We start from the raw sequence: 72,089 nt of genomic DNA, 5'->3' as shown, positions 1-72,089 counted from the left end.
TGTCTTCTCTAAGCATGTTTGAATACAATTTGGACCAATGGATGGAAAATTGCAAATTCCCCCTGGCTTTTATTACTGGTGTCCCTTGTGGAAAGGTGCAGCTTGTAGATGCCTTAAGACACAGGCATATTCCAAACCATCCTATTCATTGAGCATTGGTAATTGGGAAAACTGGGGTATGAATGGCTAGGCTTAAAAAAGCTCTTGGGTAGTTAGCCTAGTAACCTCCAAAGATCCTATGGTCTGTGAGTTGATGTGTTCTTAATCTGCCAAATAATACAAGAAGTTTCTTTCTTTTGTTGTATAGTTTATTTAGCTAACTATTTGGAATATTGGGACCAGCTAGAGTCCTGAAACATGGAGACTGAATGGACAAAAATAGACTTACATTTACTAAGATTTGCTTGGATATTCCCATTTCTCCGAGGTATGGTGATCTCGGAATTGGTATACATAAGTTCAGGTGGTTATAATAAAATAGTAAACTTCGGACTCAACACGACTCTGTAAAACTTTGAATAACAATATAATTTATTTAGTTATGGTAAGCGCTTTCGCGTACCTTCCTGTACGCTTCTTCAGACCATAAATGTTTCAACAGACTAACAGCTTTTTATACAAAAACATAAACACTTAATTATTTAATGACAATTAAACACATTTAATAATTCAATAAAACAATTAAAATAGTTTAAAACAGCTACATTGAAAGGGCATACTCTAAAAACACTTGTGCAAAAGGGATTTTAAAACACCATATAAGCTGGACAAATTCTGAACCTTCTCTATGAATATAGAATAAAAAAGCAGTTTGATTATTTTGTGGCATATATATATCGAAAAGACCAAAGCAGATAAAAACATATATCTAACTAATAACCTCAATTTAAAAATATATACAACACATTCAAGCAAACAAATATATATGTATTGAATGTGTAAATATAAATAAAAATATATTAGTGAGAATGAGTCGAAATGTATGAATGTATGTTGTTTCAAAATTCATCAATAAAACCCAAAGGGTTTAGACAAAACATATATACATACTAATTGCTGTTATACAGATATAAAAATATACATATTTTATGAGACTATAAAGAGCCATTCCAAAAAACTGGTGTGAATTAAAAGGGGGGGGGGAGTGAGGGGTGGGGGGGGTTAAATGTAAACAATAATAACCATACATATGGTATATAAAATATTAATACAGCAAAGTAAAAACTATTACTAAACAAATATGTCAAGCTAGATAAAAGAGGATCAAGTCATGCATCAAGTACTGCTTTTCATATGTAAGTAAGAAAATATGTTGTAATGATGTAAACTCAAAACAGTTACCTGCGTGCATTAAGGTATGGTTTAATTGAAACGTAGAGGTTCAAACCTGGATAGTAATGCCCTTTTAGTCTAAAAATCCATTTTAGTTCTTTAAGTTCTAGTAAGTTGATATAATCTCCTCCCCTAGCATTTGGTTCTACTATTTCAAGCACTCTAAACACAAAGGAATGATCTGGATAACTTTGTACGTGTTTCGCTAGAGCATTCAATTCATTTAATTTCTTAATATCATATACATGGTTGTACACTCTGTTTTTAAGCTTACGTTTTGTTAAACCAACATAAAATGCGGAACATTTTTCACAGGTAGCTAAATAGATCAGTCCTGAGCTATCACAGGTAGCTAAAAACCTTGGCTTAAAGACATATTTAGTTTCAGGATGTGTAAAAACTTGTTCACTAGTAATGAACTTACAATAGTTGCAGTGGTTGCAAGGATAAGTACCTGCTTTCTCAACCAACTTCTGTCCTATTCTGCTAGGTTTGTCACAGAGCATTCTTTTAAGACTTTTATTGCTCCTATAAACAAAGTGGGGTGTCTTGCCTACTAGTTGTTGTGTATAATCATCAGTTATTAACACTTTCCAGTTGTTACTGATTATTCTCCTGATATTTGGACTATCATTGGTATAAGTAGTGAAGAAACTTAGTTTCCCTGCAGAACAGGGTAGGTTTTTACATTCAGTCTCATATGTAAAGTTACTTTCTAATGGTAAGTTTGAAGTTCCTGCTTCTTTCAAGACTTGTGACCTAATATTTTTCACTAATTTTTCTTCATACTTTCTTTCAAGGAAGATACTCTCCAAACTGTCTGCTTCACGAATTAAATCATCTTTATTTTTACAGATTTTGGATATTCTTATGAAGTGACTCCTTACTATCCCCTTAAAGGCATGGCGGGGATGCATACTATCATAGCACAGTATGGAATTTCTCCAGCAGGCTTTTCTAAACAGGGTAGAACTTAGCTTACCATTATTTATGCTAAGACATACATCTAAGAAGTTCACTGATTCATAAGACATATGTGCTGTAAATTTAAGAAATGTTGTAGTAGTTTCCAGGTAGTTTTTAAACTCAATAAACTCTTCTTTAGAGCCTTCCCAGACCAATAGAATGTCATCTACAAAACGGTAATAAACCAATATTTTCCTGAACAACGGGTGAGTAAAAACAAAATCTCTTTCCCACTTATGCATTACCAAGTTTGCATAGGTGTTTGCACTAGGGGTGCCCATGGCTACCCCTGATATCTGCAGATACAAACACCCTTCAAAAACAAACACATTGTTGTAAAGGACTAAATCTAACAGCTGACAAATAAGAATGATGTCATTACTTTTTAGACATGAAAACGTTGACAATAGTTCTCTCACTGCCTGGACTCCTTCAGCATTAGGTATAGAAGTGAAAAGGCTAGTCACATCCAATGTAACCAGTAGATGTTGCCCCTTAACTAATTCTTTGTCAATGGAGTCTAGAGAATCCAAAAGATGGTAGGTATCTCTCAATATATTTGGAGTTTCATTAACTATGGGCCTCAGAGTTTTTTCTAAGTAGACTGACACCTTTTCTGTTACCCATCCCTCGCTAGCCACAATTGGTCTAAGGGGTGGGGGTGTGACTCCTTTATGCATTTTAGGCAGTCCTTTAATGGCAGGTAAGAACGGTTTGTCTATGGTGAAATAATCGTAAAGTCCCTCAGATATTTGGCCACACATAAGTAAATCATATATCTCATCTTTAACTCTAGCTAAAATTTTTAACAGCTTAGGATTATCAATTTCCTGATATGTAGTGTGGTCTTTCAACATGTCAAACATTAGAGTCTGATATACTGATCTATCAAATATGGCTACCCCACCCCCTTTGTCTACTGGTCTAAAGACTAAGGAGGGGTCATACATCAGTTTGTGAAGGGAGGAATGCATACCATTCGTCATATTAAAATACATATATTTTCTCTTATTATTCATATAATATTCATAAAGTTCCTTTTCACATAATTTAATAAAAAGTTCAACATGCCTTGGTATTGCCGGAAAAAATGAGCTTTTTCTTTTGAAGTTAAAAATATTAACATCACCAGCATCTCTTTCTGTGGATTTAGACTTAAACAAAAGTTTCAGGGCTATAGAGCGCCCAAACATTCTGAGGTCAGTCAACAGATCAGAGAGGACGCTACTTTGCGACGGGACAAAGGACAGTCCCCTATTAAGGAGCTCTTCATCATGTACTGAAAGCACGTACCTGGACATATTAAAGAAAAGCTGGTTCCTTATTGGTAATGTCTCCTTCTCTGGAAGGCTTCGTTGTCTTCCGATAACTTTCGTTTCTTGCTCCAGCTGTTTCGGCGTTCTCTCATTGGGGCCAACTTCTTTATAGGGTACGGTAAAAAAGCCGTGCTGTCGTTTTTAGGAATTGCACCTAGATTCTTCTGAACAAGTTTGTTGCGATACGCTTCCTGGTTGGGAAGAGGAGTTGATGTAGCCGCCAAGGGTGTTGCAACAATAGGGACTTATGGCGGTGTAGTAAAGTTCTCTCTTGAGCTGTCCTCTTGGACAGCCCTTGACATAGCTAATGCTAGCTCTACTGTCGTTACGATGGTGTCATCATGAGGCGCCGCACTTGGTGTCTGCATACGAGCCTGAATATTAGGTGATTCTCTCCTTGGCCAAATGAAGACATTCCCCGAGGAGAAATCTTCAAAGTCACGTTGCAGCTTTTTGTGTTTGATTTGCTGCAAACGGAGAGCGTAGGAGCTCACTTGACTAAATAGACTATCCATTCTTCGCTGGTATTGATCGCCTGGAAAACTTTCAATTAGTTCTTGTTGAGAAATGTTAATTTTAGAAAGTAACTCTTTTTCTATAGGACTAAAATAGTCTATAAGTAGTCGAACGTACTGCATGCTGGCTTCCAAGTTAATCTCCTGCCATCTCTTAAGCAGGAGGGGATGGGCATCACCGTAGGAGGGCATGCAAAGTGTACGCATGCCTCTGGGGATCAACTTGAAGCGTACACAAGCTTCCATATGTTTTCTCTGCCAATTTAAACATTGAAACTTGTACAAATCATTTTCCAAGATCTTAATTTTAGTATTAAAAGCTTCTAGGTGGTCATTATTAGTATCTATTATATTACCATTCGGTACTTTCAAGTCCAGATCCAATAAAGGATTAAGTCCATCATTTAGCAATGTTGTCCACATTTCTTTCCTTCTTGGTATCCTCGGTTCTGGCACATAGTCTAGTTCCACATTAGGAGTTTATTATAGTTACCTTTCTTTTAACTACGGTCTCTTTGTTGTAGTGGTATTTAATTTTATACATAAGTTCAGGTGGTGTGAACATCATGCCCCCGGCAAACAAAATGTTTAAAAAAGAGCAATCTTTGAAATCCACTCTTCTGTAGTTTTGGTCTTTTTTTTTTTTTTTGGCTTGTTGGCACTCTTCATTTGAGTGCCGACATTTCAATAGTTAGCCATTTGTTTATGATGGTGCACCACCAGTGTGGTTTATTTTTGAATTGCCCATAACACTTGGTTCTAGTAGAGATTACTAGCCGTTTACATTTTTCTAAATAGGTAAAGAATTTCTTAGTGAAGGTTGTTGCTGTATTAATGTCAGGGGAGGTGCAGTCATAAATGAATTTTGATACATAGTATGTTGAGGTTGGTTTGTCAACGATCCTTAAATGTAGTGGAGTTTGCTGTATGAGCTTTTAGGAGTTTAAAGAAGGAAATCAGAAGTTTACAGTCAGACATCACTGGGGAAGGAAATACGACAGGAGTAGAGCAAGAGGCAGCCATATTTGTAAGTAGATTTATTTGGCAGCTGCTCATGGAGATCTTTGTTTAAGTCTGGAAATGTTTTGGCATACACAACACTTGGAAGTAAAAGGATCCCATTGTGTTCAAGGGTAGTTAAAGTCACCCAAGAAAGGGAGTTTTTACTAAGAGGGAAATCATTTAGATCACGGAAGAATGTTACTTGGTTAGCAAGGGACAAAGAAGGTGTTCTATAACAAGCTATTAGTCAGTAATTAATCTTGTCTAGAGTGATCTTTAGTTCAATGAGTTCCATTTGTGAGTACCTAGGGAATATGCCTGAAGATAATATAGTTCCAGAGACTATACCACAGCTGCCAGTGGGCCTGAAGACATGAAAATTACAGAGGGAGTGCTCTATTTACATTTAGACCAAATTTAAGTAACTACATACACATGGAATTTTCCAAACGTAGGAGTGCCTCAAATTCAAGCAATTTATTGTTTTGACACTAATGAGAACCACTTTAATGTGATCTGTTTTCAGGAATGATGTGTTAGTTATGTCAGAATATCCATCAACTGGACTCTACCTAAACAAAACATTGGAGGGAGGGGGTAGCAAAGGCTTTAAGCCTAGAAACTAGTAGTGCAGGCCATCCATAATGAAGCAAGCTGGACTATTGGGCATATTATTCCATTTTGACACTTACTTGGTTAATCTGACTGACACCAGATATTTAACAAATTGTTGAAGCAAATGCTTTTCTTTTTTTTGTACCTAGGAATCATTCAAGGTAAAGAAAGGATTTGATTCACGGCCAGTTTCTTACCTGCATTTGTAACATGAGTGCATGTCTCAATCTGCTTGTCCCTCAGGGTTCTACATCTCATGTTATTCATTCCCACATCTACTGTTATCACATCATGGCCATATTTGTCAATATTTGGGGCCTTAGGACCCATATAGCATCAGAGAGCCTGGTTCCTAATAAACAACTCACAGGAATCTCCTCCTTTTCCAGCCTTGTGAATGATGAACCAGTGTGCCTGATAAGAGTCATCTGTCTGGCATAATGGTTAAAGTCTTTGCGTCCCATGCACAAGGTTCAAGATTCGATCCTGACCTCTGGCCAGTCCCAGAATGGATTTTGCATTTTCTGTCCGTCTCTCTTTGGGGTTTCTGCAATCACTGAAAAACATGCTGAGTGTTTAAACTTCAAACTCAAATGGAGTTGCATTCAGTAATACAGTCAGTAGATCGTGCCCTATAGGGAAAATAGTTGTATTGACCAACCAGTTTGGTGATCAACTGTGATGTTCAGTATCTTCTAGGAAGAAGAACATGGATCACAGACTGTATGCCATGTCAGGGCTATCCACTCAACAGTGTAAAAATCGTCTGTATGTGATTCACTCTTGTTGACTAACATCACCAAAATGGGCATGGGTATTTGCCAGTGATAAGTGAACTGAGGACCTGGCCTACCCTGATGTATGTCAGGGACCCATACTAAGAGGGTGAGGGGTGTATGCACCCCTATTAGCCAGTGTGTGCCCACCATAAAGCCCATCAACCCTGGGTCAATAAGCTACTGGCTGGCCAGTGTCCACTTGCCCAGCTTGGGTTACATGGGATAGCTCTGTTGAGTGAAGGTTGGGTGAAAAAACAATCAACCTGCCAAACATGAACTGGGAATTGCTATACTCCGTGTAGGTTCACTTACAGGATGCAGTTTGGAAGTCAATGACATGAGGCAAGTAGGAGGCTGGACATCTTCTGTATCCAGGAGACAAGATGGAAGGACAGTGCAGCAAAGCCACTTGGCTTGGAATCCAGAGTCTACTACTCAGGAGGAGGACAGGCTAGAAATGGTTTTGTGCTTCAGAAAGCAGTGAGGGATATCATCAAAACCTGTGACAGACTCATGGCAATCAGACTCCAGTGTAATGATAGGTCAGTATTCATATTCTCAGCCTGTGCCCCACAGCAGGGTTGTGATAGTGAGGAAAACTGTGCATACAGACAACAGTTGCTGACCCGACCAGATTAAGCAGGGCATGAGTTGGTGCAGTAAATGGTTGTCCTAAATGCACTTATCGGGATAGACAGAACAGGATATGAGGGCTGCCTAGGTCCACATGGGTGGGGTGACAGGAATAAAGAAAGATATGCCATTCTAGATTTCTGTCTGATAAATGGCTTGATTGTGGCCAACGCATGGCTCAGCAAGAGAAAAAGTCACAAGTTCACATACTGGAGTGGGCAACATGCAACTCAGACTTCCTGCTAGTAAGGAAAGGGCACTGGGGTAGAATTAGTGATTGCAAACTCATCCCCAGTGAAACAGTCTGCCTACACCTTGTTTGCCACAGTCAGCAGCAAAGAGCTGGAAGTTAACTATGGAGAAAGCACAATTCAAAGAATAACTTAAGGCTCTAGCACCTCAGGATGAACAGAAAGTAGTTGAAGTGGAATAATAATGGTATTGCCTCAAAACAGCATGTGTGTGAATGTGTGAGGACTACAGAACAGATATAAGGCTGAGCCATATATGGAAGCAAGGTACATAAGGAAACCTGGTGGTAGAATGCAGAAGTCCAAGAAGTCATCAAAAGAAAGGAGGAGCACAGGAAAAACTGGGCAATAGAAAAGACAGATCAGACAGAAGGAATACTGGCTGGCTAACAAAGAGGCTAAAAGAGAAGTTGTGATAGTAAAAAACAAGGGAGAAGCACTCTACCAGCTTCTAGAAAGTGAATCAGCAGATGGCACAAAGAAAATGTATCAGGTTGCAAAGCAATGACAGAAAGATAACGAAGATAGACATCCTTCATAAGGGATGCCAGCAACAACCTGCTCACCAGATCACAGGGCATCAAAGGCAGATGGAAGGAGTAGTTCCTTTAGCTGCTGAATGAGGAACCCCCCACAGAAACTGTACTACCCCAGACATAGCCCAAGATGAAAGAAAAAGAGATGCCCACCCTACAAGAAGTAAGAACAGCACTAAGTAAAATGAAGCCAGGGAAAGCAGCAGGCTCAGATGAAGTCACAGCAGATATGATCAAGTTGTTGTGTGAGACAGAGGAGAAATGGCTGCTGAGGGTACTCAGAACAGTATCAAAGGAAAGATGTATCCCAAATGGCTAGTGAATAAGCATATTTGTGCCAATGTGGAAGAACAAAGAGGGCACCCACACAGGTACTAAAATTCTTGTCAGGTGCCCAATTGGAAGCAATCTCTCCGTAGCCTGAAGAAGCAAAGAAGAGCACTAGTGAAATCCTCTAAAGCCAACTGTGAGTCCAAATGGTCCACATCTACTAGAGACAATCATAAGGCCTTCTTCACATATGTCTGAAATCTCAAAGGGAGCACCTAGATCTGTTCAGAGCTGGTGGTCAAGGACACCACATACACAAATGCTGTAGATATAGCCAATCTACTGGCTGACAGATTCAGAGAAAACTTCTCCCCTCTGCCCCCATCAGGAAATCAGGACATCCCCAGTACCTACCCCCCTCACCCCTTATCTCTAGGGAACAGGTCATCACTGCCCTCTCCAAGGCAAAAAATACAGCCTCCATGGGACCCAATAACATCCCTGGTTGCATCCAACATGAACTTGCAGCACCATTAAGCACTCTATTCAACCAAAGCCTGAGTAATGGCTTTGTCCCAGCTGAGTGGAGGACAACCACTGTGATCCCTTTACACAAAGGTGGAGCGTCCACTGATCTGGGAAATTATAGACCCATCAACCTAACTAGCCTGATCTGCAAGACCATGGAATGGATTATCATGGACTTTAACAGGGACATTGGCAACCTCCAAACACTCGACCCCCCCACAGTTTGGCTTTGTCTGTTAAATCTGGTTGACTTCTTTGAGACAGTCACCAATACCATGGACAAGGGGAAGATGGTACACACCGCCTACCTTGACCTGGCCAAAGCCTTCAACACTCTTCCACACTCAGGCATAGTAGATAAACTCTCTCAGTTAGGCATCAATCCATATGTTAACAGATGGGTAACAAACTGGCTCACTAATAGAACCCACCTAATCAAAATAGGGGAAGCCACCTCAAGCAGAGTTGACCTGTAATGAGTGGCATACTCCAGGGATCGGTCTTGGGGCCTCTGTTATTTGGGATAGACTTCTATGAGGTGCAGGCCAAAACCAGTGGACTATGGCTGACCAAGTCTGCAGATGACTACAAGCTTGGCCCATTCATCAGTTCCCCAAGTGATGTGGATGTCCTCCAAGAGGGTCTCACCCAAACAAATGACAGGTGCCAGAAACATGGCCTCAAGGTGAATGCCAAAAAATGCATCATCATTCCCTTTGGAGAGAGTGACATCCCTGCATATTATCACATTAATAACAATGTCCTAAGTACGCAATCCGTATTGAGGTATTTCAGCATCCAGGTTGATAGCAACCTGACTTTTGACCACCATGTTGCTTCCATTGTACAGAAAGCTTTCTACATGGCCCACCTCATAAATAAGGGTATCTCATGCAGGAACAAAGAAGTCATAACATCCCTGTATTCTTCCCTTATAAGGCCAATTATTGAGTACAATGCCCCCTTCGGCATGTACCTCGCAAAGCACATGCAGCAGCTGGAAAGACCACAGAGGTTCCCTCACCAGGAGAATCCAGGGCTTCAAACCTCTACCCTACACAGACAGGCTAAAAGCCCAATCCCTCTACTCGGTTTCATACAGACTCCTCAGGGGTGTCCTCTGTTTGCCATATAAAGCAATCTCAGACCCCGCTTTGATGGGACTGCTGCATATCCGCAAGTCAAGCTTCACTCGAGCAACCTGTTTACACGTGACCTCAACCTGGACGGTGATATCAATAGGACTTGTTGGGGCAGATTTGTGTCCCAGAGACTCCCCCATCTGTAGAATAGACTCCCTCTCCATGTCAAGTAGAGTACCTCATTTTCCCCTTTTAAGCTCAACCTGGATAACTGGATGGGAAACAGAAAATACAACTCTGGGATTAACACCTGTATCACTGCTGGACAGGGGCTTTGGGTGCTGACTTGTCTAAACATGGGCTAAACTCTTGGCTAGGCTTATAAGGGCCTCAGGGCCAATAGCCTAGTAACCTCCTATGATCCTATGTATGAAAGTTCTGGAAGGGTTGTTGATAAATGAATAGGCAGAATAGTAGAAAGTGAGATGAGCAATTTGGATTCAGATCAGGATGCAACACAACCAACCCAATGTTTGAAGTGAGACAGATAGTTGAGAAGAAGTTGGAGAAGAGGAAAGAGTCTAACTGGGCATTCCTAGACATGAAGAAAGCATATGACAGGGTATCAAGAAAGCGTTTGGCAGTTCTGTGGTATTTTGAAGTCCCAAAACATTGGTAGAATTAGTACAGGCTATGTACAAGGACCCAATGACTCAAGTGCAGTGTTTAGACTCTCAGAGAGGTTCCCAGTGGGAGTGGATGTGCATCAGGGTTAATCTTTGAGCCTACTGCTGTTCATAATGGTGATGGACTATATTAGCAAACTGGATGGAGGGGAGAGAGCAACAAAGTTGCTGTACGCAGATGATGAGGCATTACAAGCAGATTCTGGGCACTTCAGCAAAGAAAAGGGGAATGGAATGCAAAACTGAAGACACATGGGATGAAACTGGGTACAGATAAGACAGTTGTAATGGCAGCAAATGTGAGAAATCAAAAGAACCAGAGAATTGAAATAGAAGGGAATAGTGTAACATGTTAACAGCTTCAAGTATCAGGGATGGGTGGTTGAGAAGGGAAGTCTGAATGAGGATATCAAAGCTAGAACCAGAGGGGCTGTACCCCACTGGCATAGTGTGTCAGGGATATTGTGTGACAGAAGAATGCCAAAGAAGCTAAAACGTAAGGTGTACAAAACGGTGGTGTAACCAGTACTGCTGTGTGCTACAGAAACTTAGGCAGTAAATAAAGGCAGAGCAATTGAGAAAATGGGTGATAGGATACACACTAATGGACAGGCAGAAAAATTAGGACATTAGAGCAAAAGCCAAAGTAGTTCCAGTTACAGAGAAAGTCAAAGAGAACAGATTACAGTAGTTTGAGCACATTTGCAGAAAAGCAAATGATTATCTGGTGAAGAAGATTTAAGACAGACAGGAAAAAGGCAAGAGGAAGCAAAGGCATCCAACAAACAATGTGTGGATTGTGTGAAAGATGACCTGCAACAGTTAGGCAAGACTGTTGAAGAAGGTAGGAAAGTGGCATTGAATAGACCAAGATGGTAACAGTTGGCACACAGCACCCCAACCCAATGTATAAAATGTGAAAAAAGGGGTGATTGATGATGATGACGACTCTGCCTGGAATACAAAATCTAAACAAGAAGGACTAATATGCTATTACACCTGGGTATCGATACGTTTTCTTAGCATCAGTTTCAAAATCATCATACACCATTTGACATGTCAATCTGTTTGGGGATGGTACATGGAAATACAGAGCTGTGTGAGTTCAAAAAAAAAAGAACAGTTCCTTCGTGACATTTGACCTAAATAGGCTTTTTGGTCAGTTAGAATTTTTTTTTGTTTGTTTTGTTATTCCAACCTTAGAGTTACTCTGCACATGGGAATACTTTTTTTGGAAATGTGCTGCATGTGCAATAATCACCTATATCTAGCTCTCTGTCTATCTATATTACTGCCCATTTGTTATTTTAAGTACAGCTCAAGCTATGTCTATGGCTTTCTGCCCAAGTGGTTCTAAAATAACAGGAATTGGGACTATGACACCCCCTAAAGCTAAGTTTTGGGACTGGTGTCTGAATGCCAGGGTAGGCAAATGAATATTTTGCAACAGTGAGAAAATATTGGGCCATTAAAATCTGCCCAATACTGTCTCCTTAGATTTTTTACATGCAAATATCCTTCCAGTTTGTGACTATGAGATAGTTTTAGTATAAGCTATCTAAATTGGTGAGATACCAACAAATTTTTATTTACGCTGCCCCCCCCCCCCCTCTGTTTTGTCTACCTAAAACAAGAGGTCATGGAAAAGCTCAAATATATATGGATATGGAGTAGTAGGGGTTGGATTAGCAACCTCCCTATTAACCATCTGAATATGCCTTCTCGCTTCTATGAATGTCTGATCTTTCCATTGTACTTTCTTCAATGTTTATTTCCATTAGCCCTTCTTCTGACATTGCTACATGAGAAGTAATTGAGCTAAGTCCTTCATCTTCCTCTATTTGTTCTGATGGTACAATGGGGATCGTTGTCCTTCTACTCATATGGTTATAGTACCACACTCGTCTAATTGATCAGTCTTCTTTGTAATGTAGCTCAGTCATGAGTATAATCCTTTGATCCGTAAGATGCCATGCAGGTATAACTTCCTGATTTCCCACTCCCTCTATATTAATAGAGTCAGGCTGGGTTTAAATCAGAGACAACACAAAATGCCTTTTTACCCTAAGGGTTGTCTGCAGTTTGGTTTCTACAAAATGGTATTTATTTTCGTTCCCATGCAAACACACACACACGTTTGATAAACTCCCTTTTGCGTTTAAATATACATTTTTCACTCACCAATTTTATGCTGCTGGACTCTAACAATACATGTACAGTCATTCCCTCTGCTTTCCCTTCCTTCACACTTTATCACATTGCTAGTTATATAATTCATGAACACAACTTCTTCAACCTGAAAAGATAGTGATTCCTTTTAAAAAAAAGTTAGTGACCATATCATATGCATAGGTTCATTGGTTAAATAATTTTGACCAAAATGTCTAATTTGATTGCACTTATTTTGTTAGTTAGGCAGCTAATTTGTTTTTGTATACCAGCAAAGTTTGATTGAGGCTCAGACAGAAAAGTTTCAACAGCAATAAGAATAAATATTTTTTGTAAATACAGTGAAGCACAGAAGCAACCATGATCTTCAGAACATTACAACATAATAGAAAGTAGAAATGGTGTGCAACTATATGACAGACATTAATTAAAACACAGAACATAGTACAAATAATGTTCCACTATGAAAGGTAGTAAAAACAGAAAAAAGTAAGTTATCAGTATACAATAATATTAAAATAGGTTGTTTAACAGTGACCACATAGCAGGTACAGTAGGAGTGTACATTTAGATACAGCTTGATGGTATAAACAGTTTTACAGTAACATTTCTGTTGAAGAGTTTGTGCGCTGAGGATTATGGGAGAGAAAAGTGAGTTAAAGTGAGCTATAAGTTATGCTGTTAGATAGTGGGAGAGGTATGGGCAGGTATAGGAATCAAGCAAAAGTTTAATTATTTCATTGCCATTAGGCTTAGCTTGAAATGTTTGTTTGTTTTTTTGGTCTTAATTTTTAAAGTCTCTAGGATAGATTCCTTCCCTACTCCTTACCCTGTCCCCATTATCATACTTCCTGGGTTAACAAGGTTGGGTCTCCATCTGTCCAAAAATAAGTAAAAATTCAGTGTCTATCACATATCTTTCCACCCATCCCATGCATTGATCCACAGGGGTGATGTTTCCTTATCTAAGCCACCATCTAGAAGCTCCCCATATGGCTATCGAGTACCTGTAAAGATGGTTATCCTCACTACCTTTAGCCTGCTGTTAAATACAACAATTACATTTTAGATGAATAAGGTCAAATGTCTGCAAATTAGATAGCTTCTGTGAACTGTAGTCCCAGGAGTGAAACATGAGTCTTTACAGCAAGTGTCATACCACTCTGGGATAGTATTTCCACTTTCATTTTGTAATATTTATTAGCATTGTCAAATTCTAGGTAGTAGTAATCCTAAATGCAGTGGTGGTGCTGCAGTAGCCTTGTCGCCTCACAGTAAGACGTTGTCCTGTTCGATTCTCAGCTAAAGCGTCTTCTGTGTGGAGACATGCGTGAATGGGCGTACCTTCGTTGAAGGTTGTGCATCAGGCCTGGCAAGTCGGTACTTAAAAATCTACTGCCAATCATTAGCGGACCCGAGTTCCGCTGTGGCGACCCCTAACAGGGAAAAGCCGAAAGATACAACAGTAATCCTTTTGTAATTCTCTAGAAAGAAATGGAATGACAGCACTTACCAAATGTGTTCAGTTCTCATGCTCAGTGACGGTTTCAAATGTTAGGAGAAAGGCTTTTACATCACCATTTCATGTTTCTTCTTTAGAAATGAATTGGCCTTACTGTAATATACCCCCTGCTATATTAAAACTACTTGCAGGTCCAGTCTGGGTTTCCATCAGAGATTTTCACTATTTTAGGGGATAATACACTGCCACAGAATGCAGAAATGTTCTGCTGGAGTGCTCTCACATTTTCAGGTATTCTTAAGGTCAAGATTCTGTTTGTTTTCTGTATGCACTGTTTTAAAGTTTGTTGTTGGAAACTTGTTTCCTGAAAATGTGTAAATAAATTTTGAGCAGCTTTCTCCATCTTCCAGTATGATGCAGCACTTGTTTCCTAATGATGAGCAACCTACTTCCTGCCACAGGATTTTTCTTGCAAGAGCGTAGAGTACAAAATGATTGACCAGTTGTATCTAAAATAGGGAAAACAATCTCGCTAACGTAAGGTTTTGCCTTGTATGGGCACAGATTATCAAAGATAAGCAAACAAAACTGTAAGTTATCTGGAGTTAAAATATCAAGAAACTTTGTTCATGTTTCAGTCTTTGTTTTAACTGTGTGTGATAATGCATTTCATGAGTAATTTTGTAAAATAGCATATTTTAATTTAGTACTTATTAATTTCCCAATTTCCATACCCAGTTCTTAGCTGATAAACAGGTATGGTAGCAGAAGTGGGAAGACACTATTAGCAGTTTTAGTCTGTATTATCAGTGACAGGATCAAAGTTTGTTAACATTTTCCACCATAAATAGCATCTTGAGATGCCTTGACCCTTGACTGTGGATTTAAACAATCACAGTAATGAATGTCTTAAATTAAGTAGTAACTTTTACCAAAGAGAAACAACCAGAACAGACTGGATTTTTTTTTACTTCAAATACATGCGAGCATAAGAATATTGAGTTGTGTAAACCTAGCATTGCAGAAATGCACTTCGGTCCATTGCTCCTTTAAATCCTTTACAGATTATGGTATCATTTTAGTTGCTCAAAGCATAGTTTATTTATAAAAGAAAAGATTAGAGTTCCTGTAGCAGAGCCCACTACAAAAGAGTATTTAAATAGGTCGGTCTTTATTCATGAATGCAAAGGTGAGCAGATTTTACCTACTATATATCAGGTTTAAGTAAAAACTGAAGTTATCCTACCCCTTGTATTTTCCCTTATCAGATCTATTGTTGAGTACAGTGTCCCCTTTGGTAAATACAAATCAACCCATATAACTTATCAGAAAAGGCCTCAGAGATTTTAACCAAGAAAATTAAAGGTCTTAAATCCTTGAACTTTCCCAAAAGATTACCATAACTATCCTTATATTCAGTAGTCTACCAGGTGCCCTGAGGTGACCTAATTCTATTTTTTTGAGCCATGAAAAGACCCAATCCTATTTGGCCTCCTATTTCCTCCTAAAACTAGTGCCTCTAGAAACACCTGCACTACAGACCTAAACCTACACAAAAACATAAACAAGACTAGATGGAGGGATAAGTTGCTAACACACCGTATTCCCAGCCTGTGAAATAAGTTACCACTGCAGGTGAAAAAAATGCTACTTTAGCTACCTTCAAGGCTAGTCTTGATGAGCAGACAGACATTTACATGAGGCTTGTCATGTAAGGCCCTGCTCGATTTGGGAGGTAAGCAGTATTAAATGCTCAACAAGAGTGGGAGGATGCTTTAAGTTCGTCAACTTAAAGGTCTTATGGTCCCTGTGATCACTTGTCTAGCATTATAGTTTTTGAATAATAAACCAGATTTTTACTCACCAGCAGACAGAGACCCTTCATCTGTTAGGTCCATAGGTAGCAGAAAATTAGAGGCACCAATGATTCAGGAGACACACTCCAGACACTCTTGTATTCAGAGATTTCTTCAGAAACTACTATTCCAAAGTACTAGGCTAAAATGCTGCTCTTCTCATTTCCAGTGAAAATTGTATGAAATACTCCTTCAGTTTCACTGAAAGAAAAGTAATGTTTTTTCCAGTGTCACTTACTCTTCCTCCTAAATGAAAGATTTTTTTAAATCTCCCTCTTACTACGTCCCATACAGCCGTAGCGTCCTCTAACTATAGCTCCACTCTACCTTACCATGTGGTAGGAATTAACTATTTCTGTTCCAACAGTCACTTAGGGATCTCAGGCCATAACAAATGAAGCCAACTTACTAGGGTATACTTAATTTACAGTTCAGCCATTGACTATACTGCTATATGCATATGTGCTGTCTATGTACATGGCTCTTAAACTCACTGAATGTGATACTGATATTTCACTTCATGGATGAAATCCATCATTGTAGGGCAGTTCATTCTGGTGTTCATGTACATCACATAAGCACTGCTCCTTATGCATGCTATACTTTCTTCCAGGTGTTAGTGGCTGTCCAGGAATGATAGCTTCTCTACAGTTCTCAGCCATATTCTGTCAACACAGCAGAATGCTGATCAACTCATGCAGAGAGAGAGAGAGATCTGTCTGGCTAAGAAGCAAGTGTAGCCTACTAGGCCACAATTTTATCACATTCTGCTTCTAGGAAGTCCATGCTGAATGAGGTCCAAAACATTCCAAAAGTCATACCAGTAATGTAGGTTGCAGTCAGTGAATGGCATGGTGTCTGATGGCATGCATTTGTGGTTATATATGGATGTTGTGGTGGTCAACAACAAGAACAATATCATGGCTGACAGTGTATCCTGCAGGTCTATAAAAATGGGCTAGACCTTCTGTTCCTTTAGGATTGCCAAGGATATGAGCATACTCATTTGCATGGAAGGATGACAGGTGTTGTCTTTGCAATTCATACCATAGTATTATTCCCAACGTGCAAATGATGTCCCCTGATATGTTGTAACAGATGGCTGTGAAGGTGGCATGTTTGAAATCTGTGATTGCCTACTGTGTTTGCAGCTCCAGCCTCCATGCCTTGCACAGGTCATTCATGATACTCTATAGCAGTTCACATGCCATTGCAGACTTCTTGGTCATTAATGCATTTACTAACAGAACCATTCAGTGTCCTGATGTGGCGGTGTGTCCATGTATGGTATGTAACTGTTGCATACCACTATCTGGGTGAGAAACATACCATCTGCTTTGAGTATCTGTGATGTGGTCATTTTCTACATATTTCTTTCCACACTCAACACCAACACAGTAGTCCTTGAGTCTGCCACTTGCCTAGTAGCTTTGTATAATTAACTAGTTCCACTATAATGCCTGTCAAGGATACAGCTGCTGCAGGAATCCTGTGTATCCTCTGCTATCCTTGCTCAGTCCTATGTTTTAGGCTACTGAGGCAAAGTACTGCTATGACCACTTCTGTTAATGTGTTGTGCAGTAAATCCTTCAGGATTTGTGGAAGTATGTCTCTCAGTGTTACTGTTTGCACTCTTAGTTAACTTCCTTGCAATGGATGCACTTTCCGTCATACCAAGGTATGCCAGTGCTGAGAGGCCCTTTCAGCAGCTCACCTTGCTTCATGGCAGTTTTAACTGCCCTTCTGGGACAAATCTTGTACCATTTGTGTACACGTGCCCAGTATTCTATATCTCTGTTGATTTTCTAGTGGTTGTACATGTATACCTTGGTAGTCAATTTTTTCTTGCATGCTGGGATAGCATATCCTAGCTGGAGAAGTGGGTGAGTTGTGTACTCCTGACTGTTCATGGAGAGTATAGCATTGCATAAGTGTTTCTTTTAGAGCTATATTGCCTAATTACATACAGTGCCACTTCTCACCTCATTATATGGAACCTTCCTAATTTTCCACTGTTATTTTTTGCCCATTTTAGTTTTGAATGCAGCTGCAGTGTTGCAGTTTAGTAGTGTTTGTGGGTGGCTTCCAGGACTAGGCACATAGTTTCTGTGAATGAGGCTACAGCCACTTACCCGTATTCCTAAAATATAATTGGAAGGCACAAAATGTACATATATATTAGAAGTAAATACAGCAGCAGAACAGTTACATATACATTTAAAACAGCATTTAATGATCAGTAGTGCACTGTTACCAGTAAATCCCCATCACAGAAACAGTAGCTCACAGATCCATTAGCCAGCGCTACATATACATGTAAACACAACAATACATGATTAGCATTGTACAATTAACATTGAGCCCATGGTCTATGACCACTTCCTGATAGCACTGTCAGGCACAAATATTCATCTTGTAGCACTGCAGATGGAGCTTGACCCAAAAGCAGCTGGCTTACCTTCTTCCAGAGCCAAAGCATAAATTCCATTCTTAATGGCATCTACTTATAATATAAATTATTTATTCACATCAAAACAATGTACTGTGGGTACTTCAGTTGCTAAGTGGGTAAGGATTTATAAGCTCTTTTTTGCTATGTATTCTGTACTGTTACATAATTTCCTTAGATGAATCACATATGTCAGGTTAAAAATAAACTTTGAAAGATGCTATATCTTTCCATGTAGTGTCATGAGGGCTTGTTTGCCTTATGGCTGAGGCAATGGCACTATGGTCTTACGTTTTCATTTTCTGGCTTCAAATCTTCTGACACAGAGATAATCCATATGCCTCAGCACTGTAACTCAGTGTGAGGTTATTCTGTTTCAACCATTTCAATAAGCCAGTCAGTCTCACATTATGTTCTCCTGTAGTCTGACCTCAAACAATGGCATACATACACTCTGATAATGCAATTTTAATTGAAAGAGACTTGTTTGCACATTTTTGAAACCATATTTACAGATATGCTGACACAGGGGTTCTGGAACCTGTTGAAGGATGGGGTGGAGGGCAGACAACCCTTTTCAACCATGCTCATAACTCGCAAGGAATAACAGAATGATGTAAAATAAGTCAAAGTACAAAGGACATGAAAGAAAATACAAAAGACTGTAAACTGCATGAAAATGTATGCTGCAGACAGAGCATCTAGTAATGAGTGAATTCAGTTTACAGGGTTTAAAGGACAATATGGTACACTGAAAGGAGAGCAACTGTTGTAGCTACACTGACTGTTTACAGAGGGTCAACCATTGTACCCAGTCAAAGCTATTTAAATACTATCTGCAGCAAGTCAGTCAAGCAGTCCAGCATACTATATAAGAGAATCTACTGACATTATATGTGTGTATGTATGTATGTCACACACACACAATACACAGCAGACATTTGAAGAGAACCTTACAGAATTTTAATAGGTACTCAATAAGCAATAATTAGACCTAGAGTACTGCTGGCAGGATCAAAAACGGGACTGTATTAATTTGTATGGCTTGCTGTGCAATATACTCATTTATTGATATTGCCAAGAAACTTGTAATATATGCTAGAGGTGAACTAAAAGATGTTACTTTACAATTTTCAAAAAAAGTGGAGCCTGTGTTCATTTCTCTGCACAAACTCCTGCAGAATTTCTTTACATTTTAACTTGCCTGTTTTTTCTTTGTGGTTATACAGAAGCATTAGGGGACTGTACCTCTTTTCTGTCAGGTTAGTTCTTAAGTATAATTTTATTCTGTATTGTAGAAAATGTCTTTTCTTAATTTGCTGTACTCGTTGGAATAAAGAATGGAATTTGAAGTAGTTTTGCTACTTCTGTGTACAGCAGATGCTGTTGGCAGTCCTTGTCCACCAAAGCATCAGTTATAGTGCTACTTGACAGTTCTCACCTCTGGGAATACCTGCTGCATAAGTCCTGGGAGTTAGGCCTTTGGACTGGCAGTAGGTTAACCAACAGTAAGATGAAAACTATTGTGGTGGACAACTTCTGCATTCAGTTTCTCATGTACTTCTCACATCGATTTGCTTAATATGTTTATTTTCCATTTCCTGGTTGGAAAATCTCACCAGTATTGCAGCAACAAACTGAACTGCATGACAGAAAACAGGAAGGCTCAGCAGTCATACATATTGGTTCAAACAGAATGAGCGGTGTTCCCTCAGCTGCATGATACTTAAAGTAGTACTGCTTTTAGGAAGTAGATCTCTGCTTGCATTTTTCGACACAGCCTTTGTCTGGGGATAAAGAAATTTCACCTTCTCTGTGTTCTTTATCTTCCAAGGTAGATGGCACTTCAAGTGACTGTAGCTAACAGTAGTGCTGGAAGCATCAAAATCTGTGCCTCAGGTGCAACTGACAGCAACACTATTTCCAAGGTTATTGTGGTAGGCAAAATCCAAATCTACTGTCATCCTCTGGAAACTCTTTGTTGTTTTATTACTTGAAAATCCAAAACCAGAAAAACGAACCAAGAAAAACACAGGCCTCCTGAGGCAGTATTTGTTGACCAATGCTTAAAAACAACAAGTGGCCTGTGATAAGCCACACAAAGCCAACTTTAATTAAAAAAAAAAAAAAGTTAGTGTCTTTTTACAATTACAAAACAAATCACAAGGTAAAAACTAACCAATCAGCAATCCCTACACATTAAATACAAAAAAATTATTAAAAAATTAAAGTAAATCAGCCTCTAGAAAAATCAGTCATACAAAAGACAATACCACCACCTTTAATAAGTTAAAACCCATTGTTGCAAAATATACATATATGTATAGGCCTACCTGCACAATAAAATATATAAACATTGTATGCATCACTAAAATGTGCCCGTAATTTATAGTACCTAAAACGTCTATAACTGATACCTTTTAAGTTTAAGAATACAACAGACTGAAATTATCATTCAAACCAGGTAATTCCCTGCATTAAGGTATATATCTCATTTCTCTCTACTTTCACTGGCTTATGTGAGTAATCACAAAACCATCACTTTTGAAATCCCACCCCTTCAATTATTTAAATTTATTGGCCATCCTACAGTATTTCATAGTACCAAAATACAAAAGTAACCACCCCTTTCAGTCCATCTTGCTGTTTTAAAAATAGTATCTCTCCACTAAACCTTAACTTTTTAAACAGGTAAAACTCAAGTTACCTACTTTCATATCTAACTTCTCTAGTGCACACTGCAGAGTGCATTCTTTTCAATCTTACCTTTAAGCATCCCTGTTACTAGCACTTTCTCTAATACCTAAAAAGATCATCTCTACTTGACTCCAAGTAGACTTTTCTCTATCTGTTAAACCTAGCACTTGCTCCTACAGTACTTATTACCTTGATACGGCACTCTTATAGATAGCACCCCAAAAGGCAAACCCCCATTTCTCGGTCACCCACATCCCCGGAATCTCTTTTAAAGTTTTTGTCTAGTCCTTCTAGCATGTCGAGGGATCAGTTGCTAGTGTCCTCTCCTGCTCAGCTGGTGAACCTGGGAATATTGAGGCAATGTTACAATTGCCTCATGTACACAGACAACCCTCTCCTCCTCCCACAAAACACAAATACATGCGAGAGATGCAACTATACGGCCAAACTGGAGGCTGAGCTCTCTCAACATAGGACTGGCAAGACCAGTCAGGAGGAGAAGGTTACCACACACACTATAGACCCAGTCTCACATAGTACCATCACAACCTCAAATCATACACATAAACACACAAAGACATATTCGGCGGCTCTGATCAAAAATCTACCAAAACAGCAGAGGCCACCAAAGCAGACACCCAAACAACCACCACCTCAGAACACAACACCTGCAACACATAGACCTCACAGTCAGAGTGTCAAACAGTCACAGCCCTTAAGGCCAAACACAATGCCAGACACACTAGTCATTGGTGACTCCATAGTCAGACACACTGACGTCCTGCTCACCAGACTGAGTAAGGAGAAGGTCACAGTAAGCTGCCTGTCGGGCGCTAGAATCCGCCACATAACGCAAGCACTCAGGTCTCTCAACAGCAGGTACAAATATGACTCAGTCATTGTCCACGCTGGTGTAAACGACCTGAGGCGCACCTCCTTGGACTACATGAAAAGAGACATTGAGGAGCTCTCTGATTATGTAGCCCAGGCAGGTATGACCCTGACCTTGAGCAGTATCCTACCTTCACCAAGAATGATGCCACAATACAGAGATAAGATGATTAGCTTTAACAATTGGCTTAAACTCTGGTGTCATTCAAAGGGGATCCAATATCTGTCTGCCTGGGATGACATGCTGGACAAGCCACGCTGCTTCGAGGGACGGCTTGCACCTGTCACCCTGGGATTCCGGATATTGGCAAAGGCTCTGCCACCCCCATAGTGCCTTTTTTAGGCAAGGCTCAAATTCTAAACCTACCACCCTAGAACACAAAAAAGGAAAAAAACTAAGGGTAATGCTGCTCAATGCCAGAAGTCTAAATCTCAAAATGCATGCACTCGAGGCCCTTCTCAGTATGGAGAACATCGATGTCTGTGCAGTGACAGAAACCTGGTTCAAGGCTCCTGAGAGCACCCCAGCACTATCAGGTTTTACCTCTTATCATGCGTTCCGGCCCCAAAATCCGGACAAAACCAAGAAAGGAGGGGGGGTATCCATATTCATCAAAGACACCCACACCTCAAGACTGGTGGCAACGCACGATGCATCGGAGACCATCCAGGTGCAATTAACCATAGGCAAGACTGCTTTGCAAATTGTAGCATGTTACAGGCCACCCTCACAAACTCAGGAACCTCACATGGCCTTCCTGAAAACACTAGAGGATAAATGTATCACCAAACACCATCATACTAGGTGACTTCAATTACCCTAATATAGACTGGGAACACTACTCAAGCACAAACACCCTAGCCCAAAAGTTCCTGGAATTCATAAACTCAAATGCCATGGAACAACTAGTCACCATCCCCACAAGAGGAGAAAACATACTTGATCTCATCATCACGAACATGGGAGCACAATGTTCAACACCGGAAGTATACCCCTCACTGGTGAGATCAGATCACAAACTAATCTCGCTGGATGTCCTCATCCCTCCCACACCTGAAATAAAAAAGACCACAGTAAAGAACTTCTCGAAAGCCGACTTCACACTTCTAAAGACTAGTGTGGTCTCCTTTAAGGCCCCGAGCCAGCGGAAAACAGTACTCAAGCCGCTGAATCACTTACAAATGCCTTCTACCAGCACCTGCAGGACTGCATGGATAAGGCAATCCCAAGCAAAACAAAGACTCTTTGTACCAAAGGCAAGCGTCCAGTCTGGTGGACCCCAGCCATAAACAAACTCTACAACAAAAGGAGGAAGCTACTACAAGATAGAGCAAAATCCTTAAAAGGTAAGACACCCTTGATCACTATAAGTAAAAACTAAGAGCTCTCATAAAATCATCCAAAGCAAATTTTGAGAGAAAAATAGCTAAAGACTCAAAAGACAATCATAAGGCCTTCTTTAGCTATGTTAGAAACCTGGGAGGAAACTCCCAGATATGCTCAGAACTAGTTCAAAATGATGTGAAGATTACTGATACTACAGACATTGCCAACATACTGGCTGACAGGTTCAGTGCAAACTTCTCCCCCGTCCCACCCAAAACGAGAGCTATCTATACCAAGCGATTGCAGCACCCCAAACATCTCCAACGCCCAAGTGAGAACTGCTCTCTCCAAAGCAAAAAACACAGCATCCATGGGACCTGATGGTGTCCCTGGCTGTGTGCTCCACGAACTCAAAGAGGAATTAAACCCACAGCTAGGACAGCTGTTTAATCATAGTCTTACCTCTGGATACATTACCCAGGAGTGGCGCACTGCAACTGTGGTCCCACTTCACAAAGGCGGTGCCTCCACCGACCCTGGAAATTACCGCCCATTAGCTTGACAAGCCTTATCTGCAAAGCCATGGAGAGGATCATAATGGACCTCATAAATAAAGACATAGGGAATTTGCAGACTTTGGATCCATCCCAGTTTGGCTTTGTCAAAGGCAGATCATGCCTTCTAAACTTGGTTGACTTTTTCGAAACAGTCACCAAAGCCATTGATGAGGGAAAGGCAGTCCATACAGCCTACCTCGATCTGGCGAAGGCCTTCGATACAATACCCCACTCGGGTATCATTGAAAAACTCATCAGCTTAAATGTTAACCCATACATCACAAGATGGGTTGCAAACTGGCTGAGTGACAGAACCCACAGGGTCAGAGTTGCTGGCGCCATGTCAGACTCAAAGCCTGTCACAAGTGGTGTACCACAGGGCTCAGTCCTGGGCCCACTCTTGTTTGGCATCTACTTTTCCAAGTACAAGCAAACACAGGAGGGTTATGGCTGACAAAGTTTGCAGATGACTGCAAACTGGGCCATAGTAGAAAACACATCTGACACAGATATCCTTCAGAAGGGTCTCACAGAAATGGATAACTGGTGCCAGAGCCATGGCCTAAAGTTAAATGCCAAAAATGCATAGTCATACCCTTCGGGAAAAACAAGGTTACCCCTAGCTACCAAATAGGTGGCAATCCACTGAGCACAGAAGAAGTTATCAGGGACCTGGGGACCCAGGTTGATAGTAGTCTGTCATTCAACACCCATGTAGCTAAAGTAGTTAGGAAGACCTTCTACATTGCCCACCTTATCATGAAGGGATTCTCATCTAGATCAAGGGAGGTCATAGTCTCCCTATACTCATCACTCATCAGACCAATGATTGAGTACAATGCCCCATTGGAATGTATCTGACCCGACACTTGCAGCAGCTGGAGAGGCCACAAAAGTTCCTCACCAAAAGGATAAAGGGTCTCAAACATCTGTCCTATGCTGCCCGACTGAAAGAACTCCAGCTCTATTCAGTCGCCACCGCTTGCTCAGAGGTGACCTTTGCCTAACATACAAGGCCATGTCAAACCCAGATTTGATGAATATGCTTCACCTCAAAAATCTAGATCCGTCAGAGCCACAAGGGCGGGAGACTTAAACCTCGACACGGCTATTAATAGGACGTGCTGGAGGGATAGATTCATCACCCAAAGACTCCCTATGCTGTGGAATAAAATCCCGGTATATTTGAGGCAGAGCACCTCGCTGGCCTTGTTCAAGAGAAATCTTGACCAATGGATGGGAGATCGCAGATATACCCCAGGGATTACCTCAGTGTCACTGCTCAACAGAGGCACAGCAAAATAATGGGTATAGTTCCCCATACTAAAGGGGTGGCGTAAGCCACAAAACTATGGGCTAGGCTTGTAAATGCCCTCGGGCAGATAGCCTAGTATGAACCTATGAACCTATGAACCTATGAATTGCCACAATTCTCTCTTCTCCAAAATTATTCCCCACAGACCACCCCTGTGTTTTGTTTTCCAAGTTCTGCAAAATTAAAACTCTAAACTGGTGGTCTGGCTCTGTGGAAATATGTTGAAATAATGCATTAGTAGTTTTGTTCCTATACTTAAGGAAGGGGTAAAGGAGCTTAGTTATATTTGTAAGGATTCCTGGGCTTGATGTTTTCTGTCCTGTCACCATTGGGATAAGATGCTGTATGTGTCATCTTGGAATAATTTAGCTTTTGAGAGATCTTTGCAGCAATATCTGCTAGTTCTTTTACAACCTGCTTTCTCTTTCTGTCAGATGTTGGCATCTTTACTTTCAAATGATGATCAATCTACCTCTTATAGAGTTGGTCAGCATCACTGAATAGCATCATGCAAAGTCAGGGTCACCATGTATCCTTGTCAAAGTACCTACCTACCCAGAAAATATTTACATTAAAGCTTTAACAGAACATGTTTTCCACCACAAATGAAGCATATTCTATGTTCACCCTGTACTATATAAAACCATTAGATATTTATTCTTCTAATTAATAGCAAGCCCACCACCATTTACTTAGTATAATATTTGCTTCTTCAGCGTTGGGACATAAGGTTCAGTAGTGTAGCTAGGGTGGTGAGAGAGGGGTGACTACCCTAGTCACAAAGTTTTGGACGGTGCCATCAGCTGATTGTGATCTCTCTTTATTGCATTTGTGGTTAAACCCAAGTGCTATGGTGCTCTGTGTATGGTCTAAACTGTAGAATTGCTTATTATAGTGAAGTGCTTTTTTTTTTTTTTTGGTTGCTCTTCAGTGGAGGAGCTTTAGGGTGAGGGGCTTGTGATATAAGTGTAATAAGCCAATCTCTGCAATGTACACTAAAGTGCTTTTTTTGCTCTTCACTTGAAGAGCTGAGGAGGTAGGGAACTGGGACATGGTACTGGTACCAGGCGCTGGTTGAGCCAGCTATGTTTCTAATAAGGCCCATGTGCTTACTTCTCTGTATTTCACATCTGTTCAGTTACTTGCTAACATGAGTCACAGAACAACTCTTTTTTTTCAAATATCAAAACCTCCAGTTTAGTTGCATGGACATGCACAACCACCATAATAAGCAGAGCAAGAGACACCTTTGTTCCAGTGTCTCTCACACACACACACACACACACACACACACACACACACACTATTAAGCCGAAATGGTGGCAAGATAACCACTTAGTCCTCAGAAAAATATATCACAAGGTATTTGAAACATGTCTGGGGAGCATTTATAATGTTCTCTAAAGTTATAAGCAAGCACATCATTTCAACTGCTCTTTTGCTATAATAAAATAAGTAACTTAAATAAACTGTAGGTAGACAAGCAAAGATAAAACTTTTACTCAGCTCTAAGAAATGAGTTTTGATGTTGTTTGCTCAACTCAATAACAGCTAGATAATGCTACCTCCACCATCTGGACAGGCCAGCAACAGCAAGCTGACGTGCACACCGAGAGGTGTCACACAAACATTCTCACAATTAAAAGTATGCTATAGGCTCATATCTCCTCTCACAGGAAGCTGCCTAGTATTTGTCTGTTGTACCAAAATTAGAATATGGGCTTTCATATATCACACTTTCCTAAGTACGCAACACACTCCTGCTACTGAAAAATGTTCATAAAATGTTACTTTTCTTAGCTACTAAGTCTGCAGACTCACTACTCCGAACTCATAAACAGATTTCACTTTCTCTCAATCAGTTGCAGGGCAACCATTCCATCTGACACACTGTTCCACAAAACATTACAATTACAGCACTGCCCAGTATTGCACAGTAAATTACTGGTAATAACTACACCATATACACTTAGAACAATGAAAATTAATTTCTGCTAACAAGATCACTGTGTGGTTTTAAGTACAAGGGAAAAAAGCTTTGTTGAAAATTATGCCAGCATCCTGGAATCTTGTATCCGAAAACCTTTGCACATAGGAAACATCTGCTTTTAAAAGAATGAACCTCAGTTCAAAGAAGCAGAATGCAGGCAAGTGCTTTAGAGACAACAGTTTCTAAATCTCAGGTGTATGTGCTGGATAAAAACTACCTGAAGTATAAATGCTAAGTTGTATTGAGAATACTTTGATAGAAGTCCATTCCAAACAATGAGCGGGTTTGTCATTAGGGTACTATATGACTGTAGTTGCCTCTGTTTTTCATGTGTTACTATAATCACTGTGATATGAGCTTGAACTTTGTTATATGTAAGTGTATGTTTACTCTGTAATATAGACCTATTTGTGAGTCCAGGTCACCTACCTAGGTAGTAAGTAAGGTAAATAAATCTAATCCACATCATAGTAACAAAAAACATGCAAGAACAGACAACTATCACCAACAATATTCACTGGATCACTTCTGTTGACAAGATTATCCTGGTGTAAACATACATGGAAAGCTTCTTCAAAAGTTGATAGGTGGTTAGCTGTAAAACACACCTAAGACTGCTACACTTTCCATATTCTATCCTCAGAGAGAGAGAGAGAGAGAGAGAGCTGTATAGTTTGGTGTTCAATTTGATCCAACCACATTGGCTGCATGAAAGCATGGCATTACCATCACAAAATTTTCAACTGATTTTTTTTTCCTGATGAAACATCTTGGACTTTTTACATGTAATATTCTACAAACTTAGTTGACATATGTTGTAGAATTTCACTTTTTTCCATGAGCAGATAATAAATAGCCCCCACTTGCATATATGAGGCCATATACCAATTCTCCTAAGGTAGTTCACAATGACAAAGTCAGGGAATTTTATCTCAGGATCCATCCTTGAAGTCTTAACAGTTCTGTACAAAAAAAAAAAAAAACACAAATACAGCAACAGCAACAGCACTTTTGCAAAATTCTCTCTCTTGCTAGTTTCCAAATCTACAAAACATGTCATTATAAAATTTTCTTTCAAAACTTAATACTGAACACTAAACAAAAAGCTGAGAACCAGAGCAAGACTTACAAAAATACAGAGTATTTCCCAATACAACAATGAATTCTATTTTATATTCAATCTTGTCAACTATATCTTCCTGACAACTGCTTATGTTAGATTTAATAATAACTCAGGTTAGTAACTGTCTGCTTGCCTCCAAAGTGCATGTATCTGCAATGGCACAGTAAGTAAAGCTCGAAGAGCAGTAAAAAAAAAGTCATGGGGGGAATTCAATAAAGCCTACATGGATGAATTTTCTGTGTAGGCATAGTGGCATGGAGCTAACACAGAAGTAAGGCTCTGTGCGATCCAGTAAACAGAGCAGAGGGGCATGCACAAGCCTCCAGACACGGAAGTGTCTGTGGCATGCACAACACCCCATAAGCAGGTGAATTGCATCCAAATGAGGGTGCTGGAGTGATCCAGCAAACAGGCAGTCCCTCAGACCCCATGTTGGTGTCCAAAGTGTACATGGAAAATATCCATGTACAAAAAACTAAAAATGGAACAGGGGAAGTAAAAGCCCATTTAGAAGGTTAGGAATTGCATAATAGGCATAGTTATGTGCAAATATATGCCCTGTGTGCCCACAAAGTCATGCAAAATAATATAATAAATAATTTTTTTAAACCCATATTACATTTAAAAATTTATTAAAAAGTATGAAAACTGAAAATAAGAAATATGTGAGGATAATGCATTATAGGGCTATGCATGCAGTATGTACTATGGTAGATTTCAGTGGTTGCTAAGAAGGCAGGCCCCGGAATAGTGAAGTATCCAGGTTGTGTGCACGGATCTGTATGCAAATGAGCTGGGGATACTGAATAGCAAAAATGGGCCACTGTATCTGCAGATCAAATCTGGGTAGCACCAGAACCATGCTGTTATCCATAGAAGAGCTAGCTGACATCAAAAGGGGGTGTGTCACTATATATATAAGCAGATTGGAGCTCAGAGATGCCAGTTGCATGGCATGCCTCTCAGCTAAGCAGAGGTGTGTGTCCATTGCTGCTAAGCTATGTTTAGCTGCAGAACGCATGAAGTTATGTAGTCCTATCTCGCCTACATTCTTACCCGTGGGTTTGGAGCCGAATATCAGCTCTGACTTGGCCAAACTTTTCTAGCTTGAAGTCTTCTATTGGCTGGGCTAAGCAGGTATCCCATGGTGCACTGCTCCATATCCCCAGATCTCATTTGCTGCTCTTGTAACTCAGACGTGGTCTTGCTCTTGGCTGTGGCTAAGTACCTTTTTCTTGTCTTAAGAAAGATTATTGTTCTGAATCAAAAAGCTATTTTATACCTATTGTCTTTAGTGTTGTTTAGCCTTTGGTAGTGTACTTGTTTTGTGGTATCCCGATATCTGGTCCCTCGGGCTAGGCCCGTTTCAGTTAGAGGACCTAGTCCTTTCGTCCTGTCTGTTTGTCAAACCGTTTAAATTAGGGGTTTGATTTTCTGTTCTCCTATCCTTGTAGTCATTAACCATTTTAGCTAGAGGTTTTTGACATAGTTGGTCTCAGTGTGTCTCTATAGAGTGTGTGTACTGTTTCAACTTTAACTGATTCCCGCGTTTTTTGTGGTTGAGTGTCTGTGAGTTTCTTGTCAGACTTTCCCTTAAGTTGCGTTTTGGTGTTTCTTGTGAGTATGTCTAAAGATTCTAAGGATTCTAAAGATTCCAAAGAGCACAAACCTTCAGGTTTCAAAAAGTGCTCTAAATGTGGGTACAAAATGTGCATCACCGATGGGCACTCTATTTGTGTCTATTGCCTGGGAGCCATTCATCTGCAGGAGTCCTGTAGCTTTTGCCATGCGTTCAGTCCCAGAGTGCTCCAAGAGAGAAAGAATAAGCTGATCCTAAAAGGACTTTTGAAACCCTCTTTCGAAAAGCCCTTAGATTCTTCTCCCAGTGCTAAGTCTAAATCATCCAAGTCTAAAAAGAGATCTCCGGCTTCATCAGCTTCATCAGAGCCTCCAGAGAAAGTCACAAAAATTGCATCGACCTGCTCGGCTCCACTGTCCTTGTGGCCGCAGGAGGTGTCGGTGTTGATGGAACTGGCATCGGCTTCTATTATATTGGAACCTCTTCAGAGCTGGTCGCCCAGTCTCAGACCAGTCTTTCCTGAGAGGAGATCTTGATCTCCCTCCCTGTCCTCCAAATCCTCCAGAACCCTTTCGGATGCGGATGTTCATAAGGTGGTCCAGAGGCCCTTCCAGTCTCCGGTTTTGGCAAAATTGTTTTTGGCTCCAGCCCAATCGACTCCGGAGCCTGTCCCAGCCCCTGCTTCGATCATTCATCCTCAGAGCGCATCTCTGTCTTTGGAGCCAGAGTATTCCATGCTGTGTGATGTTCCCAGTCCAGTTCCGATGGCCCCTCCGGCTCCATCGGTACTGACATCGGCTCCGACCTCAGGGTTCGGGACTCGGGATTCTTCAGTCGGCCCCGAGGGAGACATCTCGGGACATATTTCAGTTCCGAGTCTTCCTCTCGGTGCCCTGGCTTGGGGAATTCCAACTCCCATCATGGTCTCGGAGGCTGGCCGGTCCTCGGTCTCAGGGGGACCAGCCTTCGAGGCCATGCGGACTGCGCTGGCCAGATTGTCAGCTACATCAGGCGGATCAGTCACTCTGTCCCCCACCACTCTGGTGAGACCCTCTGACCACCATCTATCCATGGACAGCAGAGCACCAAGGCCTAGGGATACCCCCACGAGTGGTCCCCAACTTTCTGAGGGCCCTTCAGAGTTCGTGCCTAAAGAGCCCCCTAGAAAGAAAACATGCAAGAGGAAGCACATAGACTCCCAGGATGAGTCCCTCACTTCTGATACTGACCTCGAGGAATCAGAGGGGTCCCCCAAGTCATCCTCTGATGATGTTTCCTTCAACAACATCCTGGAGATACTGAAGCAAAGAGGTGACTGGCCATCCAAAGCCCCTTCCAAGGAGGAGTCAGTCTTCCTTAAGGCCTTTGGTGCTCAGCCTTCCACCTCCTGGGTGTCCCCACCCTTCGACGAGCTCCTTGATTTAATCTGTCGAAGGGTGTGGGAAAACCATGATTCTGTGAAGCCTGTACCCGGGCGTCCCAACAAGTTTCTTTCTGCTCCCCTGGGTAAGGAGTTCTTGACCAAAGGAGTCCCAGTAGATGCTATGGTGGTGGCGGCAGCCACTCAGAAGGAAGTAGTGGAGACCTCTTCCTCCGTCCATCCTCCTAACAAGGAGTCTAGGACCATGGACCGGTACGGGAAGTGTACCCTCTCATCAGAAAACTTTACCTTATGGTTGCTGAACTATCTGTCTCATTTCACTCAGCTCCAGAGAGATCTGAAGGAGTTAGGAGATACTCTTGCAGGTAACGTCCGTGAGGCGGTGGCCCAGAGGGTTAACGCTCAGGTGTCTATCCTTAATTCCATTGTCAACTCCTCCATGTGGCTCATTTCATATGCAGCCGAGGGAGCGAGTAGGGCAGCGAGCTCAGGAGTCGCCCTTAGAAGACAAGCCTGGCTGCGCCTGTGTCACTTCGCGGAGGCCTTCAAGTCTTCCTTCACTGACGACCCCTTTGACGGTTCTTCTTTGTTCGGAACCAAAGTGAAAGACACCCTCACCAGGTGCAAGCAAGAGGGAAAGATCCTGTCTGCCGTAGGGGTCCATTTTTCCCTTTCTTCGAGGCCTTACCCAAAGGCCCAGAGGGGTGGGAAGATGTGGTTCAAGAAATCACAGAGGGTTTTTCCTGCTGCACAAGGTGAGTCCCCCTCCAGTGGCAGGGGAGGGGGAGATTATTCAGGAAAACGCCACCCTAGAAGCAGAGGGGGGCCCCTGCAATTCGGGAGACTGCAATTCCTTTCGCGGCTCTCCCCACTCTCGTTCCTGAGGGAGTGCCCAACTGTGCTTATCCGGAGCCAGTCGGGGGTTGAATTTCATTATATCCAGAAGCCTGGAAAACCATCACCCAGGACCGATGGCTATTGTGAATAATTTGCGGAGGTTACCTCATTCCGTTTACATCAGACCCCCCCATCAATCAGAAAAATCCCAGACGTTCCACCCAGTCAAAGGGATCAAGCAGCCGCAGAGGTTTCAACTCTGCTAAGAAAAGGAGCCATCCAAAGTGTCCCCGCAGACCAAATCAGATTAGGGACTTACTCAAGATTCTTTTTGGTGCCGAAAAGAACAGGGGACCTGAGACCCATATTAGATCTCAGTCAACTGAACAACTATGTACAGAAGTCCAAGTTCCGTATGGTCACACTACAGTCAATTCTTCCATTGTTGGGAGAGGAGGTATGGATGTGCTCCATCGACCTTAAGGATGCTTACTACCATGTAAGAATGGACAGGGCATCCAGAATTCACCTACGCTTCTGGCTGGGAGCCAGTCATTTCCAGTTTCAAGCACTGCCCTTTGGTCTCACCACAGCCCCCAGGGTGTTCACCAAGTGTATGGCAGTGGCAACGGCTCACTTGAGACGTCAAGGATTCCAAGTGTTTCTGTATCTGGACGACTGGCTCCTTTCCGCCCCCACCAGGCATCAACTAGTCCAAACCAGGGACACTATCATCACCTTATGTCAACAGTTGGGCATAACACTAAATTGGGAAAAATCTGCTTTGTTGCCCTCGCAGTGTGTCACCTTTATAGGTGCAGAATTAGACACCATTCAAATGCGAGCATTTTTACCGCAGGAGAGGATAAGAGTCTTACAACAGCAAATACACATCCTGATGCCCCTGAGGAAAGTGAAGGCAAGATGGGTTCTCCAACTCCTGGGACCATGGCAGCAACAATTATGTTGGTCCCCCTAGCGAGATTGCACATGAGACATCTCCAATGGTTTCTTTTTGTTCAATGGTCTCTCCAAAAATTTCCACTGTCTCACCCCATTTTGCTCATGGACAGATGCAAACAGGACCTCAGTTTGGTGGCTTTGCACCAACAATTTGGACGGAGGAAGGCCCTCCATTCCACCCATCCTGGTTGCCACAGTGACCACGGATGCCTCCCAGATGGGGTGGGGGCATTATCTTGGCAGGACAGTTCAAGGCACGTGGCAAGATCATGAGATATATCTGCATATCAACGTCCTAGAGATGAGAGCAGTGCTACTTGCGTTGCAGGCACTTCAGAGCTTTCTACCTCTAGGGACGATTGCAATACACTCGGACAACATGTCAGTAGTGTGGTATCTAAACAAGCAAGGGGGAACCAGGTCTTATCCCCTGTGCAGGGAGGCCATGCGAGTGTGGCAGTGGGCAATAACTTCCCAATGTTTTTTGGTGGCAACGCACATTCCGGGAAAGTCCAACGTGATTGCGGACAGGCTAAGCAGAGCTATTCTGATGCCTTATGAGTGGTCCCTGAATCGTCTGATTGCAGAAGGAATCTTCAGCAGATGGGATCAGCCTTGCTGCAACCTTTTTGCCAGCCCCCTCAATGCCAAATGCAGCAACTACTTCACGCTGATCCCCCCACAGGGGGAGTCACCCAGGGACGCTCTGGTTCACAATTGACCCTCCGGTCTGCTTTATGCTTTCCCTCCATTTCCCTTGTTGTCAAAGGTGATTCAGAAAGCACAATCCTTGGGAAGCAGAATGATTCTGATTGCTCCACACTGGCCTCGTCAAGTGTGGTTCCCCTTTCTTCAACCATACATTGTGGACTCTCCTTGGATCCTGGACCCTCAACCAGATTTACTGATACACATGTCGGGACAGTTCCACCCCTCTCTGATGACCCTCTGATTGACAGCCTGGCTACTCCACTTCCGTCGTTAGTTAGGCTTCATAAATTTTCACCGGAAGTGGTTCACATTTTATCTTCCTCTCATAAGCCATCTACTAGGAAGATTACTCTAGCAAATGGAAGAGGTTTTCTATTTGGGCGCATACCCAAGGATTTGATCCTTACACAGCTCCAATTGCTTTGGTCTTGGAGTTTTTGTCTATGCTTTGCCATCAGGGTTCTGCATCAGCTACCATCAAAGTCCAACTGGCAGCGATCTCTAATTTTCATGTGGCTAATGAGCCTAGTCTCATGGCTCATAGACTCTGCAAGGTTTTCCTGAAAGGTACTCTGTTACTCCGTCCTCCGGTCTCCGAACCTATCATGCCTTGGGATCTCAACTTTGTTCTACAAGCCCTTACTTCACCACCTTTCGAGCCTGCAGCTACCTGTGAATTGAAATTCTTGACCTGGAAAACAGCCTTCTTAACAGCAATCACTTCAGCAAGGTGAGTTTCAGAAATTCAAGCCCTCTCTATCAAACCTCCATGCTTAATCTTCCATAAGGACAGGGTTTCTCTTAGACCAAACCCTTCTTTTCTTCCTAAAGTGGCTTCTGTGTCTAATCTTAATCAATCCATTGAGTTGCCTGTATTCTTTCCTCAATTTTCAAACAAGGCAGAATTTAAATTTCATCAGTTGGATGTACACAGACAGTTACATTTCTATCTGCATCGAACAAAGGATATCTGGAAGTTGGATCAACTATTTATCTCCTTTTGGAGAACAAAATTGGGTACCCGGTCTCCAAGATCACCATATCCAGATGGATATCTAGTTGTATCTCTTTCGCCTACCAAGCAGGAGGAAAAGATCTGCCATTTCTGGTCAAGGCTCATTCTACTCAGGCTGTTTCTACATCTACAGCCTATCAAGCCAGATTGTCAATGGATGATATATGTGCTGCGGCTACTTGGGCTTCTCCTCACATATTTGTTTCTCATTACAAATTGGATGTGGTTTCTAGGGGCAGGTCGTCCTTTGGTTCCACAGTACTCAGGAGTATTTTCCTATGAGCCACCCAGGATGTAGGTGCTAGGGACGCTGTCCCACGGGTAAGAATGTAGGTGAGATAGGACTACATAACATCAAGAAGTTATGTATTCACCATAACGTTCGATGTATGTAGTCCATCTTGCCTCACATTCTTACCCTTCCACCATCCCCCTTCCTGGAGGATCTGGAGGTTAGGTTTTTATCTAAAGAGTTCCCTTTACTTTGGCTTATTCTTTCTTTATCTGGATGTTGTGTATGCATGGGGTATGAATGAGTATTGCAGCAAACAAACTAGATCTGGGGATATGGAGCAGTACACCATGGGATACCTGCTTAGCCCAGCCAATAGAAGACTTTGAGCTAGAAAAGTTTGGCCAAGTCAGAGCCGATATTTGGCTCCCAACCCACGGGTAAGAATGTGAGGTGAGATGGATTACATACATCGAACATTATGGTGAGTACATAACTTCTTGTTTTAGCTGGTTTAAGCTTTGCTGACCATGCTTGTGAATGGGGGTGTGTCCAGACTGCTGAGCCTTGTTTATACCAGTGCCACACCACAGTGCTAGCATGGAAGGCAGTTAAAAAAAATGGAAATTGCCAGGGAAAGCCAATCATGTAGAAAATACTGATAACCCCTGTTCCACTTACACTGGTCCATCCAAACCCCTCATTCATGTACCTGGCAGGTGGAATCCATCATAGTTAGCAAATCACACAGGCTGCATCTGCAGCAGAGCACATACACCTTACAATCTGATTCCCCCCCACACTCTCCACCTTTGGAGTACAGATTTGGGAATTTTAACTGACAGAATTTTAGGGGCTGCTGCTGCTCTACTACATCTGTATGTGTTAGAGGCTGAGGTCAGTGCTGATGCTGCCACTGACAATAGGCCTAGACTGAGAAGGAGAAGAGTGTTCAGGCCCAGGGTAACATTCCAGGAGCTACATGAGCTGGAGATTGTACAGCACTACAGGGTGGGCAAGGACATACTACAAGAACTCACTGAGCTCTGCCGCCCTCAACTAAAACCCAGAGCCAACAGAGGGGAACCCATCCCAGTAGAGACAAAGGTATGTGTAGCCCTTAGAATACTAGCTACAGGTACTTTTCAAAGACCAGCTGGGGATATGATTGGGGTCTTACAGACATCTGCATCCGGTACTCCACCAGTTCCTGGCTGCCATTCAAACACATGCCAGTGACCACATTTATTTACCCCACACCCCTGAGGAGAGGATCAGCACTATGGATCTCTTCTACCATATTGCACACTACGCTGAGGTACTGGATGCCATAGACTATACTCATGTACACATTAAAGCACCACCCAGTGAGGAGGGTAGAGTCTATGTCAACCACAAGGGGTATCACTCCATCAACTGTCAGGTCGAGGGCAATGCCCAGTGCACCATCATGAATGTGTGTGCTGGCAGCCCTTGCAGTTTTCACAACTCCCATATCTGGCACTCATCACAGCTGTACCAGATGTTTGCCAGGGGGGGACATCCTGTATGGCCATCTACCGGGGGATGCTGGCTATGCACTGGAACCATGGATGATGACATCCATCAGAAATGCACACACACCTACAGAAGAATGCCATAATGAGGCACATGCACAAACTAGGAACATCATAGAGCATGTGTTTGGGCTGTTCAAGTCATGGTTCTGGTGCCTCAATAAATTTGGTGGAGCCCTGCAGTACTCTCCAGCTACACGTGCACAGATGTTCACAGTATGTGCCATACTACACAATATGACCCTGCGGAAACACCTGTGGTAGGATAATTACAGGGAAGGGACACACAGCCTCCCACCATTGCCAAAGTCCCCACAGCCACACCCACAGGGGAATTCAGAGGAGGAATCCCTGAGGCTGTCCCTGTAGGCAGACATAGGCATGCCCAGTATGCCCTGACCTTGGCAAAGAGACAATGTATAGCACATACACTGACAATCTAGGGTCCTAGGGACTGACTCCTTATTCCGACTCGCATACATAGTAAAAAGAATGCCAGCCACACCACACAACCTGTACCTCACCATGCATTGGCTGTGTACTGCATGCATCAGACAGCGTCAGCCCTGAAAAACAGGTATTTCAACTGCTGCATGCACAAGGTAAGTCACTGTCTTTTACAACAAATGTACAGGGTACTAGACTATCGTAGCATAAGTATGGACCTGCTGCATTTATGCAAGGGAATAGAGTGGGCAACTGGACTACTTGCAGAGAACAAATAGCTGTGTGGGACAGTAGGTACTCTGTTCAATAGTGACTGCCCCATAATATGCAGTAGGCCACAAGGCAGCAAAACCCACTGCAGTACATAAGTTACCCCCAACACATCAGTGTTCACATACAACTGCAGTAACAGAGTATGTTTGCAAGGATATATCAGCAGACCACACAATCCCAGGGCTGTCCCAAACAACTTGGCTACATGTCCTATTTACCACAACATGCAGGGGTCAAAGTGTATATGTCTGTCTGCTGTTGATAGTGTCAGGAATTAAGCTTCGCTTTCTGGTGGCTGGTGTGTCTCAGTAGGCTAAGTACATTAACATGGCTGATGGTGTTCATGGTTTGACGCTGGCTGCACCTACAATTTTGCATGTGAGCTACTCTTCTGATAGGAGTCCCACAGACTATCAATATGTCACAATCTGTTACTGCAAGAAAGCTGGACAAAGCCAGAAACAATGGAAGGACAGAGGGCCAAATCTACAGAAATTATACATCTTCTGAGTAACCTAGTAGGTGGCTAGTATAACAGCAGGTTCATAGGTTGGTACTAGTCTATCAGCCCTAGGGCCTATACAAACCTAGCCATAACAATTCCCTGACTGTTTCTTCCCACAATATTTACTTCCCTGGACCCCTGTCTAGCAGGGTGACTGACATGATCCCTGGGGTGAATTTCCTATCTCCCGTCCAGTCATCAAGGTTCCTTTTGAAGAGGGCCAAAGAGGCGCTCTGCTTGACATGTATGGGCAGTCTATTCCAGAGTCTGAGGAGTCTCTGGGTCAGAAACCTATCCCTCCAGCATGTTTTGTTCATTGTGATGACAAGGTTTAGATCCCTGGAGTGTGTGGCTCTGAGGGATTGGGATTTCTTTAAGTGTAGCATATCCAACAGCTCTGGGTTTGACATGGCCTTGTATGTTAAGCAGAGATCGCCTCTGAGTAGACGATATGTGACAAAGCATAGCTGGAGTGTTTTTAGACGGTCAGCATAGGGCATCTGCTTTAGGCCTATGATTCTTTTAGTGAGGTATTTCTGAGGTCTTTCCAGTTGTTGCAGATGTCTTGAGAGGTACATACCAAATGGGGCATTGTATTCTATAATGGGTCTAATGAGGGATGAGTACAGTGGAACAATGACATCCTTTTTTCTGGATGAAAAGCCCTTAGTGATGAGGTGTGCTACATAGGAGAATTTCCTGATTGTTGTGGAGATGTGGTTATCGAAGGTGAGACCACTGTCCACCTGTGTCCCTAAGTCTCTTATCATACTTTCAGTGTTTAGTGTACTGCCACCTATGTGGCAATTCACAGGTACATGTTTTTTCCAAAGGGGATAACTATACATTTCTTGGCACTGAGCTTGAGCCTGTGGCTCTGGCACCAAGCATCTGTTTCTGAAAGGCCCTTTTGTAGAATATCCACATCATTTGGGGATTCAGTAATGGCTCCCAGTTTGCAGTCATCTGCAAATTTTGTTAGCCAGAGTTCCTTAGTGTTGGCCTGTACTTCAGAGAAGTAGATGCCAAACAAGAGTGGTCCCAGGACTGAACCCTGAGGTACTCCACTTGTCACTTGTCTGGAGCTGGATTTGGAGTCGGCTACTTTTACTGTGTGGGTTCTGTCAGTAAGCCAGTTAGCAACCCATTGGGTGATGTAGGGATTAATGCCCAGCTTAGTAAGTTTATCTATGATTCCAGAGTGGGGGATGGTGTTGAAGCCTTGGTGAGGTCCAGATAGGCTGTGTGGACCACCTTACCCTCGTCCACATCTCTGGAGACTGATACGAAGAAGTCAATCAGGTTCAAGAGACAAGATCAGCCCTTCACAAACCCAAACTGGGTGGAGTCCAGTGTTTGAAGGTTGCCAATGTCTTTGTTTATAAGTTCCATTATAATACATTCCATGGCCTTGCAGATCAGGCTCGTCAGACTAATGAGGTCGTAGTTTCCAGGATGCAAGGTGGAGCCCCCTTGTGGAGTGGGATAACTGTAGCTGTGCACCACTCAGTGGGCATGAAGCCTGAGGTGAGGCTATGATTAAACATGGCACTTAGGTGAGGTGCCAGTTCATTTTGTAGTTCATGTAGTACACAGCCCGAGATGTTGTCTGGTTGCATGGATGCTGTATTCTTAGCTTTGGAGAGTGCAGTTTTTACCTGTGTGGCTGTTATTACCAGAATTTGGCAATCTTTTGGTATTGAGATGGGCCCTTTAGGGGGTGAGAGAGGGGTGAAGTTGGCACTGAATCAGTCTGCCAGGATATTGGCAATATCCCTGGGATCAGTATATTTAATGCCATTCTGTTGTAGCTCAGAGCAGATCTGAGCATTGCCCTTTAGATTCTTGACATAGCTTTAGAATGCCTTGTGGTTGTCTTTGGAATCTTTGGCAATTTTATTTTCATAACTAGCTTTGGAGGATTTTATGAGGGATCTCAGCTTCTTACTGAGGCTGGTAAGGGAGTTTTTTGCATCCTGAGATTTTCCTCTTTTCTACAAAGGTTTCTTCCTTTTGTTGTAAAGTTTGTTTATGGCAGGGGACCACCAGATTGGCTTCCTTTTTTTGGAGGAGAGCATCTTGGTTCTATTTGGGATGGCATAATTCATGCATGAGTGGATGTGCTTGTACAGTGCCTTAGTGTAGGATTCAGCAGTCGAACTGTCAGTTCCTGTCTGCATGGGTGTCATGAAATTTGTCACTTCTGACTTGAGTAGCATGAACTTTGGAGAAGTTTTTTTACAGAGTACTGGGGGGTGGGGGAGGGATGTGGATATCAAGGGTGATTATCTTATGGTCAGACCTGACCAATGAGGGGGTGACCATAGGTGTGGAGCATTGATTTCCCATGTTGGTAATGACCAGGTCTAGGATATTGGAGCCTCTGGTGGGACTATGGATTAGTTGATCCAGGGCATTGGAATTTATGAATTCCAAGAACCATTGAGCAAATGTGTTGGTACACGAGTTTTCCCAGTTAATGGCAGGGTAGTTGAAATCACCCAGTATTAGGGTATTTGGTTGTATCTTAATATTTTCCAGTATGTTTAGAAAGGTGTAGTGAGACTCTTGGGCCATGGTGGGGGAATCTGTAGCAAGCTACAATTTGGATTGTAGTCTTACCTAATGTTAGTTACACCTGGAGAATTTCAGATGTATTGTGTTGGGCAACTAGCCTGGTGGTGTGAATATCCTTGGTGAATATGGACACTCCTCCACCTTTAGTGTTTCTGTCCTGGTTTAATGGCCGAAAAGTGTGGTAAGAGTTGTAGCCTGGTATTGCAGGGATGCTCTCTGGAGCCTTGAGCAAGGTCTCAATTACTGCACAGATATCAATGTTCTCCATTTTTTAGAGTGCCTCGAGAGAGTGCATTTTGAGATTTAGACTTCTAGCATTGAGTAGCATTACCTTCAGATTTTGCATACTTGTACCTGTTATGGTGGTGGCTTTGTCCTTTGAACTTTGCCTAAAAAGGCAATATATGGGGTGGCAAGAGCCTTAACCAGTAACCTGAATCCCAAGGGCAACAGATGCAGACAACTCTGGCAAAGCATCATGGTCTGTCGATCATGTCGTCCCAGGCAGACAGATACTGGATCCCCTTTGAATGACACCAGAAATGTAGCCAATTGTTTAAGTCAATCATTTTGTCCTTGTACTGTGGTATCATTCTGGGTGAAGGCAGGATGCTATTCAGGGCTAGGTCATACCTGCCTGTGCCACATGATCCGAGAGCTCTTCCATGTCTCTTTTCATGTAGTCCAGGGAACTGTGTCTCAAGTTATTCACTCCAACATGGACAATGACAGAGTCATATTTGTACTTGTTGTGGAGTGACTTGAGTGCATGCATTATGTGGTAGATCCTGGCACCCGACAGACAGCTGACTGTAATTTTCTTCTTGTTTAGAGTGGTGAGTGGGACATCAGTGTGCCTGACTATAAAATCACCTATGACTAAAGTGTTGGGTACGTTGTCTTGCCTTAGGGGCTGTTGTTGGGTGGCACACTGGTGTTGTGAGCTTTGTGACACTTTGGTTGTGATTGGTGTTTGTTTACATTTCAGCTTCTGAGGTCCTTGTTGCTTGGGCAGGTTACTGTTAAGGCCCTCCGCATATGAGGGTTTAGTGTTGCTATGTGAGGGTGTTGGTGGTATAGGTTTAGAAGGGTTATGTGTTGCTTGAGCTGTAGTGTGGGTGTTAACCTTCTCCTCTTGACTGTCTAGCACAATCTTGGGTGGAGAGAGCTTTGTTTCCAGTTTGGCTATGTAAGTGCATCTCTTGCAGGTTGTAGTGTTGGGTGGTAGGAGGAGAGGGTTGTCTGTGTACATGAGATAATTGATGCATTGCCCCAGTATGCTTGGTTGTAACAAGTTAGAGTAGCAGCAGGATGTAAAGGCTATCACGTAACTGTCAGTATGGACAACAGTTCAGTGGGCACCATTTAGTAGTATATTATGAGAAAAATGCGACTGTCTGAGGAGCAGAGCAGACATATGAGGTGGAATGCTGGGCATCCTACAAAACATGTACAGTCAGAGGTGTGAAGACTGTAACCCTGTGTGTGGTGTTACATCATGTACCCGAGTAACAGCATACCTACAACTACTTAGATCAGGAAATATGGACAAAGCCATGAATAGGAGTGGGACAAAGGCCCACATATAAGGAAAATGATTAACTAGTGGCCAGACAAATGTAGAAAGTGCAGAGAATAACAGCTTGTGCAGAAGCATCAGTTTCCTGGTGTGTATGGAGTCAGTAACTCAAATTTCTGTCATTAGTTCCTAATGTCAATCTATAATGATTTTTCTCTGATGTACCAGAAAATCACAATGCAATGTAAAACTTACCTTACATATGATGCAAAATCCTCTACATTCTATTACAATCTGTACAGTCGCTAGGTATGAGTCATATGTTACGTTCAGCCCACAGCCGGGGAATCCCTTAGAAATAATATCAGGGAGGTGCTAGACTGAGGAATCAGGTGCAGCAGCCAATTAGCTGTAGCGCACAAAATCCCAGACTGGAGTACAGGTAGATCTGGCCTGGAGTAAGTACTGACAGTCACATTGGGCATGCTCCTATACTTAGCTAATTTCAGCCCATGCCTGATGCCTCATCTGCCTAAAGAACTGAGATGTGAAAATAACTCTGTGCATACAGACATCTATGTATAAATATCTGTGTCTCCCTAGCCCTCTCAGACATGATTACCATTATCTATCAGTTTGTGGAATATATATAATATATATGTATATATATATATATATATATATATATATATATATATATATATATATATATATATATATATATATATATATATACACACACACACACACACACACACACACACACACACACACACACAGGCCATATTGTCACTAGCCAGTTTTCCACCTAGCAAACTGCAAATGGCCAGAAATGGTGATAGGGGTACCTGTACATACATAGCAGATTATTAACAGGTACCCCACTGGTATGACACTAGATACAATAACAGCATAAAGTAGGTTTATTCTGCAGGCCACAAAGGCTGTGTAACACAAGGCCTCTTTGCGTAGCCCACAAGTACTGTGGCTGCAGCCACAAGTACAGCAAATGTAACTGGTGGTGCATGCAACTAGTACTGTGAGATGTAGTGTGTAATAGTAGGTAGGTAGGGGTTCTAATCTCACATCAGCTACCATGTGTGTGTGTGTGTGTGTGTGTGTGTGTGTGTGTGTAGATATTTTACATACAGCAGTACAGACATGCCCATCAGGCCTTTGTCTGTGCAATGTGTGTGTGTAAATGTATCCTCTTGCAGTAGTGTGCCTATCTGTGTGCAATGGCTATACATTTTAAGGACCCATGCCTACCTGTCAACCCTCCATTGGCCTCCTTTACAAGGGTTGCTGATGTCATCCACCTTAACAGCACTGGCTGTCAGTCTCATAACAGATAAGCTCTGTGGCACATGCAATAAGTATTTAGGGCTATAGTTTATACTACTACATAGGTAGGGGTTCTAGTCTCAATAAGGGCAACTGTGTGTTTGTGTGTGTGTGTAAGTAAATGTATCCCCTTGCAGCAGTGTGCCTGTCTTGCCTATCTGTGTACAACAGCTATAAATTTTAAGGTCCTGTGAGTAGCTGTTGGCCCTAAATAGCCCACATCTACCTAGGCATAAATGCTATCTGCCACCACCTACATTTGTAGGTACAGATCAACCAGGTGACATGTATCAAGGGTAGCATGCTTTGTCATGGGGTATGTATGCAGGATTATGCTGTTTGTCCCCATTGTCCCTGACACACTGTTCTACACATACACTCCAAAGTAACCATGCACATATACAGCCATACCTTGCTGATGTAATATTTCTGCTTTGCTGCCATGCCATTCTGAGACGTTGTATTGCTGCCAAGTCTCCACAGCATAGCCACTCAGATCCCTGGATCAGAAACATACAAAGTTCTGAGAGACACCTGTCAGTCTGCAACACTACTGCCAATCTAACATCATGCAACACATGTACAAACACTTTGATGTGTACTCATGACACATGCCAGCATACAGCACCTGTCATGGCATAACACTACCACACATCAACATGTCATGTAATGTAATGTAGTCACCATGTGCATCAGACACATATTTGCATGTCTTTGCATCGATGGTATGGATGGCAGGGATGTAGCACAGGTATCATCACATGCACAATATGTGATGTGGAATTGCCAGAGGCCTAGGCTGTGCCAAGCAGTTGGAATTGTGTGTGTGTGAGTCAGGAAAGGGTGCTGGTCATCTGAGCCATGGAGAGGTGCCATGTGTGTCTGTCGATGCCTCCATGTGACAGTGAGTTTTGAGTGCGTGCATGTACACAGTCAAGCCATGTGCTAGCCCTACACGTGTGTATGTTGGACAGCTGTGGACTGTACATGGAAGAATGGACACTTCACCATCTCCAGCCATGAACACGGGAACTGACTCTGCCAGTAGTGGCACTGGCACCGCCATGTCCAGAGTCAGATGCGGTACTAGTCGCTGATGGTGACTAGTGTCTGCTGGGCCTGTGCCCCTCACTGGACCATGTGCCCATTGCCTGTTATGTCATGGTGTGGGCAGCACCCTCCCTTTTGTAGTGCTGAAGGTACTGCCACTATGGGAGCGTGAGTGTGCACGGCCATGTGGACTCTCAGCATATGTTGTTGCTGACCTATGGCCATGTGTCCAATGCGCTACTCCCATGACATGTTCTAGCATAGACAATGTGTGATCAAGAGCTGATGATCTCTCTCCCCACCATCTTCCACTACATCAGTGAAACAATGCATGGCATCACCAATGTGGTGGTGGGAGTTATGGATGTCAGACAGTGATACATCCATCATCCTGAGCATCTTTCTGGTGTTGCATTCAGAACGTGCCTGTCCCTCCATGATGGACCAAAACCTGCGAGTGACCCATAATGTGACACCTGTGACAGGTGGTGGTTGGGCAGCAGTCCTCCTTCGAGCACCCCTGTCAATCTGCTTGTGTGGCACCTCACCAGGTCTCTAGCTACGGCTAGTGTCTACACTCACTGATGCCATAGTTGCAGTACTCTCCTGTTTCATGCTGCCGCACTTTGACTGTCCGATATTTGTGGCTCTGGAGGACTAGGTATGTGTGGGCATACTGACTGTGTGTGGAAACAATGGGAGAGTAAGTGGTAATGTCAACCCATGGGACAGATTCAGCCCCCAACAACCCCACCTGAGCATCAGTATGGCCACCATCATTATCAGAGTCTGTTGAGACACTGACATCAGGTTGTGAGAGGGACGCACTCCAACCCCCATGGTTACCTGTGAGGAGGAAGACAAAATAAGTACAATACTACCTGCACTATTATGTATGGTAATACACACACACACACACACACACACACACACACACACACACACACACACACACACACACACACACACACACACACACACACACACACACACACACACACACGTGAAGAGCCAAAACTGCATTACACATACCACTCATTTCCAATCCCATGCACAACACACACGCAGACTACAACATATACAGACAAAACAGGCACTTTATAACATGCAGTGCAGCTATGTCTGGTTAATGTTGACAGTACTATACACCTGTGCGATAAGCAATATATCAGCGAATGTGATAGTCCTACACCTAAAACAGAGTGCACTCGTCTTGAGCCTACTATGCCCGTTCTAGTGTCAGTGTCTCAGGTATGTACCATTTCCATAGTGTGTGTGAACAGGTATCCATGAGTGATTGCCTTCTGTATAGCAGACTGCATAGACCTCCTCAACAATAAGTGCATATGTGTTACTGCTCTTGCAAATACACAACTGTGATTGCCCATTTAAAGCACGTCAGTTAACCCCTCTGACATTTAACATACAAGAACTGTACTCTGGCTAAGCATAACAATTTTGCCTAGGGCAAAATGTCAGCTGTTAACATTCGTAGGGTATATATGATCCGGTACAACAAATGTAGCACACTTACCAGGTACAAAACCTTGGACTCCGGCCACACCTGACGTACCTGTGGAAATGTGAGGGAGACATATTGTCAGCAATAAGAAATGTGGCATTGCTACAGGGTAATATGTGCAAATATCAACATGTACAGTAGCTAATGTGATGCTGCCTACATTGCTGACATTTTGAGTGTGTGCACAACTGTGCATTAAAACGACCTCCCCCCCAATGCAGATAATCCTGACACCTGTGTACTAAAATGCAGAGGCTGTGACAATGGCTGATACAGTATGACACTGATGAACACAGCAAGTTTACCTGGAAGCTCCTCTGCTGGGGATGCTGTGGCACCCATCTCCATGATCGTATGGGGTGATGGATGCTTGGCAGCTGGTGGATGTTCCCAGGTTTGCAAGGAATTCCTCTGTGGCCAAGAGTGGTTGTTCCACTGTAAGCTCTCCACCGGTGGCAGCACAGTCCCTGGCCACAGCGGCAGCTCCTTGCCATTCAGCATTGACCATAACTGTGACCCAATGTTGGACCTGCTCGTAGGTCCTGTCCTGTAGCCCCACATTGTTGACTGCTGTAATGAGGTCATCCCACAGTGCTGCATGTTGGTCATGATTGTGGCAAGTCCTGTACAGCAGAATGTTGTGATGGAGTCTGAGGCGATCCAGGATGACATTATTTTCAGCCTCTGAAAATGGCGGGTATCTCCTTCTAAACATCCTTTCTGAAAAAGAACAAGAGGAGGAACACATTACAGATGCAGATATGTTGATATCCACCATGTACAGACCCTGCACATCCAAATTGCCCTGCACTATCCATTGTTACCTCACACGCCATACCCCGCAGTCTATCAACACATTATGTATGTTGCTATCACCAACATAATAGCAATACTGGTTATGTCCCTGTGTGCTGTGACAGAGTGTGCTGTATGTCTCCATACCCATCAATGCCATCTACTGTGGTGTGTCCCCTGTGGCCAAAGTCCCACTACTATGTCATACAGCCACTGTCAGACACATAGGTGTGTGTTATTACATGTATGTGGGGACAGTCCAGCAACATCACTGTCCCACAATAACACACAACAATGCAAACCTGCTGTAGTTTATCCTCCTTGTAAGAGTCATACCTCTCCAGTACACAGATGTTTGCTGAATGTGTATGTATACCTGATGTATGTGGTCCTTTTGGCAGATACCTGTGGACATCTGGCAGGCGGTTGGCCAATAATTGATTGTTGTTCCCAGAATAAGGTGAATCTGCTGTCAGACACCAGAACCCTCAGAAAAAAAGTTATGCTACAGTAATGTCTGTCACTCTATTCATACTTACTTTGTATGACCAATATGCACTCTCTGTTGCTGAGGGTTGGCCTGTGTCCCCCCAGTAGTATGGGTCATACCTCTCAACCGTACTGAATTAATTAGAATTTATAGTTTTTGGGCAAAATAATGGCGTGCCACGAATTACCGAATGGCCCCTTCATTTCCCGATTTTTTTTTTGTTTGTTTTTATTTTGCAATTTTGGGTTATGGGTAACATCATCATCCTGCAGGAGCATGCATGATGACATTATGAAGCAGTTCCTGTCTATCATACTGGAGACTCGTTGGGACCGGGGAGATTTAAAGAAAAGAAAAAAAAAGCCAAGTTGTTTATAGCTGCAGCCAATGCACCACAACGATGACAACAATCTTCAGTGATCTGCCTGCCATGGTGTGGACTGTTTGGATCATGGATGGGAATTACAATGCCAGTGCTGCCTGCAGTGTTTTGTTCTGGAGGTGTTCTGATGTCCTTTTTTGTGTTTGCGCAACTGACGGGTTCACATTTATAAGTTTTAATGGAACCCTTAGACTGGCGACAAGGTAAGAAAACAATGTAGGCTGATTTCTGCACACATATGTATCTACTAAAGATGCAGGCTAGCTAATAATGATAGCAGGATTACAAATGCACATAAATGTTTTAAAACACTGATATTTTGTTTTCTGGAATGCACATTAACAGTTAATGCATACTGTCTTGCTCTGCACCTGATCTTGGCCCTTGGTCCATGATTATTCTCTTTGTTCCAGTTCCTAATTTTTTTTTCTGTTTTGTGCCGGCATGGTATTTGGTATTATTAAACTGACTGCAGGTTACCACTTTAATTGTTTAATCGGAATGTGTGTTAATGGTCAGCATCAGCTACTTTCCGGTGCTGTTCCAGACAGCATGATTGATTTATTGTCCTATGGTCTGTAACTACATTTTGTATGAACAGAGGGTCACACAGCTGCTGGATGATGGAAGAATCTCTAATACCATTTCCCTCAGGCTTGTTTAACCGTCCGGAGCTGCTGCAGTTTAGTCATTCTCCACCAGGTTGGGCATTCCTCCTCAGCAGTTAGTTGGTCATAAGTTACTTCATAACCCCCCCGCACTGTCGGCCACTGTGGCATTATGTTTGGAGCATCTTATCTTGGGTTGGATAATGTGCTTTCTCCATTTGCGGATATTGAGTTATACAGACATGAAGGCCCAAAAAACTTACACTTCAGCTGTGTATATTCTTCTGTATTTGTGTGTAATAAACAGACTCCTTACCGAAGCCTTCGGTTTGTATTTTTTTGCCTAAGCCTGATCAGCACCTTTTTGCTTGTATTGTGTTTATCGAACTTTGGCTGGAGAGGTTGGTGCTGGTTTTATCCTCTTGTTTTAGTTTCAGTTTTGAAGAAGTGCAAACAAAATAAAACTTACGTTTTAGCTGTTACATTATACCCCCTCTTTAGTACTTGGTGCACTTGCCTATCTTTGAGAAATGTTTGCAATTAGAATTTTTCCTTTCAACTTTTGAAGTTTACCTAGGTCATTAGTGTTTACAGTTTTGGTTCCTTGGCATCTTGATACTGAAACCATTGCCCAATTTAAATGGATGTTTTTCAGCATAAAAGCTTTACTAGGAAGACACAGCTATTGACCTCAGTCATTAAAATTAATAAAGTGCCAGAAGACAGCACAAAGACTGAATAGATTTACATTCCACTTGATTTACAGACAATAACAGCATACCAGCTATGCAAAGGATTTCACTGCAAAAATGAAAGAAAGTAGAAGCAAAGAGGAGAAAATAATTAAAGTAAACTCAATAGTAAAAATTATGCAAAAAATACTGCAAAGTTCTGCTCTGCATCTGTTCAAGAATTTCGGCATGTATGATGATTTATAATTGTAATTTAATTCTGACTACTAAATGTATGTGTGGAAGTAGACTTTTATGATGGAGATGTCCTGAATTGGGCAGTTTTGTCATTATTGGTTCATGCATTTTGTTTCATTGCCTACTGGAAAAATGTTCAAACAATAAATTTAAAATGTGCTCCAAGTCTAACAAGTATGCTGTATTATACAAGGAATATAATTTACTAGAGTCAGGAAGGTGTATCAAAGAACACATGCATGTTTCTTGTTTTGTGTGCAAGGGACCTATGATTTGAAAACAGCCCAAAGGTAATCTTTATCCACCAGTGCCCACTGTGGCCAGAATGCATTTTCCTTGGATGCGGTGTGGGTTTCAGTGCTGTTTCAATGATTGAGAGGTTTTAATGCTACATCTCTTTTCATTGTGAGACAGTATTGCTTTGTTTAGCAGATGTCTGTAGTGTTTGTGCATTGTGCTATAAAATGTAAAAATGAAATGCAAATAATCACTGTAGAAGTAAAGCAGTATGCACATTAGTGTTCATGGTAGATGGGGCAAAATAGCCAGGTAATGGGACATTGGAATTGCTGCAGGGAGACTCTGGTGCCATATTTTGGTTGTCTGTTCTTCAGTTTGCATTTGAAAGTTGGTATCCCACAATTCCATTGGAGTGGGTGGGGTTACATATTATGTATGCAAATTGTATGTTAATCAGCATACAGATTTGTACCTATTTTTCATGGGCCTTGTCCAGATTTTTGATGTTTCTGGGTTAAGAGGTATGGTATGGGTTCTGACCTGACTTCCTGCTGTAGGGGGTTGTCAGGGATGCTAGCCATAGCTCTCCAGCAATGACATATGAATGTCGGGTGTATATTAGAACATCGAAGTTTCAAAACTTCGAATGTTCTAATATCGACCCCTATTCAGCGAAAGCTGAAAACATCGAACATACAGAACTGTTCCAAAACACATACACACAACACAAGCACACCAAACAAACAGCAATCCACACACATACACCTAAAATCTTACACTTAGCCCTACACTAAACTATACACACACCACTAACTATCCACTTACTTTAACCCAAACCCTAACCCTAAGGTCCGTCACTATCGCAAACTCACCTCACCTGCACCCTAACCCACCTACCACGCCCTAACCCTCATGTCCACACAATCGCACACTTACCTGACCAGCACCCTAACCCTAACTCACCTAACCCGCCCTAATCCTCATGTCCACACAATCACACACATACCTAACCCGCACCCTAACCAACCTAACCCACACTCAATCGCACACTTACCTGAACCCGACCCGTAACCTTTCTCCACAGTGCTGAAAATACTGAAGCAACAGAAATGGACAACCAAATTCTTTACCTAGGAAAACATTCAGTTTTCTGTTGCTTCGATATTTTCAGCTTTCGCTGAATAGGGGTCGATATTAGAACATTCAAAGTTTTGAAACTTCGATGTTCTAATATAGACCCCAAATGTCAACTAAACTGTGACCTAGCCAGAGTACATCAGAGACAGTCATGGACACTTTTACAATGTCTGACCTATTCCTGTGTGACATTCATAGACTGAGAGGTATTGAATGACAATACATCATGTGATATGACAGCTGTGTCCACCCTCACTTACTGACAATATGCCTACCGCATAATCTAGTAGAAGTCATACAGGAGCCAACCATTGTAGGAGGGAGCGAGAGGGCCACAGCCGTGATGTAATTCACAGCAGGCACAGTTGAGAGGCATGCCTGTAGCTGTTGGACAGCAGAGTATCAACTACATGTCATTCCTAGAGATGGACTACATGCCTATTGTTGTAATCCCTATTCCCCTTAACTGCATTCTCCCATCTGTGTCCCATTATATGGGTGCTTGTATTGTATACCTGATAGAGTAATGTACTCCTTTTGTCAAGAAATCTTGAAGAAGAATGCTTGGTAAATCGCAGTCTGTCTTGGTATGGCAAGTTACAGACCTGTTTCCCACAGACAGTTACTTGCCTTTTGTAGGTAATGCGCAGTAACAGGTAATTGCCTGTACACCAATCTGTGGCTCAGACTTGCTAATTGCATCCAGAACAGCTGGGTTGCACTTTTATTAGCCAATGACACAGCACAACAGTGCAATATTTAAGGCCTTCATGTAGGCCTTAGCCCCCTTTCTTAGTCTGCGAGATGGACATTAGTGAGGTGTGGAGTCTACAGCATCACAAAGGGTAGGTACTAACACTCTCCACTGTTGAGATTTATAAGGTATGTCCACAGTTTTGCATGCTATGTTGGCCATTGGCAATTCACTTTATGATTATCTGGCAGTTCAGTGTTCAACATTGTCAGCTGAGAACAGTAAGGGGGAAGAGACATGTAGGTGTCAGACATCATACCCATCAGAATATGTATGCTGCTGCAGCAGCTGGTGGCCTATCAACTCTGTATGTTTGTAGGGACAGACAGTGACACATGTCCTTGTCGTTTGACCTTTGCTCCCCCACCCCTTTATGTATGGTTGTTGTGTGGATCCCGTGTTTTAGGGTGTTGTGAGTTATGGTAGGTCTGTAGCAGGTAACGTACCATACAGCTGCATATGTTGCAGCCTGCAGCTGCTGCTTTTTGCCGAAGACACATAGTTGGGAGTGTGAACACATTGGAGGACTGCAAGCAGTATGTGTCACTGAGGGAGCAGTGTCAGCTCTGTTATCACAGCAGAGCCAGGGTGAGGGTACCCATAACAGTCCAGTCAAAGCATGTTCCTAGGGTACATCTGTTATGTAACAGTGCCAATCAGAGAGTAGTAGGTGACATATAGGTTGACTATACAATATGTGCAGTGTGTCCATACCTAGAGTCCTTTGACTTGCTAACGTATAGCAGTTAATTCAGTAGCAGCAACCTGTTTTGTTTAAATTGCATGACTCAGTCATTATTTGCTGTATTGACAAGAATGTAATTGAAGTGCAGCACACTGGATTCTAACCCAGGACTGTGGGTGGCAAAATGTAATGAATGCATGGCATTTAACAGATTGAGCCACAAAGACACAGCAATAGCAGGTGTGTTTGCAAAATATATGTCCATGCATACAGGAAATGCATCAGCATGTGTTTTCTGATGGGTATGAGGTGTGACACTCAAATGTATATCATGATTTTCTAACCTCAATCTTTAATGACATGCCAGTACTTTAGCAGACAGATTTTTTTGTGAAACCATGCCAAAACTAGGGGGCACAACTTTGGACATTCTGCAACAGTCTGTACAGATGACAGCTATACAAGTTACCCCAGGCCTCATGTACATCCATTAATATTTATTTGGCTGTGTACTGGTGTAGTGTCTGCATCACAGTCCTAAGTACTCTGCCACTTCCCCCATTATATGTACTTACAGTCTGTCAGTGTCACTCAGGATATGTTGGTGGAAATATGTGCTGTAATTCAGAGCTGAGTGGCCTAGTGGGCTAAAGCACTGTGTTGTTGCTGACAGGAGTCTGGGTTTGAGACATGGCAGGGGTGATTATTTTTCAGATGTGCCTAACATTGTCAAAAACACATAAGATGATTAAGGCAGTTTTAAGCGGGTTTGTGAAGTGTGCCATGCTACTTAGCTATGCTTAAACCCACCCTAATTATAAAAAAAGAATAGAAAAAAGGGGTGATAGGAAAGTGGTGAAATGGGGGTAAGCAAGGGGAAATACATACCGAAAGGCAGGTAGGGATGTGCAGGATGGGTGTAGGAAAGGACCATAGCTCTCCATTTCTTCAACAGAAACAGCTGTCCAGGTTTCACAGAATTTGGAATTTGGAACCTCACATCCATGAGAGAGGGCCGAGGGCAACATAACTGTGTTGATTAATTCATGTAATAATTCATTGTGTCCATTGGACGTGGGTTTGAAATGGAGAGCTATGTATGGGGCGATATTTTTTTGAGGCTAGGTCCCACTTTTTTTTTAAGGTGAGAGTGGAATGTTGGGGAAGAGATATAGGTATATGTGGGGAGGTAAGATGGGTAGGAGAAGTTGCATTTGCAGACAGACAAGACAGCATACAGGGACACTGTGTGACACATGAGGGGGATAAACACCTTGGATGGGGAGAGTGTTGTGGAATCAGAGAGCCATGTGCCCCCAGACGGCTGCAGTGTGACTGAGTTCCCCACCCACTGGCAATCAATACTGCTCCTTCACTGTCCCGAAGGTGGCTGTGCTGAGGCTGGGTGCTGGGGCCACCTTGCCCCTACAGATTTGGCAGTCTGCTCTCAATCCGGTGCAGGAATTTCTCATAACCATGATGCACTATCCTGCGCACCATCATCAGTAGCTGATCCTGGGTGACAACCCCACCTCCGACGCACTCACAGGGGAGATGGCCACCATCCACTGAGGTAGTTCCACCCATAGGTGCTGCAGGGCCAGCAGAGGGGGCATCACTGGCTTGGGTTGCAGCATGCCATGGCTGGCTGAGGTAGGGTAGGTGGATTTCCAGGAACCAGCCTACCCAGTCGAGCTGTGGTGTTAAGGTATTTCAATGTGTATAGGTTAATAATGAACATAAAAACATTTTGGTAATTATAACTGCATGCAAGTACATTGCAAATAACCAAATAACATAACATTGCATAGTATATGGAACACAACAATAAGTGAGATAACAGTCACTATAGTGACAGCATGCCAGTAACAGTTACAGCAATAGGCCAGCAACATAGGTAATTCAACATGTTATTTTAGTATGCAACCATTATATTACATAACACTAATAACACAAGGGCCAACATAATGTTTTGAGAACAACATTTGTTAATAGTAAGCCATAACCAATGTATAGCAATAATAAATTATGATGAAGATAAGGGTTGGGGGGGAGAGAAAAATACAGTCCATTAGTACCAGTATAGGCTATATAGTTTGCAACAGTACTGTTAATTACTCTACAGCCTGCCTTCCTTTATGTATAACAGTGCTCTATAGCTGCTGTAGCATGTACATACCTCTCAAGCTGTCTGCATAGGACAGTATGGGCCAAACTGTAACACCTACACGTACGCAACTACAGAGGACTATTACATGTCAGGTGGACCTATATGACTACCAAGGTGTACTGTGGACTGATGTAGTGTGACTGTGCTGTTGACATAATCATGTTGATGATATATCTGTGACAAAGGGATTATGCAACAGTGATTACAGTCTGTGACAGCATGACACTTGAGAGACATGTATTGTTTATAGTACAGAGAGTAAACAACTATCATGCCATCCTTGGCAGGCATGGGGTTAGACTATCAGAAAATGTACACAGGAACACCAGGCATACAGCCATACCAAGATTACACATTTTATTTATTGTATTAACTTTTATTAGTACTCTACTTGTTGCCTTTATTTTTTTAAGTCTTATCACATTTCTGAGCAATGCTGTTAACACTCTGTTACATCTGAACACACAAATTATTAACCCATACTTAGGCCAACTGCACCCATTTACCTGTAATTCCTGTGGGGAGAACATCTGTTAACAATACATAACCGATTCAATAATATTTCATAGTACTTGACACTGGATTCGAACCCTAGTTTGTATGTGACAAAATGTACATCAGATCTAGCATTTATCAAACTGAGCTACTAAGCCACTGCTGCATGTTGATTGGCTGATATTTACCTAGAGCTCACCTGGTAACAAAATATGACCTGGTAATAGAGGTAGAGCATTATACAAGACTGCAGTGATACTTGAAGAGACATGCATGAGATTCATGCATGACAGAGATACTAGGTGAATTGTACATTAATGCAGAGAATGCAGGTGTAGAATAAACACCTAGTGGGTGGAAATATTTGTGATGTGTACAAACCATATTGGAGTGCTGGTTTGGCTACCTGACCCATATACATTTGCAGATGGTATATTTTCAAGTCTACAGCTATTACAGTTTCATACTTGCCTGCAGCACTGTACCTCAGAGCAGAAATGGGTGTAGCTGAAATGCAATGGTTAACACAAGACAGTCCTGATATACGCAGTATATTTTGGGTGTCCCTGGTAGTGCTTCAGATCTTAGCAGAGATATCATAATGTGTATATCTTGTAGTACAGCTCCAAATCTACAGTGTAGCAGAACACTCTTTCTTAGCTAACATTGAGTCACTTAGTGGTATTCTTTGTGTTTTCAGTTCAGAGCAGATGTAATACTCGATTTCATGAGCAAAAGTCCAAAATACACACATATTGCACAACACAGCTTTATTAGGGGTGACTTCATGCTGCTATTGTTATATTTCAAGTCCTTATTGCAGAACAGTTCATATAATGCAGATGTTGCAATACAGCTGTAATTCCACAAGTAATGCAGTAGAAACTTTATTTGCTTAACATTATCAGGTTTCATGCTTTCATCTTTATTGAACTATATGTGGCATTATTCACTTATTTCAGTACGGGTGTATGACCACATGCATTGCATTACAATCAAAACTGTATAAATGTAATGGCATTTAATAATTTACTCTTTCTTGTTTATGAGTATAGATTGCAAGATACATCTGTACTCACCATACTCATGGTGCAACCTGGCCAGACACCCTACATGGGCCTCTAGGTTGCAAGCTCTCTCCTCTGCAGCTGTAGGGAGAAAAGCACACCATTATGCATATCTGTCTATCACACATTCAGATTAGGTATTGCTAAAACAATGCTAACGGTACTTACAAACTTGTGGGGCATTCCCATCCCAAGCATCCTGGATCCAGGTGTCCAGAAGGCCCCTATTTCATCACTTTAGATCATCATAATGATGATGGGCCTGCTCACCTGTTAGGGAATACCTGTTGCACTGGTGAGATCACGTGTCAGCTGGTCCCAGGCTTCTGACTTGTACTCCATTCCCTGGTACTGGCCCTGCAGCAGCCAGACATCATGGTATTTTTCAAGGAGTTCAATCATGACCTTGGACTCCAGAATTCCCCACTGCTGCACCTGGAAGTGAGCACCCTCTCCAATACCTGCCATTGTTCCTCCCAAGTTCAAACTCCAACTGGTTCTGCTCTATTCCCTCCTGTTGCACTTAAATAAGCCTGTTTTCCTGCCCTTTACTGCCATTGGGAAAATTTTTAATATGCAGTACATCGCTTAGCACTGCACAAATCTTCTGAACTCAGCTGAACAGTGCTTAAACTGGCAATGCTTAGTGGTGTGCAAACCAGCTTAGCTGTGCTGAACAATGCTAAAACTGTGATTGCTTAGCAATACACAAACCAGCTAAGCACTGCTAAAACATTCTTTGTTTAAGTAGTGCTTGGCAAAGCTTAGCTGTGCTTATCAGACCTTAGCTGAGTGCAGCAAAGCAGGATTTAAAAATACTTTTCATAATGTGTATTTACAAAATAACTGCTAACCTGTCTGTGTATTCAAACTCTGCACATACAGATATCACTCTAACCATTAGGTATCGTGGCCATGTGGAATGCTGCTATACTTTTATATATACCTCTGCACTACGTTTAAACTCCGCTGAGCACCACAGTGCACCAACAAACCTGTTCAGTTATGCTTAAACTTGACCTTTGCATTTATAATTAAATGTGTATGGTTTCTATTTTTAGATGTCTGGTACATGTCCATTGCTGTGTGCCGTGCCATGCAAACATAAAAAAATGAATTAAAACGTTATTACATATGCATACATTGATGACATTTTTGGCAGTGCAGAAGGTGTGTTACTCATCTTTGGGCACAGTAACACATTCCCTGCACTGATTCAATAACTGTGTTACACAGCTCTCCCTCAGTAAAGCGCCTTCATTAATATGCATGGTGCGCTACCCGGGGGTACTGCATACACGGACACAGTACCTTCTGTGTAGGGTTTACAATATGGTTACACATATTTTATTAAATCCCCAGGGTGTACTAGGTCACAACCAGATATTTGGAAATTGAACAGCTGAAACCTAAATAGGAGCTAAACATAACCTGAACAGAGTAATACTTTGGGTAGCAAAATTGTAGCATGGGTAAACATGGCAAGCTGCCAAAAGAAAAGCAAGCAACTGTGGTGAGCACATCTGTGCTTCATACATGGCAGCAAACAGCAACAAAGTCAAGTCTTATCCTAGCAATAAGATGTACATGCAGGCAAGCGTGTTGCCAATAATTTAGGAATATTAAATGACAGGACCCTATATGACACTATCATAAGTAAAAGGTATAGCTCATGCCATGTCAGTGCAGTATGCAGTGCAGCTATTCTTCTTCACTACCAAAAGGCATAAGTGTTCCAAAAGAGTTATAGTACAGATCCTTCAGATGAACACTGTCTTTTTAATTGCAATAAAGCAACTCCATGGCCACATTGTATAAATGAGCTGGCTTTTGGTTTATAGGTATATACCCAAGAACTTGGACATCAATCTACAGACCATACAAGTGTAGCTTGGGGGTTGACATAATGATTAAGGTGTTTACCTCACAGACACAGGTATAGGGTTTGGTTGTCACCCCTGCCAGGAAATTGCCTATGCTTAAAATGCACTGCAAGAACAGCTGCCTAATAATCACCTATGAATAATTCATATTAAAGTGTTTCCTCTAGCTAAAAGGAGAGCGAAAACAAGATAGACAACAAGAATTTGAGGCTGCTCCCCCATATAATTATTTTTATTTTTGACAAAGGTGTAGTTCCTTTAATCAGAAACCAGTTGTTCTACAAAGGAAAAGGAGATCAAAGAGGGTCAGACACATGGGAACTGTGTTTGAGCAAATGACTTGGACAGAGTCACACAGTAGGCAGATGGAAGTGGAAAGAATCAAACCCTGTATTACTGACTACAGGAAACAGCATGCTAACAACTGAGAGCTTTAATACTCTGCACTAATTGTTTGAGTTGTTATAGTACTTCTTTACAACAAGGCTCTGCATAATGGTTTTCAGACTTTACAGTACTGTGACAATTTTAATATTTATTTTTATTTATTTTATTTTACATTTGATAACTGGGAAAGTCTGACTGGACTAGCAGTCCTTTTTCATTGGAGGCCGGGGGAGAAAAGCTCCACATTTATATACAGACTTAGGACAACATTAGAAAAGATATTAACATAGATTACAATTAAGACTTGTATACAGTCATGGAAATAAGATAAAAATGTGTGCACTTATGAAATTGTATATATAGGATAAGAATGAGGGAATACAATTCTTATTAAAAGGCTTAAATAGTAAGTCATCAGTGTAGAAGAATTACAGTTAACTGTCGTATACACTTTCTTCATTGGTTAACATTACTGAAGGGACTACTAGATTATTATATGTCCTTGGGTAATTATGTCACTTGTTCTCTTGTTGTGGAGCATGGGCATAGCCATTTGCTGGTTAGGTGGATTTTAATTGAGTTTTTAAACTCAGTTATGGAGGTTTTACTTGTAAGGCTAGTGGGTAGGGAATTCCATGCTTTTGCTATATAGGAGGAGTATAGGGATTCTCCTGCAGATTTAGAGACTATTTGGACTTTTAAACAGCTGCTTGTTGTTGGAGCGTAGAACTCTATTACTAGTGTATGGTTTGAGCATACTTTTTAGGGCTGTCTTAGACAATCTTCTGTACCATATCATGGTAGCCAGTGACACAATGGTATACTCACATGACTGAAATCAGGGGTAAGCTACGTGATATTACTATTTCATCTGACACATCTAATGCAGCTCCACCAAGTATCTTGCCAGCAATGACAACCACTTCTTTCCAATGCAGTTGTAATATATTAATATCACAATTACTAAGTCACAAGACTAAACACAACTGCACTGCAATAGGCCATTTAGTAAAGTCACAAAAACAGATGTCAAGACTAAGCACACATTTACCAAGAATATCCAAGGCATTCCACCACAAAACTACCCAAAACAATAAATGACAAATGGCACACATAACATATATATAGTCATTAGCTACTGACTAATAATTATGAATAGCCTAAATCGAGAACCAAAAGTCTGCCAAGAACAGTAAACCGACATTCTAGTGTTCTGCCCCGCAGGCAGAGATTACAATATAAACATGCTATCCATTTCAACAGTCATGAAGATGAAGAAAATGCAACCTTTACACTTTGTCAACACGCAGTATGCAAGTGTATATAATTTGTAACTTGCCAACATTCAACCCAATGCAAAACCAGCACATATGTGACTAACTCAAAGACACATTAATTCAGAGATGTTGCATCAGTTGTCAAGTTACAACATGTATATATTACAGAAATATTGTTCTTCTGTATAACAAGCTAAATACAGGTGCTTATCTCCATGTGGCCTTTACTGTCACGCCAGTGCAAGATCAAGTATCAGTAAGAACCATAGATTAACAACCTCTTCAGTGCTACAGAAAAGTAATCAGTTTACCTTTGTTTTGTCGCACATAGTATGTGCGATCGTCCTGTTGTGCGACCCGACCCGTATTGCTGAAATATGGAGAATATCGAGGGATCAAATGTCGAAAATGGTTTGCTGGAAAGCCATTTCCGACATTTGATCTGTGTGTTTGAATGGCAAAAAAGCATTCACTTATTTACCATTCAAACACATGGTGAATCGGAATTGTCATTTTCTGCAGCCGTACTTTCGGCATTATGTACGTCGGACACATGGTGACAAAACAAAGGTAAACCAAGTAATCACATACACACACATACATTAAATGATTACAGTTTAACAATATCAACCACAAATGAAGAAAGTGAAAAAGACCCACTAGTTACTTACCATTACAAAGACCCACTAGTTACTTACCATTACAAAGACCCATTAGTTACTTACCATTACAAACTGCATTTATGTGAATTTGTGCAGAGCTGATATAGCAGAGAGATAAATTCTCCTGTCTGTGAGCAGAGTTGGAATCTTTTCCCATCTGATATTCCAAACTGATAAGTACACTTTTTGCAACTATATTTGCTTATTTGTTTATATATTTGCTGTATTGTTCCTGTCTTTTGTTGTTGTCTGCACTTTGTTTCTCAGGGTAGCTCAGAAGCTAGTTTCAGGTGGGGGTTGTTGAACCAGCCCATCTTAGCTGTTAGTCATTGCCTGAGGTGTATTTTCTGTGCTGTACTTCCATTACAAACTGCATTTCTGTGAATTTGTGCAGAGCTGATATAGCAGAACGCTAAATTCTCCTGACTATGAGCAGAGTTGGGATCTTTTCCCATCTGATATTCCAAATTGATAAGTACACTTTTTGCAACTCAGTTTGCACTGTGCTATATTTCTATATTTGCTTTATTATTTATAAATTTGCTGTATTGTTTCTGCTCTTTGTTGTATTCTGGACTGTTTTTCCCTGCCCTCCCTCCCAAGTGTTCTTGTAGTTTTAAACGTGGTGGCTTTGGATTTGTCTGCCCCTGCTGTAAATCTGATCTTGCTCACTGCTCCCAGTCCAATTTCATTTGAGCACTCAACATAGTGCAGTGAGATTATTTGGGCAGGACTAACCCCTTGCTTCTTCAACTTTGAACACTTTTGTTTCCTCCCTCTCCACTTTAAAAAAAATGGTGCACTTTATTCATCTGCTTTTACTGTAATTGTGGTCTTCATACTTTATTACCTTATTTTGCTGTGTGCTCTTAAGTGTTTGAGTGCTTTTATTCTTCTGCATTTAATACTGCTAGTTAGTAGCCTAATTAAATGTATCTATTATTCTAAGCATTATAAGCTTTGGTCTTAGCACTTATGCTTCAGGTGAGTTACTTTACATTTAAGAAGGTTCTTGTGGTCTACACTCTTGTGGACAAACCCTTAACAAAACCTATAAAGTCCTGCATACCATTACTAGAATCTCCTTGTGTTCTGACTGTGTGTGCTTCTCAAACAATCTGGAAATATAGAGCTGATAAGTATATTTTTTGGCACTTTTTAACTGTTCAAAGTTCTGCACTGTCTTAATTTTTGCTTGACTGGATTATTTATATATTTGCTGATATTGTTTTCTGATACTTTAAGTGCCTCTATTTTTATTTTTTTCCTAATTTACTGCTTTCTGCACTTGAGTTTAGTCATTTTTTAATTTAATTGCATTTATTTAAACTGTATATGCTTTAATATTGTTACACACTTGTGTGCTAGTTTGCACTGAATTTGAATTGTTTTTACTGCTGTTTTAGCTGCTTTTATGTAAAAAAACAAACAAAAAATGTTCTAAGCTTGTTTCCCACCTTTCCTATAACTGGTCTAGTCCAGATACAGATTTGCTGTATCCAGGACTGTTTGTAAGCTTCTGAGTCTCCCATGCCTTTCTGTGTTGGTGGGAAGCCTTCTAGCTTATCAGCTGGAGTGGTAAGCAATAGGTAGCCTATCTACCAAAAGAGGAGTGGTTTCTGGTCAAGAAATTGCAGTTTATTGGCAGTTTGGGTGGTGTTTCCATCCCTATCAACTTTCTGGTTTAAAAGCCCATGTTGGCATGGGTTTGCGCTTGTTTAAGCTCTGTGGGTCCAGTTTTGGCATCCTGCAGACTGCAACAGCATCAGGAAGGGGAAAGAGATACTTTAAGTGCCTCCATTTTGAATTTTTCCTAATTTACTGCTTTCTGCACTTGTTTTTAGCCATTTTTTAAATTTAATTGCATTTATTTAAACTATTTGCTTTAATTTTGCTACACACTCAGGTGTGCTAGCTTGCACTTCATTTAAATTGTTTTTATGCTGTTTTATAGGTTTATAGGTATGTACTAGGCTAATGGCCCTGGGTCCTTTACAGGCCTAGCCCATAGGATTACCCTGGCATAGTGCCACCCAACCTTAGTTCCTAGTGTCTCTGTTGAGTAGAGCCACTGGAGTGATCCCCGGGGTGAATTTTCTATTTCCCATCCACTCATCAAGATTCCTCTTAAAGAGGACCAGTGAGGTGCTCTGCTTGACATGTATGGGAAGTCTATTCCATAGCATGGACAGTCTCTGGGTTTTAGCTGCATTTCTGTAAAAAAAAAAAAAAAAAGGTCTACGCTTGCTTCCTGTTTTTCCTGTAACTAGTCTAGTCCAGATACAGATTGGCTGTATCCAGGACTGTTTGTAAACTTCTGAGCCCGCCAAGCCTTTCTGTGTTGGAGGGAAGTCTTCTAGCTTATCACTGGGAGTGGTAAGCATTAGGTACCCCATCTACCACAAGTGGAGTGGTTTCTGGCCCAGAAATTGTAGTTTATTGGCAGGTTTGGCAGTTTTTCCATCTCTTTCAACTTTCTGGTTTAAAAGCCTGCATTTCCATGGGTTTGCACTTGTTTAAGCTCCACGCAGTGGCGCCGAGCTGAGATAAACTATTACTGGTGCCAGAAAGTCTGCTCTTCAGGTTTTCCCTTAGATCTTGCTAGTTCTTTCTCTCTCTCTCTTGCACTTCAAATAGCTTAATCGCTTTGCACTTCATCAGATTTTTGCAGCAATTATTGTAGCACACATAAGTGCATCAGCACTAGTTATTCTTCATGGAAATAGCTCCAGTACTTAGTAGTTACAACCAACCCTCCTGGCATGATTAAAGGGCAGTTTCCTGTGCTTTCTTCTATTAACCTGGTGCACTTGGGCATTTTGAGACAGTGTAGCAACTACCTCATGTACACAGACAACCCTCTCCTCTTACCATCCAACACTCAGACTTCTGAGAGATGCACTTATATCACCAACTTGGAAGCTATACACTCTCCAGCCAAGACTGGACTAGCTGGTCAAGAGGAGAAGGTCAACACCTGCACCACACCACATGGAACACATAGCCCTCCAAAACACCCACCATTACAGCTCTCAAATAAAAACACAAACCACACACCCACCTTCGCAGAGGCTCTCAGTAGAAATTTACACAAACAGCAGAGACCTCCAAGACAGAAATGCACTTGACCACCACAACACAGCACAAACCACAGGGCACACAGCTCACCTCCATAGTGTGCCCCTCAACCTAAGCCCCTAATGATAAACACCTTGCCCAATACACTAATCATAGGTGACTCAATAGTGAGGCACACAGATGTCCCACTCACTAGGTTGAATAAGGAGAAAGTAACAGTCAGCTGTCTATCAGGTGCCAGAATCCGACACATAGCACACACACTCAGGTCACTCCACAACAAGTACAAGTATGACTCTGTCATTGTCCATGTGGGTGTGAATGACCTGAGACAACCCTCCCTGACTACATGAAAAGAGATATGGTGGAGCTCTCTGATTATGTGGCCCAGGCAGGTATGACCCTAGTCCTGAGCAGTATTCTACCATCACTCAGAATGATACCGCAGTACAAACAAAAATTAGTTGACTTCAACAACTGGCTCAGTTTCTGGTATCATTCTAGGGGGATCCCGTATCTGTCTGCTTGGGATGACATGATTGACAGACCTCAATGCTTTGTCAGAGATGGCCTGCATCTGTCACCCCTGGGTTTCCGGGTACTGGCTAAGGCTCTTGCCACCCCTATAGTGCCCTTTTTAGGTGGTGTTCCAAAGACCAAATTACCACCATAACAGCTATAAATAAATGCAGTCTGAGGGTCATGCTGCACAATGCTAGAAGTCTAAATCTCAAGATGCACTTGCTTGAAGCACTCCTCAAAATGGAGAACATCACATTTGTGCTGTAATGGAGACTTGGTTTAAAGTGGCAGAAAGCACCCCTGTGCTACCAGGCTATAACTCGTTCCACACCATTTGGCCCTGAAACATGGACCAAAGCTCCAAAGGTTTCTCCATATTCATAAAGGATATGGACATCTCCAGACTAGTAGCCCAGCATAATGCATCTGAGATACTTCAGGTACAACTAACATTGGGTACGATGGCGATCCAGGTCATAGCCTACTATAGGTCCCCAACCATGTCCCTAGACTCTCACTCCACATATCTAAGTACCCTGGACTTTATCAAGGTCCAACCTAACACTCTCATACTAGGAGACTTCAACTACCACTCCATCAGATGGGAAACCTACTCAAGCACAAATACACTGGCCCAACGCTTCCTGGAATTTATCAGTTCCAATGCTCTGGACCAGCTTATTCTAAACTCCACAAGAAGAAGCAACATCCTTGACCTGGTTATTACTAACATGGGCGACCGTTGCTCTACACCAATATTCAATCCCTCCCTGGTTGGATCTGACCATAAACTAATCACCATGAAAATCCACATCTCACCCACACCCCCTGCAAAGGTAACTACCTTGAAAAACTTCCGAAAGCTGACTTTGGGCTCCTAAAAACAGAGGTGGCTAACTTCACGGCACCCATGCCAATGGAAAATAACTGTATGACTGCCGAATCATACACCAGTGCATTGTACGAACATGTATATAATTCATGGAATTAGCCATACCCAACAGAACCAAGACGCTCTCCTCCAAAAAAAGGAAACCAGTCTGGGGTTCCCTGTCATTAATAAACTCTACAACAGAAGGAAGAAACTGTTGCAGAAAAAGCTGAAGTCCCAAGACTGGAAAAACTCCCTTATTAGCCTCAACAAAAAGTTGAGATCCCTCATCAAATCCTCCAAAGCCAGCTATGAAGGCAAATTGCAGCAGACACTAAAAACAATCACAAAGCCTTCTATGGTACTATCAAGAACCTCCACAGCAATACCCAGATTTGCTCTGAGTTATTGCACAATGGTACCTCCTATACTGAGCCAACAGATATTGCCAACATACTGGCCAACAGATTCAGTGCCAACTTTATCCCCCCCAAAGGACCAATCACAATACCGGAAGAATGCCAGGCACCCAGCATTACTGCAGCAGAGGTTAAAGCTGCATGGTCCAAGGCAAAGAATACAGCTTCCATGGAACCCGATAATATCCCTGGCTGTGTTCTACATGAACTACAAAGCAAACTGGCACCATATCTGTGTGCACTGTTCAGTCACAGCCTCACCTCAGGCTTTGTCCCTACCGAATGGCGTACTGCTACAGTCATCCCTCTCCATAAAGGGGAAGTGACTACAGACCCTGGGAATTATCGCCCCATTAGCCTGATGAGTCTGATATTTAAAGCTATGGAGCGCATCATCATGGACCTGATTAACAAAGATATAGGAAATCTCTAAACTCTAGACCCCATGCAATTTGGCTTTGTGAAAGGGAGATCATGCCTGCTCAACCTGGTTGATTTCTTTGAGTCAGTCACCAGGGCTGTGGATGAAGGTAAGGCAGTGCATACAGCCTACCTCAGTCTGGCCAAGGCCTTTGATACCATTCCTCACTTGGGAATTATTGATAAACTCACCAAACTAGGCATCAACCCCTATATGATTAGTGGGTTGCAAATTGGCTCACAAATAGAATGCACAGTGTGAAAGTAGAGGACTCCAAATCAGACTGCTGACCAGTCACAAGTGGAGTCCCACAGGGATCGGTCCTGGGTCCTCTCCTGTTCGGTATCTACTTCTCAGAAGTCCAGGCCAACAGAAAGGGACTCTGGCTGACTAAGTTCACAGACGACTACAAGCTGGGAGCCATTATTAACTCACCAAGTGATGCAGACATCCTACAGAAAAGCCTCATTGAGACCAATGACTGGTGTTGAAACCATAGCCTAAAGTTAATGCCAAAAAATGCGTCGTCATCCCCTTTGGTAAAAACTCAGTTCCCACTAATTACCACATCAGTGGGAACTCACTGAACACTGAAAGCATTATAAGAGATCTGGGGGTGCAGGTTGACAGCAACCTCTCCTTCAACCACCACATTGCCACCATCATCAGAAAGTCCTTCTATGTGCCGCATCTCATTACCAAATGTTTCGCATCCAGGAAGAAAGAGGTCGTCGTCTCTCTCTCTCTACTCTTCCCTCATTAGATTAATCATTGAGTATAATACCCCATTTGGCATGTACCGCACTAGACACCTGCAGCAGCTGGAGAGGCCATAGAAGTACCTCACAAAAAGGATCCTAGGCATTAAACACATGTCCTACATGGACAGACTCAAAATACTCCAGCTATTCTCTGTCTCATATCGCCTACTTAGAGGTGATCTCTGCTTGACTTACAAAGCCGTGTCTGACCAGGCTCTGTTAGAAATGCTACATCTAAAGAAATCCCAATCCCTGCGCACCACACACTCCAGAGACCTCGACCTCATTACCACACTCAACTGAACATGCTGGAGGGACAGGTTCCTCACCCCGAGACTGCCCATGCGCTGGAATAGACTTCCCATACATGTCAAGCAGAGCACCTCCCTGTCCCTCCTCAAGAAAAATATTGATGAGTGGATGGGTACTAGAAAGTTCACTTTGGGGATCACTCCAGTGGCTCTACTTGATAGAGGCACTGGGAACTAACATCAAGCGTCATGATGCCAGGGAACGTCTATTGGTTAGGCTTGTAAAGGCTCCAGAGCCATTAGCCTAGTACACACCTATGAACCTAAGAGTTTCATAAAATTAAGAACATTATATGATGACCATGCTAATGTCTGCTATGTGGAAATGAAAAAAAAGTATTTACAAAAATCATAACTACCACCAGTCTGATATGTTACTCTCTTATACTGCTATGAATACAACCACTACATGGCTTGCTAAGTAAAGTTACCAGCATTACAAAATGTAGTTAACGTTGAGTCTACCTTTCCAAACATGTTTCTTAAGAAACTTTGTCTACCAATTCAGCATGTTTTCTCAACAACTCAGAACTCAAATAATTACAGTTTTTGGAAAGAACAAAACACCAGCAAAGAAACGGAATGAAAATTGTGCAGGCTTCGTAACCATAAATATACTATTCACACTAATAGGTTCAACACCTTCCAGCATAAACCTAATCAGTTCTTCTGCCCAAGGTCACCTTTTAACAGGGCTTACAGAGAGAAGGGAAAGAGATCACAAGAAAATGACAAGCAATATGCATTTGTGTCCCTCAACCCACCCCAGATCTTTTTGGCCTTTTCCGAGATTTAAGAGGTCTTGGCTAGGGTCAGTTAGAAAATAATTCTTTTGCAGGCAGTGAATAACCTGCAGCTAATTAGTGGGAGGAACTAAGAAACAGCATTCCTCATTTAACTATGAATATTTAGTGACATCTTTATTTAGCTGCAGTGCTATTGCTGATGTCTGTCTGGGTTTGATTTTTCCCGCCCACCTGCCCTGTAACTGTTATCCTTTTAAACTTGGTAGTTTTTCAGTTGCATGCCTCTACTATAAATCTGAAATTGGACACCATTCCTAGTTTCATCTCATCAGCTCATTCTACTGAACACTGACATCAACTGGAAAGGCTCCCCTTTAGTCTATTAAATTTAAATTTTTACTAAAAAATGAAAGCTACTTTATTCGGCTGCTTCTTCCTGTTTTATTTAGCTTTTTGCTGCACATTCTTAAAGTGTTCAGTTGCATTTCATCTTCTACATTTATTACTGCTTGTTAGTTGCCTGATTACATTGTAATTGTTATTCTAAGCCTCTTAGTTCTGATTTAAGCACTTGGGCTCCAAACTTGTTATCTTACACTAGGAAGGTTTGTGGTATACACTCTTGTGGCAGAAGAAGAGGTAGGTTACACCCTTCTGAGTAGGAGATTGCTAGTTAAATGCTTATTGTGTTTGTTACTATAAAAAGTATCTTGGTATCGTAGTTCTGGTTTAAGCATTTGGGCTCCAAACCAGTAATTTTACATTAAGGTTTGTGGTCTACAATCTTGTGGGAGGAGAGCGTAACCTCCATCCTTCTGAGCTGGAAATTGCTGGTGAACAATTACTCTGCCTGTTATCTAAGTGTCTTTGCTCTGATTTAAACACTTGGGCTCTGAATCAGTTATTTTACATTAGAGGGGCTAGCTAACACCTTTTGGAGCTGGGAATTGCTGTTGTAAGCCTTATCATGGCTTTATTTGATTGGCTAGATGGCTAATTTGTTTAAAAATTGGCATATCTGTGCCCGAGGCATTTGACAACGTTTGGCAACCACACTACTTGAGAAGAAGGATGTTGCTGGTTTATGCTAAACTCTAGAAAAACTAAGACTTATATTACCATATCCACTGTCTCAGCACTTAATTTTTGCTGCATAATTGAGTGTTTCAGTGTTGAATATCTCCACTATTTGACCCTTTTACACCATACTACCTTCCCCAAGGACGATGTCACATTACCAACAGAAAATGATTGATTTTAACAACTGGCTTAGCTTCTGGTGTCAGTCCAAGGGGGTACAATATTTGATGACCTGGGAGGACATGGTTGACAGACAACGCTGCTTTGCCAGGAATGGTCTGCTCTTATCCCATCTAGGCTTTCAGAGATTGGCAAAGACCTTTCCACCCCAAAATGCATATTTAGGTAATGCCAAACTGATAAACCTCCTGATTTAACGGAGCCTACAAAGGAATATCAGAAGGTGTCATTGCTCAATGCTAGAAGTCTTAGCAGGAAACTCCACTCCCTGCAAGCCTTCCTCTCACTGGACAATGTAGTCAGTAATAGGAATATGGTTTAAAGTCATGGAGAGTACCTCAGCAATGCAAGGTTATAATGCCTTTCACACCTTTAGACCAGCTACTGCATGGTAGGGAACTGAAAGTGGAGGAGTCTCAGTCTATTTTAAAAACACCCCCACATTTAGACTAGTTAAAGTATATAACCCACTGGAACTCATGAGTGTACAACTCACCCTATGCAGGTTCTCATACCATATCCTTGTAACGTATAGGTCTCCTTTCATGTCCCATGAAACTCATACCACCTATCTCAATGTATTAGAGTCCCTCACTGTTCAACCAAATACAGTATTCATGGGGATTTTTACTACCCCTCTGTAGACTGGGAATCTTATACCACTTCTAATGCACAATCCCAGTGATTCTTAATATTCATTAATACCAACATCCTGGAACAGTTGGTCCATTCTCCTACCAGGGGAATAAACATCCTTGATCCTGTACTCATGAACACGGAGGAGTGATGTTCCTCACCCAATGTAATGTCTTAGCATATCAGATCTGACCATAAGACAGTATTGCTTGAAATAAAAATTAAATCCAGGGACCCAGCAAAACCAAACACCTTTAGGAACTATTCCAAGGCTAACTTCCCTCTACTAAGATACACCTTGACTAAATTCCAAGCATCCCCAAACTCAGTAAACACCATAGCATATGCTGAGGTATTTGCTAAATTTCTGTACAGTCAGACTGACAGCTGTATAGAGCGAGTTGTGCCCGTTCATATTAAAAATAAGACACCTCAAAAGACAAGCCACCCTGGTTTCACAACAAAAGAAAAAAAACCCTTGGCCAAACATGGGAGGAACAAAGCACTACATACTAACCCCCCTGACCAATCTAAACAGGCAGCTAAGAGGGTTAATTAGTACTTCAAAGGCTAAATTTCAAGAAAAACTAACATCTCAGGCAAAGAACAACCACCAAGTTTTCTACAGCTATGTCCGTAACCTCAGGGGAAACACACAACAATGCGCAGAACTTATTGTAAATGGCATCACCCACACTGAACTGGAGGCCATTGCCAAACTTTTGGCTGACAGGTGCAGCTGAACCCCCCCCAGCGGAAATACCACATACCACAATCCCTCAACTATTACTAGGGAACAGGTCATCAATGCATTTTCCAAGGCCAAAAACACTGCCTCAATGGGCACTGATAACATTCCGGGATGGTTACTAAATAACATGAAACATGGCCTTTCTAGGCCACTTGAATCACTTTTCAACTGGAGCCTACAGTCAGGTTTTTTGCACAAGTAATGGAAGATGACTACAGCCATTCCCCTGTACAAAGGAGGTCCAACCACTGATTCGGGTAACTAAAGGCTCATAAGTCTGACCAGCCTCATATGTAAGGTCATGGAAAGAATCATCACAGAAATGATGAAAGAGGACCTAAGTATGCTGCAAATGCTGGACTCATCTCAGTTCAGCTTTTTTAAAGGGAGGTCATGCCTATCAAATCTGGTGGACTTTGAGAGGGTCATCAAAGCAATGGATGGGGGCAAGACTGTGCACACAGTTTACTTCGACTTGGCCAAGGCTTTTGATAGAATAGTTTACTCAGGCATTATAGATAACCCACTAATTTAGATATAAACCCTTTTATCAACAGCTGAATAGCCAACTGGCCCACTGATAGGACTCAGGATGTCAAAATATGTAAGGCCATCTGCACCAAGAGGTCATTTACTAGTGGAGTCCTCCGAGGCTCACTACAGTGCAGATAATGGAAACCTTCCATGTTCACCCACTTCTTTTTGGTATGTTTTTCTGAAATGAAAACAAATGCTGAAGGTTTATGGCTGTCTAAGTTTATAGATGATTACAAGCTGGGGGTGATGATCAACTTCTCTACAGACGCTAGCATTCTTCAAGAGGGTCTATACAGTGAAATGTTCGAACACGTAATAATTGACCCCTAAATATTGAACCATCAGAATGTTGAACGGATCAGTGGAGATCTCTGTACAATGTGAACATGGAAGTTTTCCATTATCTGCACTGTAGTGCGATCTCAGAATTGGTATATTTAAGTAGCGGAGGGTGTGGGGGGTGCAGGGGGGCTTGCCCTCCTGCTTAGAGTGTTTTAATGGTTTGTTTTGGTGGGGTTTTTTTTTTGCCATTCGACATTACAGCGTTTTGATATTTGGGGGTCGATTATTACGTGTTTGAACATTTCACTGTTCGATCACATAATGTAAACGCCTTCAAGAAGGTCTATCTCTGGCTAACAAATGGTAACAAAACCACCGTGTTAAACGCAATGCTAAGAAATGCATAGTTGCGCCCTTTGGAAGGGCAACCATCCCTGTTAATTACCATGCTGCTAATATGCCCCTAAGAGTCAAACCAGTGATCAGGGATCTGGGTATGCACGCAGACAGTAGCCTTACTTTCGACTACCACATGGCAACAGTAGTGAAGAAATCCTTTTAAATTGCACAACTTATACGTAAGGGCATGACATCTATGTCCAAAGAGGTCATTAGTGCACTGTGCTCTGCCCTTTTCAGACCAATCATAGAGTACAATGTTCCCTTTGTTATGTACCTGACCAATCATATGAGGCAACTAGAGTGACATCGGAGGTTCCTTTCAAAAAGAATACAAGGTGTAATAAACCTGTCTTATGCAGAACACCTTAAAGCCCTTTCTCTCTGCTCAGTCTCCTATAGATTGCTGAGGGGTGCTCTACGTGTGGCTTACAAGGCATCCACAAACTCCACACTTGTGAATCTCCTTTATATTCGTAAGTCAAACGGTACCAGAAATACAAGGTCAGTAGACCTGAATTTTGGGTGTGATTTAAACACAACATGTTGAAGAGACAGATATGTGCCCCAAAGACTGCCCCTCCTATGGAAGAGGCTTCCCATCCATGTGAAGCTGGGTTCATCTATTACCCATTTTAGGCTCTCCCTAGACTAGTGGATGGGGAATAAGAAATTTACACCGGGGCTGGCACCTGTGTCCCTTATGGATAGAAGTAATTTGTAAATGCCTGGTCTTCAAGGTCCTATTTAAATAAAGGATGTCATTATTCTTTCAAGAAACTTGACTAGGCTTAGAAATAGCTCTGGGTCATTAGCCTAGTAACAATTTATAAATCTATGAAGTATTCTTCCCGTAAATGAAGTCTGACGTCAAATGAAATGCATTTTTTCTGCAAGTCTATTATGTTATAAAGCAACAAAATAACATTACATCAGAATTAAAACAGGAAAGACTTTTGCCATTTTCCAGCAGAGGGATAGTCTGGCCACACACCTGATATCCGACAGACTGGAACAGAAAGATGCTGACAAATCTACTAACCAATTCAACAAATGTATCCTGGTCTCATTATCAAACAGGGAATGTACACTGTTGTCCTGGGTATGGGCTTCCAACACCCACACCCAAGCCAGGACTACACACTGATCGTTTACTGAACTGTGATTTTAGCTTAGCACACCAGGCTCCTGTCCCATGAACCTCATTATCCTCTGGTGAACCCCCTTACCACAGTAGTAACTGTCTTTCAAACAAATTATTGCTTACACACAGACA

The sequence above is a fragment of the Protopterus annectens genome, chromosome 17.part0, assembly GCF_019279795.1.
Source record: "Protopterus annectens isolate FY-2018-M chromosome 17.part0, PAN1.0, whole genome shotgun sequence".
NCBI classification, from domain to species: domain Eukaryota; kingdom Metazoa; phylum Chordata; order Ceratodontiformes; family Protopteridae; genus Protopterus; species Protopterus annectens.
The sequence above is the reverse complement of the archived record's forward strand: the minus strand, read 5'-3'. Positions refer to the sequence as shown.